At 42.4% G+C, this 72,089-nt stretch overlaps 1 long non-coding RNA gene across 1 annotated transcript; it reads right to left on the bottom strand.

The window, feature by feature from the left end:
- Positions 1 to 17,194: 17,194 nt before the first annotated feature.
- Positions 17,195 to 71,450, bottom strand: LOC122464500. Its single transcript, XR_006288590.1, has 4 exons — positions 71,286 to 71,450; positions 26,700 to 26,769; positions 20,854 to 20,956; positions 17,195 to 19,666 (listed from the first exon to the last, which is right to left on the bottom strand). It is a non-coding gene; the product is annotated as an uncharacterized LOC122464500 (long non-coding RNA).
- Positions 71,451 to 72,089: the final 639 nt, after the last annotated feature.

Genomic DNA, 72,089 nt, shown 5'->3' with positions numbered 1-72,089 from the left:
ACAAAGAGATAATATACAAACACCGAAAGGAAATATATGTTAGCATGTTATTAATTTATAAGGATAACAGCCTTAGAAATGTAGCTAAACTAATAATTAAATACACTGTGAACTACCTTAGGTTTTTCTATAGTGATCCAGGAAACCAAGATAACAAAAAATCAATAAAAAAATATTAACTTGATTGCCAACAAGTTTAGGCTTGAAATTAGACGAAGGTTTCTAACCATCAGAGGAGTGACATTCTGGAACAGCCTTCCAAGGGGAGAAGTGGTGGCACAGAACATAACTGATTTCAAGATTGGGCTTGATAAATTTATAGAGGGGACAGTATGATGAGACTGCCTACAATGGCATGTAGCCAGCCTGCGACAGCAAGTAACAAATATCTTCAACAGCTGGAGATGGGACATTAGGCGGGAGGGCTCTGAGTTACTGCAGAGAATTCTTTCCCAGGTGTCTGGCTGGTGACACGTTCAGGGTCTAACTGATCGCCATATTTGAGCTTGGGAAGGGTTTTCCCCAGGTCAGATTGGCAGAGACCCTGAGGGTTTTTCACCTTCCTCTACAGCATGGGTCACTTACCGGTTTAAACTAGAGTAAATGGTGGATTCTCTGTAACTTGAGGTCTTTAAATCTTGATTTGAGGACTTCAATAACTCAGCCAGAGGTCCCTTACAGGAGTGGATGAGTAAGTGGCCTGCAATATTCAGGAAGTCAGACTAGATGATCACAATAGTCCCTTCTGGCCTTATAGTCTATGGGTATGTCTACACAGCAGTTAAACACCCACGGCTGGCCCGGGTCATATGACTCAGGCTCAGGCTGCAGGGCTGTAAAACTGCTGTGTAGACATTCAGGCTTGGCCTGGAGCCCAAGCTCTGGGATCTCTGTGAGGAGGGAGGGTTCCAGGGCCCGGATTCCAGCCCAAACCCAAATGTCTACACAGCAATTGTTAGCCACACAGCCCGAGCCCTGCGAGCCAGAGTTAGCTGATTCGGGCCATCCCCGGCAGTTCCACACATCTTTTATTCCAGTCTAGAGGTTCCCTACGAGTCTAAGAACTGTTCAAATTTTTAAACTGATGGTGAGACCTGAACATCTGGTCATGTTACTGCTATAGAAATCAATGGGAAAATAAAACACAGACATTCCATTGGGCACTAGGTATTAGAAAATAGTCCTATTAGCATTTGCCTTTTCTTTAAAAAGGGTGTTTTAATAAGACTTTAGATTTTGACTTAGTAAAATGGTATATTCTGCCCATGTTTTGTCATTGTTCTTCTGTGAAGGAGCTCTCCTAAAGAATCTTCAGTAGGAAAAATCATAGGCCAGGATTTACAGAGGTAAGTAGCCATGTTCAATGCCTCAATTTTTTGTCACCCAACTTAAGTCATCTTAAATGGGACTGGTTTTTACAAAGGGCTAAAATGGAAAGTTGGTCAGGTAGAGTGTGAGACAGTCCAGGGGAAACTAAATTACTGTCCACCACCCCCTTTAGACATCAATAGTGCCTGCCTCAGATACATTGGAAAACCTATTGCAAGATATGGTTGCATATCAACAGCAGACTAAATGCTGAAGTTTCTCTGTTTCCAGACAAGTGACCTTTAATCCATAACAACCTGGGCTGGATGTGAACAGGGAGCGAAGAGAATTTCTCTTCCTGTTGTGTTTCATATGTCATTGTATTCAAGCCATCTAAATGGGGGATAAACATAGAACTTCAGTTATATTCCTGACATACCCCTTTTTAGTGAGGAAAGTGAAGATGGATAACCAGGCTTAGGATGCTGCAAAGATGAGGATCATCAGGTATTCCAATAGTCTCAGTGTTTCCACTCTAGACATATATAAACCATTTAGCACCATTTGGATTGAATCAGTTTGTCAGTCAAGGGAGAGTCCTGTGGATCTGGCAGGTCCGAGCTATACCTCAGCCTCTACTGAGGTAATCCATCTGCCAGTCCTCTAAGAGACTGTCAGTTCGCAGTCTCATTAGATTCATTACTGCTCCTGGACACCAAAATAGCAGCAGTGCCCAAACTTTTCCCCCCACCTTCAATTAGCCAAGGGATTTCGTCCCTTCTTTTCAGACGTAGATCTAGCTGTATCCTCCGAGCATTCCTGGTGAAAGGCCCTCGGCAATGAAAATCCCTACTGCCAGAAATCAGACTATGCTTGAATCCAACAAACTCTAAGCAACAATTCAATACTCACCTCCTTGAGCAAGCCCTCCTCTCAGTAACAACTGGAAAATGGCTCGGAACTGCCTTCTCTGAACAGACGACCACCAAGTATTAATACTTAAGGGCCAGATGCTGATACCCTTACTCACGTTAAGTACTCCCTTACTAGAAGAGTAGTCTCCCTGAATTCAAAGATACTGCTCCATGTGAGTAAAAGTAACAGAATCTTGTCCTTAGAGCATGGCATAACACTATGGAAAGAACAGAGTATATTGCATTTTGGGAGAGAAATGATGCTGACACTTAAGTTTACTGTATATAGTTTCTAGACAGGAGGAAGAATGGCAGACTAGAAATGAGAAATCATACCCAATGAATAGAGCGGAAGTCTCCCAAAAATTACATGTATGCCCCTCCTCCCTCACCCCGCCACAACAATTCCACGTGATGGATTTCTGGCTCATCCAACTCCTTTGCTGAATCCACCACAGGTTTGGCATCTGTACAGTGGGCTTTATGAACGCTGTTTGTTCAGCAATCAGGAACTGAATATGATGGCAAGATAAGTGTCTTTCCTCCTACATCACTTTTGTATGAATTGTTTGCCGTTCTCTGATCCCTCATGCTATTTTCTACAACACAGGAACATATGTGCTTGGAATACTTGTAGAGAGAATTTTTCCTAAACAATCAAGAGCCCCTTCCTCTCCTCGAACTCCTAGTGTACGTCACCACACAGCTGGAAAAATCAGTGACTGCATTGCACACTACTTCATTAGTAGTTGCTCTTTCTTCCATGAAGGGAGGATGGAGTCCATGCTGCCAAAACCACATATCCAAACACCTAAATTGAAAGTGAGTGATCTAGTGGTTAGAAAATCTGAGTGGGAGTATTCTTTGGCTCTCCCACTAACTGGCAGTGCGATTTTGGGTAAGTCACTTAACTTTTCTATGCCTCAGTTTCCCCATCTGCAAAATGTGGATACTATTCTAGTTACCCACTCTCCCTGGGGCAATGAGAGAATTAATTAAGTAATGTTTGTAAAGTACTTTGAGATTCCCAGATGAAAAGTGCTCTGTAAGGGCAAAGTCGTATTATTTCAGATGCTCCCTTACAAAAGATAAATTGCCAAAGAAGGATTTCCAAATATTTTTAGATTAACTGTAATACTTTTTTTATGCAGAATGACTAGCAAAATACTTGCATGTGTAACCCAATTGTTTCACTTCTCTTGATTGGGCTAACACTTGGGACCACAGGGAAATGTCACACGTTGGCTTGGTTAAACTTGAAGTGACTTTCTCTCCTGGGGACAATAGGTCTGCGGTTATTTGCAACATCTGATGTATCAAATACCTTTTCCAGAGCCACCATTGTTACTGTTGTGAAGAAATTATTGTAAACTGGGAATAGCTTCTGCTTTCATCATCCCATCTGTTGTGGGAAGCTGAGTGGAACTAGTTTATAGTGAAAATGTGTCTTCCAGAGAAAATGTCCAATGTCCGAAAAATTCTGAGACTAAAAGTGATAGCTTTCAGCTGTTGCTAAGTGAGTAGCCAATGTTCCTTCTCTTCAGGAAAGCCGATACTCCCTCTTCACTGGAATTTAAATGCACAAAGTCAGAATGGGAAAGTACGTGTATAACAGACCTAATGAGTCTGAAAGCAGTTCCTGTGATTCTCTCTGCATGAGATGTTTAACATCTTGTTAGCTGCCCACAACTGCCGCAAGTGGGTGGTGCCTGAACACGCCAGCGTTAATACATAGAGGAATATATCATAGGAAAGTTCAATGCAAGGACTTGATTATATATATAGTATGGACTTGCCCCAATACTATGGTTCAAATGGAAGGTAAACCAAGAAGGATCAATCTTTAACGCAAAGCAGGAGGAGAAGTTTAGATCAAATTTTGCCATTCTTCCTGGAAAACATCCATGAGTTGTGGTTAGAAACAAAAGATTTCTTCAAGACTTCACTAGTATTCTCTAAAACCACATCAGATGGAAAACCCAGAACCACAGAAACATTGGGGTCAACCTTGAACTGGAATATGCTGTAACTTTATGAACTAATGAAAATAGCTCTTCAGTGCTATGTGGGAAATTCTGCCCCATGTAACATGTGTAAGCACCTGAGGAGGTGGAGGCTGGTATGCCATTCCCCATATTTGGCAGGAGAATGGGGGGTTCCAACCAGAATGCCTTTCTATGCTGTGAAACAGAATAGGTGTTTTCTTCAGTTCTGACCTTTTGACTCTTCTAGCTGGCTGGCAATTCTATCCCATTCCTACAGTTTAATAAAGCAGTGCAAATAAAGGGCCAAATTCTATTCCCATTATGCACCCTATTGGGATTCAGTACAGTCCCTGGGCATGGATGCAAGGAGCAGCATCCTACTGCTAGTGAACCCATGGAGGAGCTGATCAGAACCTCAACCTATGACAGGAACATTTGTAACCATTCCCACACATAAGCTCCTGCCACCTACCTTCCTGCTGCTGCTGCTACTGCTATGACCAGACGTGCACGTTCCAAAGAGTATATTTTCTCCAGCTCACCATTCTATTTAAATGTCTTGCGGTATATCGAGAATCCAGCTGTGAGGCTCCTTCTAACACACTAATAAATCACTGAGCAGTCTATACAAAAATCTCACACTATGAAAGGGTTAATTTCTGGAATCGTCACAACATTTCCATACAACCCGAAAGTGACTTCTCCAGACTGGCCTTCTAGTTTGCAGTAGAACGAGGAAGGCTGTGAGACCGATAAAGCGTCAATATTTTTAATCTTCGGTTTGCATTGCCTAAGTGGAGAATGTAGCCCACAAGCAGGGGAAGGGCACATTTTGCATAACCCTCCAGGGGGATTTTTAAAGAATTGTCTCCCTGCTGCCCTGGATTTTTGTATGACATGCAGCAGCATTTTTTCACTTCTCTTTGGGCTTTAAGGTACGTTGTTTAACCACGATCAGCCTAGCGTATAGAGAACCTCTGGCTCATCCCAGATAAACACGATTCTGACCCTGCTTTCCTCTTGCACCAAAGTACTCCCCACCCCCAGGCTGGCTGAGCTGCAGTGGCTGGTATGCTGGAAGGAGGGCCATAGAGTGACAGCTCCACTTGCTCCATGCTCATCTCCACCGACTCCTTGCCCTTCCGCTTAAGGTGGGGAGTAGCTGCTGTGCAGCACCCACTTCCCACTAATCATTCAGACCCAAGCCCCAGGAAGGCTGCCCAGGTGCGAGTATGGTGGGAGGGGGGGGTGTCTTACTGCCCATATGCCCCCTGTTCATTTGCACAGCCTGGCCCAGATTGTGGCCCTTGTGCATTACCAATTTTTACAGCTTTTGTAACACCACATTGAAACTTAGGGCCAAATCCTGCTTTCCTCACACTCGTACAGCTCTCATCGGTTGCTGTTATTGAGGGCCCGAGTCTGCCACCCTTACTCACACTAAGCAGTATTCTACTCTTCAGCTAGCACCACGGCAGTCACATGGATCTCAGCCAGACTGATCACAGGGTCAGGTAGTACTCAACACGAGACCGCGGAGCAGGAGCAGGCCCTCAGAGCTTGGCGTGCACAAAGGAATTCAGGACGAGGCTCTACACAAGATTGGATACTTTTTGAAAGACTTTTTATAACTGCGTTGAAGAAACTTCTTGCTGCCAAGTAAATTGTCTGCAGAGAGCTGGTGGGTGTTAGAACCGCACGGGTGATGATTTCAGACAGATTGTCTTATCTGACCACTTACAGCTGAAGTTTTAGCTGTAAAGCCTGAAGATACCAATGAGAGAAAGAGACTCACTAGCCACTGGTTTAGGCGGTGGAGGAGGAGGAGTGCTGTGGAAACTATTGAAGCAATGGTGGGCCAGATTCTGATCTCAATTACAGCAGCATAAATCTAGAGTAGCTCCTCTGAAGTAAATGGAGTTACACAAGATATACGCTGGTGTAACAGAGCAGAGTTGGACCCAGTATAACTTTTCACTCTATGGGCTAGATTCCCAAAGGTACGTAGGTGCCTAAGTCCAGGTTTAAGCATTGAAGTCACAGTTTTAGGCTCCATTGTGATTCACAAAACTCCCATCAATCCTGTAGGCACCTAAATTCACTTGGTACCTAAGCTTCTGCCTCTGAGCATGTGCACTACTGCCTCCCTTTAGCTCTCTGGGTGCCTATCTCCAGCTTGAGCCCCAGAGGGATTCATGAACAGGGGAAGACAGGAATCCACACACAAATCTTGCATGCGGGAACCAATCAGATAGATGAGCTCAGAGGTCACCTTCTGGACTGGGTCCCACTCAAAATCCGGTGGTAGTGGCTGCAACGGTACTGCTGACATCTATCTTATAACATTTAGCACAGTGGTTGGAGAACTTACCTTAGATGAGGAGACTCAGGTTCAATTCCCCCTGCACCTACCTCAGGAGATGAAAGGATTTGAACTGAGGTCCCCCATCTGTCAGAAGTGTGCTTTAGCCACTGGGCTACGGGTAAGGCTGCGATTCTTTTGCAGAAGTCACAGATTCTGTCACTTTCCATGACTTCCACAGCAGCTGGTGCAGCTGATTCCAGGCACCGCATGACCAGGGTCCAGTGCAGCTGGTCCTGGGGACCGCCCAAGCAGCAGTCCTGGGAGAGGCCCTGGGGAGTGCCCGAGCAGCGGTCCTGGAGATCGCCCGAGCAGCAGCGGCCCCAGGCCGTCCTGAGAGGTGCTGGGGAGCAGTCAACCCCCAGCACTGAAACAGGCCCCACACACCCAGGGGGCCCCAGAAGTAGAGATTTAGTCAGTGGTATTTTTGGTAAAAGTCAAGGACAGGTCACAGGGTCGTGAATTTTTATTTATTGTCCATGACTTTTACCAAAAATACCCGTGACTAGATCATAGCCTTAGCTATGGGATATTCTGTGTTGGGCTCCCTCAATCTTTCCAGTTGAAGTTGCTCCACATTGGATTAAATAATCAAAAAGTCATTGGACTGGATCTCTCACCTCCTGGGTGGGTGTCCTCACCACCACGCTACAGCAGCATTCTCACACTTTCTTGGTCTCTCTGGCCCACAACTATCACTTCCTCCTCCCGCTGTTTTGTGAGGAATGACCTGTCTAAGTCATTCTCCCGAGAAACACTTTCAGCACCTGAGCCACCTGACTCCAGGAGATGGATTCCTTGCTGTGGATCACTGGCAGAGATAGTCTGGCCTGCAGGGAGGCCTATGTCACCTATCTCCGTAAGAGGGACTGGAAACACCCCTATCATCAGCATCTTCCATTGGCTGGCTTAGCTGGCTCCCCACTGAGCAAGCTGGCTTTAGAATCATAGAATAGAATCATAGATTTTTTGTGAATCACATTCTAAGGCACCTGGTCTCATTCATTGCATAGGGAAGCCTGAGTGCCTAACTCAGGCTTTATGAATTGCAGTGTTGTTCTCTTGATTTTCTGGGCACCTGATAGGCATCCTGACACTCAGAGTCACAATACCTAAGTCCCTTTGTGAATCTAGCCTCCATAACCTACTGTCCTGCCTCAGCAAGGAGGGACACGTGAACGCAGTATGGTATGTGCTTAATTAGTGGAAAGAAAAGAGAAATAACCAGTCCCAAGAATCTGAGTTTGGGAGATTGGATGCCCCCTTTTTTCATGCAAAACTCCAGTCAAACAAGCAGTCTGCAGGGAACAGTTTTTAGAATCAGTGCTCTGAGTACTGTCCTTTAAATAAAATGCACAGACCCTTTTAGGAGAATTGACCTCCAGCAGTTTGACATGTTACTGCCTTTGCATAGAAGTAAAAAAGATTGTTTTAATGAGATACTGTAATGACCTCAAGAAGTCTGTTTATTTTGTTTCCAGGACCCTCAGGTCAGCTGCCTCTACCTCCATTCTGTGCAGATAAAAGCACACAATTGTGCAGTATTACACACACACACAGCACTGCAGCGTTCCAACAACTTGGCTTCTTAATCATCTGCTGCCCCAAATTTTTATTCGTCCTCGAGAGCTGATAAATACAAATAAAATTTGAATTTCATTTATTCGTGCATAGCAGATGGCTTGCTGACTCCTGCCTCTAGCGCACCAGATCACATTTGTTTGTTGGTTGGTTTCTTTTTTTAAAGATGGTGAAAGATAATTCTCTAACACTCAAGAAAAGGGATACACAACTCCCTGAGAAGTTCCATTGCTACCAATGTAGACGCTTGAGGAGTAAACTACTACTCAGTGTGAAGGAGTATCAGTATCTGGCCCTAAATGACTGAATGAAAAATGAAATCAAAATTGAACAATTTTATGCCAGACAAAAAAAATCCCCAGTAATCAACAAACAGTTTGAGATGATGGAATACAGCACCAATAACAGATAGAAAGGAACAACAGCAGATGGTTTCGTTCCAGAATCTTTAATGGAACACTCGAGTTTGTAGCTTTTCATGCTGTGGCCGGCTTCCAAAACTATGAAGGAATTCCCAAAGCCCTTATGTTACAGTACTAACTAAAACTAAATATGGCATGTCTGATTCTTATTATGGTGGTTGGCACTATAAGCCCTGGTTTTAAAAAAAACAGGAAGGGAAGGAATAAGGAAAAAGATGGAAATACAATAAAGGTTGGCACATTTTTTAAATTATGATTTCACCGTATCATTTTCTAACAAAAGGAAATGGGATGACGTGAACTCCTCACAAGCCAAAAAGTATTTTGCCCTCTTGTATGGAATCCAGTGAGCCAGAATGAGAACCCCTCGCTCACTGATTGCAACAGGACCACTCAAGTGACTAAGTAAAATCAATGGAAGTTAGGAGCCTAAATACATTTGTGATCTGGACTGACCTGCTTACCACTCTGAGAAAGGGGTTCATAATCTCACTCATCTTGGACATTGTACACCTACAATTTTCTATGCTATGTGCTAGCTTTTGAAGGCCTTGGTCACATTGGTGAACACTTACACACAGAGTCTCATGCACAACAAAGGGCTCACCAACATGAGAAAGGCCTCTACAGTCTGGCCCTAGGTAACAGTATATTAACTGGTCACAATGTCATTTTGACAGAGATCCTGCATTGCATCTAGACATCATAATCACGTATCCCTCCCACTGCTACCTCTCACCCACTCCCCCAAATTTTATTGTAACTGAAAATAAATTTGGATCCATTGGCCGAGTTGCTCCAGCACTTTTCTTACTAACATTAGGAAACCTCGTGTCCTGGTGTCAAGGGATGTGCAGCAAAAGTGACCATCAAATAATATCAAAGATGAACAATTAAATAGATTAGAGAAATAATCAAGCTTGATTTTAGGAAGGCTTTTGCCACAGTCCCACATGACACTCTCCTAAGCGATCTAGGGAAATGCGGTTATATTAAATTACTATAAGGTAGGTGCATAACTGGTTGAAAAACTGAAATCAAATAATAGTTATCAATGGTTCACTGTCAAACTAGGAGGTTGTATTTAGTGGCATCCCAAAGGAGTCTGTCCTGGATATAGTACTATTCATTAATGCAAATATTGACTTGGATAATGGAGTGGAGAGTATGCTTATAAAATTTGCAAATGGCACAAAACTGGGAGGGGTTGCAAACACAAACTCTTTGGAGGACAGGATTAGAATTCAAAATCAGTTGGTTAAATTGGAGAATTTGTCTGAAATCAACAAGATAAATTTCAATAAAAACAAGTGTAAAGTCCTTCACTTCAGAAGGAAAAAATAAAATGCACAACTGCAAAATGGGGAATAACTGACTCGGCAGCAGTACTGCAGAAAAGGTTCAGAGAGTGACAGTGGATCACAAATTGAATATGAGCCAACAACATGATGCACTTTCAAAAAAGACTAATAGTATTCTGGGGTGTATTAACAGAAGTGTCATATATAAGACCTGGGAGGTAATTGTCCCATGCTACTCAGCAGCTGAGACCTCACCAGTGGAGCCCTGTGTCCACTATTGAGCAGAACACCTTAAGAAATATGTGAACAAACTGGAGAGAGTCCAGAGGAGAGCAACTAAAATGATAAAAGGTTTGGAAAACCTGGCCTAGGAGGAAAGGTTAAAACAACTGGGCTTGTGTAGCCTTGAGAAAAGAAGACTGAGGAGCATGGGTGGCCGGTAGCATAGGCAGGGGGAGGCGTTGCCTCCCCAAACAGCGAGGCTTGACCCCACCCCTTGCCATGCTGCTCCCTTCAGCTGCGGCTCCAGTCCTCCTGGCTCTGAGTCCAGCCCCGCAGCCCACCTTATATGGGCTCCACACCGTCCACCTTCCCGCACTCTGGAGCTAGGGAGGCTGGGCCGCCTGCCTTTCTGCGCTCCAGGGCTGGGGCCATGTGCCGCCCACCCTCCTGGCACTCCTTTGGCTGGGGGGCTAGCCATGGGACTGGGCTGGTGGCCATGCGGGGGGAGTAGAAGGGGGAGACTTGGCTCTGGCGGGGCCTCGGACGGAAAGGGCAGGGCTGGGGGCTTGCCTCCCCCAGCCAGCAGTTCACCTGCCACCCATGCTGAGGGGGAACCTGATAACAGTCTTCAAATATGTGAAGGGCTGTTATAAAGAGGAAGGTAATCAATTGTTTTTCATTTCCACCGAAATTAGGACAAGAATTAATAGGATTAATCTTCTGCAAGGGAGATTTAGGTTGCATATTAGGAAAAGCTTTCTAACTATAAGAGTAGGTAAGCTTTAGAATAGGTTACCAAGGGAAGTTGTAGAATCCCCATCATTGGAGATTTTTAAGAATGGGTTAGGCAAACCCCTGTCAGAGATGGTCTAGGTATACTTGGTTCTGCCTCAGTGCAGGGTGATGGACTAGGTGACCTCCGAAGGTCCTTTTCAGCACTACATTTCTATTCCATGAGCTAGATTTATTGTCCTAAATGCACATTTCTCACAGTCAAATCCAGGTTAATTCAAGGGCAGTGCCTGAGCTCATGGTCTTATCCTGGCATACACTCTCAATCTGAACAGTGAGCAATCATATCATTTTAGAGTGCAAGTAGTTAGCAGCAGGATTAGTAGTTCAACAGTGTCCAGTCATTAGCGAGGCCTCATTGTGCAAAGCTCTATACAAACATAGAATAAAAGATAGATGGCAAGCACTTTGAGACAGGAGCTAACTAGAAGCAAGATGCAACAGGCTGAGGAATGCAATGGTGTGTGGGAGAGAACAGGGAAAAGACTGCAGCAATGTGATCACATTTAGCTAAGGGTACAATTTGTTTTTCAATAAAATAAATGGTCAAGAGATATGAATGCAGTTTACGATGAGCATGACAGCAGAGGTGGATGACAGATTAGTGGCTGTGGACTTGAACAGGGCATTCCTGGTATAAGAGGCTGCATGGAAGAAGGTGCAAAAGTAGTGGGAGAAATGGATTGCTTTGGTTGGCTGTGCAAAGGTGGGGGGAAGGTCATGACATGGTGAGAGAGATGGGATACGCAAGGAGGAGCTAAACTGGGAACAGTCTTGAAGGTGAAGTCCAAAAGTTTGTGTCTGATGAAGCGAAGAACGGGAAGGCAGTGGTGGGACTTCAAGAAGTAGTGACATGATCAAAGGGAGGAGCTAGGCAGAGGATTTTGGCTGTAATGCAAACTGTCCTTGCATGGGCACCCAGCTCCCATTTAGTTCAATTTAAGATGTCTGTCCCAGGGGAGGCACTGGCCCAGGAGAGCTAAATGCCCATTATGATTAATGAGAAAAGTTTAATCTTTCTATTGGGTAAATGAAATTCAGAGGAAAGGGGTGGCAGGAGATAAAGGCAGGGTCTCTCCAAAAGATCATCATTCTCTTGTTTCAGAATTCATGGCCAGAGCTGCAGCTGGTGTAAATAGGCATAACACCACTGAAGTCAGGCTAAGGACCTGGTCCTAAGTTTTGAAATATGCTATACATACTAATAAGGGGGCTTGTTCTGCTGTAGCCGTGGATAGGTTCAATTACCTAATGAATCTTGTCCATCTAAAACTGCTGCAGGTCTGATTTTGCAGTCCTGTCTCTGGAAAATTTCCCATTGACTTCAGTAGGAGTTTTGACAGAATAGAACTACAGGACCCAGCCATAGGACTCTAAGCATGTAGTGACTGCTGTTGTATAACAAGCTTGAACTTTACTAGTATTTCATTCCTCCTGTGCCTTTAGCGATGACAGCCAGAGTCAGTTTGCTCTACTTCTTCATGTCCAGTGCAGAACTTACATGTAAAAACATGGCTGCTAAGAAAACAGATTACCATTCCCCATCGCTCTCAATGCTCTTTACTACCTGTACAGTAGTTTGCTGAATCAAAGCCCCAGAGATTTTCCCCAGCATGGCCAGCTACTCTCTATGTTGCACCTCTGTGTGGGCAAAATCCCCTAACCGGATGTCATCTTAAGTGCTGAATGAACAGGCTCAGCTTTGTTTTGTTCACTGCAGGTTGAGTACCCCTTTGCTGTACCCCTACCTTGTTGGCATTTGATATCCTTCATATTTCCAAGTTTATTAATTAGTGCTGTGATGCATTGCAACAGCTGGGTCAACTGTTATTCCCTGCGCTTCCTCTGTGGCTGTCTTTGCCAATTTCTCCTTTGCTGTAGATTTTTGGCTACTGTTCAGCTTGAATGCTTTTCATGCTGGTATCCCTTTCTGCCAGAGAGCTTATTGGCAGAATTTCTGTTTCCAGACAAGTCCTAAATGTACAAGAAACCTGTAATGATTGATGTCTCCTGGCTTATAAATGATCTTTTAGGATGGCATTAATAAAAACATCTCAGGGAAAACTTTTCAAAGGCATCTAATTCACTTAAGAGCCAAAGTCCCCATTTAAAAAGTGAATTAGGCAGTTAGGAGCGTAAGCCCCAATGACCTTTACTGAGACATAGGCCCAGAGCCCCAAAGGTACTTAGGCACTTAACTCTAATTCAAATTAGTGGGAGTTAGGCACCTAAATACCTTTGAAGATCTGAGCCTTACTGCCTAAGTCACTTTTGAAATTAGCACTTAAGCTCATTTGTAAGTTTTACCCAGTAAAAGAAAATAGTTTCAGAGGGGCATCAGAGTTCATTCAACAAATTAGCTTTGTTACCAGAAAATAATCGGTTCCCTTTTACACTGTTTTCTCATTGTTTTTATTTCCTTGCAAAAGCAAATCAGGTTCAATCAGTGTGCCATTTTCCAGAGTTCTTTAATTCTTCTGCTGCTGGGGCTTAACTTTCTAGTTCCCCAGATACGTGTGGCTGACCGTCTCAAACCAGAGGTTTAGGGCCAAATTCTTCTCCCTTTACACCTATGTAACTCATAGGGAGCCACAGCTGTGTAAGAGAGAACAGATATAAGTCCTAAAAAACTTTTGTCCATTTCCACACTGAGAGCAGAACTGTATTAACTACAACAGTGTTTAAACATGTTTTTGCTAGCATGGTTTTTGCATAGTTTCAAGGAGCAGCTATTTGATTCACTGTGTAATAGTGAGCAATAGTATAATTAAATTTAACATCTTCATGGGAGGAATTATACAACAGCCTACCACTCAGTTACACCTGGGAAGCTCCATACAATGGGATTGCACAGGTGTAAGTGGGGGTAGAACATGGCCAATAGTAAATTAAGTCTAATTTGCATGAAGAGTTGCACGCATGAAGATTTTGTTATGAACTTGGGTGTAAACTTTGCTTGAACTCTGTCATCCTTGAGTTCGATTTATTAATTTCTTATGTGCATTTCTTAATATCTTTCTACCACATCCAGGACCAAGAGGGAACCTTCCTGTATTCAAAATCTAAGTCTAAGAATTAGTATTATAATGATAAGTAAATTCCATGGCTCTCATAAAATATTTTGAAGCCTGATGCATAAAATATGCACTTTCCACTGCACTACTTCTGTAACAAGTTCAAATCTAGTTAAGGTAATATCATACTTTTATTGCAATAGCTGTTAATGTCTTCCCAGAAATGTGATTATAGATCACTTTTCTAAAGCATCAAAGGATACATGATCCAGAATATTTCCCATGAAAAAGAATATTTTAATCATATAAAGTGTGATCTTATTTTAAATAAGCAAGCTGGGAAAAGTTTCAACCATTCCCAAGGTTGTGTTAAACAGGCCACAGTAAATTCAAACTGGGTCCCTCCTCCTATGTTTCTTATTTATAAGGTCGTATATGAGTATTTTGAATTGGCGGGAAGGGGAAACAAGTTAACCCCAACTATGCCTTGTTACTTGAGCATTTAAACTACTACCTCGTGCTTATGTGGCTGGTTTTATAGGTATTACATCTTTATATGGCTCAACTGTTCTCTCTCTAAACTTTTCCACATGTGAGATGTTTTGGATCAGATATCGTAAAAGCTATGGTCTCTTTGAAATACTCTCAGCAAAGTCTATATTGGGGCTTTCTCTGCAGACCCTGTAATTTTTAATGGTACTAAGGGTTTGTGGATATCTGATCATATAAACAGCAAAGTCTACTCAAGATGCAAATTTGCAACAAAGTCTCTTATAGTTAAGCTAATATAAACCAATGAAAGTTTGTAGGTGGTCTCTGTAGCATCTATACTGAAATCAACATCTAAAATCCTGCCCAAAAGCACCAGCAAAATTACTATACATGTATTTTTAATAGTCAAAAAGGTCTAGGAACTAGGGATATGATTCTGTACTTATTGCAAGATGTAATTCTTACTGCTGTAATTCTACTCACTTCCATGGGACTACTCACTGCAGTAACCATTGTGCGTTGTAGTAAGGGCCTGCAGAAGCAGAAATTCTGCTCTTGGATGCATATGCCAGAGGCTCTCTCTATCTTCAATGGGAACCCGTTCCCCAAATCTGGAAAGTCTCTCTATTCAGGAAAGCACTTAAGCATCTGAAGTCAAAAGGACTTAAACACATGCTTAAACATGCTCTTAAAGCCTTTCCCAAACTAGGGCACCACTGTGCACATCCCAGGGTAGAATTTAGCCCAGAGTTAGGATTTTGGTGATGTGGAATATGAAAAGCTCAATTTTGCCCTCCCTTTGATGCACTTATACATGTACATATTTTCACTCTCATGTATGCATCAGTGAAATGGTCTCATTTCCCCCCATTTTATATATACACATATATATAAAAAAATCACCTTCCATAAAAATAACATTATAAAAACCGGACATATTTCTGAATTGCATAGCATGTCCCAATTAAGAAAATACCCAAAATATCTTCATCCCCTTTCAGTATTTTACAGATCATGCTCCGTGGTACCTACCACCATTTCTACAAACCAAGCAGTGGCCAAAACAATGAGACACCTTGGTATCCATCAGTGTACATCTAACTCAGATAGAAAACTTCCCCCATAATATCAGTGTAAGGCATGTCATGGTGGCCAAAGAGCAGGAGTTTCCTCTGTAGGTCATGCTGATATGACTCAGACAGATAGACTAAGGTCAAAAGGGACAATAGTGATCATCCAGTCGGATATCCTGTACATTGCAGTCCACAAAACCTCACCCACCCACTCCTGTAATATACCCCTAACCTCTGGCTGAGTTACTGAAGTCCTCAAATCATGATTTAAGGACTTCAGGTTACAGAGAGGAAGGTGAAACAACACCCCTACCACCCTCCCCAGCGTCTCTGCCAATCTAACCCAGGGGGAAATTTCTTCGGCCACAAATATGGCAGTCAGTTAGACCCTGAGAATGTGGGCAAGACCCACAAGGCAGATACCTGGGAAAGAATTCTCTGTGACCTGAAGTAGCTCAGCCTGATGGTAGGTGCCGTGTCCTTCTGAAGAGTCAATGCTTTGCTGTCAGACCCGAACAGAGAGATTCTCTCTCATTCCCAATAATTCCTTCTGTAGAAAAACAGTACAGGAAAGTAGTGTATTTTACTTGTCTGCATGGTGATGTAGCAGATGGAAACAAGGTGAACCATATTCAGGTAACCAGACAGTTTGTTGCAGACCACCAGTGTTCCCACAACTACGGACTGGGAGCCTCTATATTAGAGGCTCAGCAGCGGTGAGACCTAATTGGATTCAACCCTGCCCTTATCACAAAATAGGGGTCTAAATTCATCTCGTATTTCTCATTGTAGAGTCCTCCAAATTATCTGCTGTATTTAGCTCCTAATAGGCTTCATTGGTGTTCTGTACCCCTACTAATCTGCTACCCAGGTTAGATGTACTTTTCTCTTGAGTTTCCAGGAGCCAATGACTAATTCTTATCTCCTCTTGATACTCTCAGGACTGCTACTGGAACTGCCTCTAAAGTTGGTGCATCATTGCTAATTTCATTTATCTTCTTTTCATAGGTGTGGAGATGGCCACTGGGGACCCATAAACCACACTGTTTGTGTCTGTCTCCAGCACAGTATCTCATGTCTGAGCAGCCTTTGTTGTCAATGCTGATGTCAAGTGAATAATTCCACACTAATACCAGAGACTGTGTAATGATTGCCAGCATACCCTGGCCCAAAAAAAAAATCCAAGCCCTCCCAATACTATCAGAAGCAGCTTTAGGCAACAGTTCAAAACATCAACCGCCAACCTTTCCTCCCCAGATACTGCACAGGAAAACTATCACTTTCAGTTGTAGGTTAAAGAGGTTAAGAGATATGATTTGTTCTTAGTTCAGGAAAATCCAGAGCATTTAAGTGTTAGGGAGTATTTTTTCTCAGATGGGCCAGACCTCAAAGTCCTCAGTAAGACACTCGGTCAGGAATCAGGCAAAATTCTCACTGATGTCAGTGTGAACTCTGAATAAAAATTGATGTTAGGATCATGAAAGCTTCTCTCATGTGGGTGAGCATTTACTCACTTGAGTATTCATCTAAACTGAGTAAATACTCAGCATCATGAGGGAGGCTTGCAGAGTCTAATCCTGAAGAACTACTTCAGGATTTGATTTGTTGTGATTTTGCTAAAATCAAATAGCATCACTCCACTTAATTCTCTGATCAAAGACAGGAACGTAGGTGCCCCATTCTCTGTGCCCCCTAAGAGCTAGAATCAGACCTAGATAATACCAAGTTAAAGCATCCAATTTTATTGACTAAGTGAAACTCAGCACTGCTGTACAGCTAAATGACTCTTGCATTTTAAATTGCAATTAGATCCCAGTCATGCAAGATGATTGCAATAATTGGTCAAGTAACAGAAAAAAAGAGTCTTTAATGATGGTATTTGCTAAATAAATTATTTGTTCATTATATAGGATAATTAATATTAATAAAACCCTGAGTTCCTATAGAGTGCTTAGAGCATTTGATCAGCATAGAGAGCTGTCTGAATACGGCAAAACATAATTTGTCACAAAGTATTTTACGTAAATAAACAAAATTTTCTGAATAATATATTTGACTAGCAGTACTTGTAAAGTGCTCACTGCAGCTGTATGTGGGGGGTCCACGGCCATCTGGGTGAAAGAAAAGGGGTTGTTGCTTTTTTAATGGCTCCCTGGGCAACTGGTAGCAGAGAGGTAGGAAGGAAAAAGTTTACCCAGACAGAGTGGGTAGAAGCAGGAAGCAGCTGGACCAGGTGTGGGGGGACTGCCCTTCCAGCTGACCAGAAAGGGGTGGTGGTAATTATACACAGTGCAGCCCCAAAGAATTTCTCTTTCACCTGGACCGAGCTGCTGGAACCTGAGGGGGCAAGGGGGGTTAGATTATACTCTCTCAATTTAGTACAACTAACTTGTGGAAGATGTCCAGTGCAGGTTCTCGTTATGGAAGGGATTTAGTTATTGGTTAAAATGGATTGGAAAAGGATTTAAAGCAAAGCGTCCCTTAAGCAAGTGCTCAGCTAATGCCCATGTTTACTGTATTTCACATATTAAAAATCTGGATTCTGAGGAATCTTTTGAGAAAGCCAAGTGCTGCCCAAATGAAGTTGACAGCTTAGATGCAGTTTTCAAAACAAGAATTATTGGTTAGCATGCTGGCGTGAGTTTGCCCTGTGTTTACCATCTGTTTCCTGGAAGGTAAAGTGTAATCAGATGAATCAGCGTTCATGAAAAAAAAACACTGGCTTTAAAGTTTTTTAGGGAGGGAGCATATGGGGGATTTCTTTATTCTTATTTTGTGATGTGATTTGATGTGACAGCTGGTGGTACCCAGTTGGAACAACAGCTGGGAATGGTCATGTAATGTTTTCTGGACTGTATAACACAAGCCAGTAAACTTTGTCCATCAGTCACCTTCCCCATAATTAGTTTCATATGCACTGTCTAAGTACACGGAGGAGTCTCAACAGTCGGACATTCTAAAATAAAACTTTCCTACATCCCAAGCGGAAGTGGATTTGTCCTGTTTCTTGTTGCTCTATTTTATTGCTCTCCAAAGCTACAGCAATCTTTACCGCCACTCAATGACACTTTTCAGAACAAAAATGTTAGCATTTTGTGTCCGCTGACAGATCAGCAACAGAAGTTTCCGTTTGTGTAAAATCTAAAGCCAAATCCTTCTCATTTTACTCAAGGACTTATTTCGTATTCAACTAATAGCCTTGACTTCCGTCGCTACGTAGGGCTCTTGATGTATCTGAACTCTGGCTAAGGTCACTAGAACAGACAAACTCAAGGACAATTGTGCAGCATCCTATACTCGGCCTACTGGTAACCTGGTCTGAATTAGTGGCTTAGTAGTCTGAGCAGAAGGTTTGGAATGGCTGGATTCCTTGGAACCACAGTTACAGATGCAAGATGGGTCAGTTCTTCCCTTCATTCTTCTATGGTGGCCCTGTGCATCATCGCCTCCTCTGCCACAGCAGTGCATGGATTCCACATTGGCAATGTAGTAGTCTCATGATGCTCTCTCAGAGCTGTGGAACGCTCTTAGAGGATTTCAGGGCAGCCAAACTCTAGCTGGGCTCTGCTGGAGCCACACTGCCAGGCTGCTCAGGAGAGAGGGGCTCTAAGCCAGTGCATGGGCATAGAATCTTCACCCTGATGGACCTGTACCTTCAGCATATTCCCTGAAGATCCATTCAGAAGATTAGAGGACCAAGACCCCGACTTGTTCTGCATCCCATATTCCCAGTGAAAGAACTCAAAGAAAGCCCTATCCCCTTTCCCAGGGTTCCTTCCTGTGGGATTTTATGCAGGAGGGGGAAACCTGCCTCACATGTTGCATCCCACACAAAGGGGTTTTGTGGTATAGCACTGGAAACAAGCAGACTTTATAAATGAACAACATCTAGTGATTGCTGCTAAATTCAGGCAACATCTTCCCCATTTGACCTAGTACCTAGATGCCTTTGTATACCTCAGTCATGCCCCATGCCATGCAATGTGGGTGAAAGCCACATGAAAGCTTTAAATAACAACTTTGAGAAAAACACTTTGGAAAGGCTTTGTTTTGTCTGTCTTGGAGTACTGGATTAATTTGTTTATTCCATGTATAGTTTTTCCAGCCCCTAGCTGCTGACCACCATCATATTAACCAAATTGATGCCTCAGTCTGTGGAGGCAGAAAGCAACTGTTCACTTTGGTTCCAAGCGGACGACCCTGAAAGAGGCAAAAACATAATAATATGAATGCATTCAAAAACAAAGAGAGCACCACAGCCTCGGACCTACTGTATATACAACTTCAGTTATCTGTTCTACATGCACAATAAGGTTTCAAGAAGTCTAAATTGGCAAAAGCTTTGCTGCATAAAGTGGGATAAATCCTCAGCGGCTGTAAATCAGCGATATGCAAATTTACATCAGCTAAGAATCTGCCCTGCTCAGCATTCCTGCTTCTGCTGATAAATCTTAAAGGGAAACAAACCTTCTGACACTCCAAAGAAGAATGGGTTCAGTTAAAAATATGGGATATGTACCGAGCAGATACCAATGTTAGGAAAGTACATTTTTAAAAGCTATTTATTTGTTGTGATGGTTTACTAGATCTTGAGGTATCGTTCGATCCCATTTTAGCCAACATGAACGTTTCTGTCCCCGGAGAAATCCAAGACTCATCAGTGAAGCAGTAAGACATTTCTGGCGTTAACTTTCTTATAGTGAGGCACAAGGCTAAAGGCTGAGAGACTTTGGCTACTTAAGTACTTCAGAGAAATGGAACGCTCCAGGCAGTGCATAACTGTTATGGAATAGACATTATAAACAAAACAAAGGAAAGGAAAAGGTCAGGCCCATGAATTTACGTGGGATTACTGTTACTGGTATGACATCACTGCCACACATTAAACTCCATTTGTACTCATAGTTCTAAGGCCATTTCACAATCTTAATAACACAGTAAGAAATACGGCAAGACAGCTGTGCCACGGAATAGGTCACTGAACTAAAGAACTGGGACTCATATTAGAGCTTATGTTTCCACGGAAGCTGCACTTTTTACTGCTCCAAAGCAGGCTGAATGCCAGGCGGGAATTTTTTTTCTGTTCGTTAAAGAAAAAAACGTTAGCAATAAACAAATCTCTGTTTATCAAGTAAAAATAAACAGAAAGGGAAAACTCCTTATTAGAGTTTTATGCTGTAAGCCCTTCTGCCATTTCCTCACACCACTCCTCCTCTTTCTCATTCTAGCCTGGTTGGCTGCCAGTAATTGATGAAGCCCTGAGTCCGGGTGAAGAGTACGTTAATGAATCACGAGAAAACAAAAAGGGGGGAGGGGGGAAGAGACATGGGTGACTGTGGGGGTTGAGAAGATATAACCACGTCTTATAAAGCACACTTCCCCCGCACCTGCTTTTGCCTGACACACACAGTCACTCATTCCAGCAGCAGCCCTTCTCTTTTGAAGTCTTGGCCCTCGCAGCACTTGAATGAGCTGTTTCCATTTGAACACCTGAAAGGCAGCAATGAAACAAAACAACTGCACATTTTATAGAAGTTCACCGATTGCTTAAAAAGCTTTTCGCCCCACCAATGTGACCTGGGGGTTCTTTTATCTTGGTGAGGATTTCCCCCTTCCTTCCCCAAAGTGAGATCGATGAGAGTTTATTGTCAAGGTCTTAATTTCTAGCAACCCATATCAAATGTAACAAAGCAATAAACAACATGTGATTCTGAAGCCTCAGGGTAGGCTCTTCAAGAATGTATCGGATGTCTTTAAATGCCCTATGAAGTAACCATCTTGTACTTTGAATTTGCAATTGTGCTAGGGTTGTGTTGATGGAACTGGGATAGTAAAAATCAGACTGCTAAAATTAGCCTGGAAATTTTTCTCATCTGGGAAAAATTAAAGCCCCAAATATAGTCATTCTGAGGCCTCTGTTTTAATGAACATTGCCTTTAAAATGTGGAATATTATTCAGCAAAAAAGCGGAAGCATCACATGTCTGATTGTATCTCAAAATATATGAAAAAGTAGGGTAACAGGATTTTCTGTCACATCATTTGCAAGCAATCAGCATTGATCAATCAATGTGGGTTCCTTACTTAGAGCCTGCAAGATGCCTTCAATTCCTAAGTGACTTTGATGGAAGATGGGGCCAGATTCTGCTCATACTGAAGCAGAATTACTATGTAACAAAAATATCAGCCAAGCTGATGATTTACTGGTTTAAAGGCACCAGAGGAGGAGAAGAAAATAAAAACCATAATTAAAAAGAAAAAGGAGTGATTGTTTTATTTTTAACTCTCTTTTTCTTGCACTTCCAGTAAACAATGCAGAGTCAAATGGTAACCATCAAATGCCAGAACCACAGCAAGGATTTCTGAAAAAAGCATGTGACATTTTAAGCTTTCAACTAGACAGACAATAAAAGCTTGCTACCACCAGATTGACAACAAACATAGAAAAACAGAACGCACAACTTAACCAGAAACTTCCTTTTACAGGACTGGACATTCATAATGAATAGAGAAGCATAATAGGACTAGAATTGCTACAGAGATCTTGGTAAAATACAAAGTTGCCTTTTTTAAAAATAGATCAGTACATCAAAGTTAGGCATACTTACGGTATAAGAACATGACATATCATCAGTAATACCTAGCAGTTTCTTTATAAAGAGTTTTTCATTTGTAGATCTCAAAGCACTTTACAAAAGGTAAGTTTACACCATTTTACAGATGGAGAAACTGAGGCAAAGAGCAGCTAAGTCTTGTTCAAGGTCACACAGCAGGTCAGTGACCGAACCGAGTATGGAACTAAGGTATCCTGATTTCTAAGCCACTGCCCAGCCTAGCCTACTGCTGATCTTATATTATCATACAAGCCAGCCAACTGCAAAAGAAATATTGCATAGTTGCAAAGCAATCAAAATAATAAACAGGAACAGCAAGGGGTGGAGCCAGTTGCAACACAACAAATATGTTGGAGACTTCAACAGTGACAAAATCTATTTTCTATCAATAGTTATGTTTTCAATATTTTACTGTAATTAACAGTATAACATTACAGTGATTTGACTTCTGTTGGAAAATACAGCTTGTAGGCAAAATCAGCTTGTGTGCTGCCGGTATATATTTTAAAGCAACTGGATTCAGGAGTAGAGACCATAAAACCTGGGAAGTTATTTTCCTTATTTTCCACAACTGCTTGAAGTGCCTGTTTTCTTGACAATGCGTTGAAAGGAAATAACATGTCCTGAAAACTGAAACTGAAAACTAAGGGCTCAGTCCTGGAAATACTGAGGCTTACTACTATGAATAGTTCTTTTGGCTTCTGTGAGACTCTCATGGCAGTGATTCCTATGGCTGAACCCTGCTAGAGAAAGTACTCACACTTCACCAACAGGGAACCATTCTTTATGGAGTGACAATCTACATGTACAGTGAACAAATCACAACGTAGACTCTCACATGGCGAGTCACATTCCAAATCTCAACCTGCTCCCATTGAAGTCAATGGGAGTTTTGCCGCTGACTTCAAGTGGAACAGGAATCAGATCCTCCATTTTTTAATTTTTTTTTCTTTTGGTTTGGTTTGGAGACTAGAAGGTACCAATGAACTAAACAAGAAACCACCATCACCACCACCACAACTAACCCAGCAACCACTCTTCCCTCAAACAAATAATCAATCCAAAATGAAAAATCAATCCAAACAGTATCCCCCTCCTCACAAAAATACCAGCCTTCGTATCCCTCCACGAATGCCTGAGGGAATAGACAGACTTTGCAGCAAGCCCAGAAGGTCAGCAGATCTGCCCCCACAATACAAAAACCGGCCTGAAGTTCTTCTCAATCTCAGATAGGTGTGGGCAGGCCTCGTTAACATGTCTGGGTTCCGGGTCCTGGACTGGGGTGTGCAGTCGACAGGTGGCAGGCTGGGGCATTGTCAGGGCTTGAGGGGTTGGGCCACATTCATGGTGCCACGTGGTAAGATGGTTGTCATTTCTGATACATAGGTCAATCAAGTTGTCAAGGCAAGATGGTGGCTTGACCTGCACCAGGTCATCCTTTATATTATCATTCAGCCCAATCTGAAACTGATGATGCTGTATGGCCTCATGTGGAATTCTGCAGTGTATTAGGCAGCTGCTTAACGCCCTTGCTGTGGTATTTGCTGCACGGCTTCATCAGTGTGGTTGCAGTGGGGGTCACCAAAGATAACCAACATGGCCTGAGTGAACTGCTCCCACTGGCCCAGGAGGGGGCTGGACTGTTCCAAAAAGGGGGAGGACCTAGGGCAAGGCCTCCCCTGTGAGCAGAGTAATGATGAGCCCTACTTAGGCCTGGTCTGTTAGGAACAATTGGGTGAGAGCAAGAAGAGGAGCCAGCATTGGTTTAGTAAACCTCAGATCAGACCACAGTCACCACTAAACTTGTCTGGGAGCAGGACCATCGGCACTCAGGAGTAAGAACTGGGGTTGCTGGTGATGCCACCTTGGCTTGTAGGGCTGCATCCTGCACCTGCAGGGTGGACACCTGGACCTGCAAGTTCTGTATGCCCCCCCCATCAACAGCTCTGACAGGGGAAAAATGGCCTGAATGGGTCCATGCTAGCGATGTGGGCCCCTAGTCTTTGTATTGGGTTGCTCAATCTATAGCTGATCAGGCCTAGTGGCAGAAGTGAGAGTTCAGCCTACCAGTCAGAGCTGGGTCCAGGGTTGGCAGAGTCCAGGAAACAAGCAGAGGGTCAGTACCAGAGGGACAGAAGCCAAATGCCAGTTCCCGGGGGCAAACCAGAGTCATAAGCCAGAGGAAGAGTGATGGATCAGTATCAGAGAGACAGAAGTCAAATGCTACAAACAGAGGGTGAACCAGAGTCATAAGCCAGAAGTAGAGCCAGGGATCGAAGCTAGAAGTTTGAAGGCAGAGGGGAGCAGGGGCTAAAGCATAGCTGGAGCAGAAACCAGAACAAGGGCTGGAACAAGCAGGAATGGGACTGGAACAGATTGGACCAAGGCTGGAACAAAGCAGGAGCAGGGACTGGAAAAAGGGCAAGTGCAGCTGCAGGCATGGTAAGTGTTGAGCAACCGCTGATCTGCTGTGGGCACCGGGCTCATAAGCAGGGCTGCTAAACCAGCAGCCAACCAGGGGCTGTGTCCGCTCTGTCAGTTCCAAGGCAGTGCCGCTGGACTCTTTGGTTGTCTAGCAGCACAGTTAGTCAGGGAGCAGGCCAGCAGCTGATCCTAGCTGCTCTAATCCCCGACAAGGTGGCACACTGAAGTTTTGCCTCAGGCGGCAGATTGTCTTGAGCATCCTCTGAGTATCACATAGGGGAGAGAGACAGACTGTCAAACTGGCAGGTCCCAGGTCACTTATGACCAATGCATTTTGGAAGGCAAAGGCAGCCAAGGGCTTGATTCAAAGACTATTGGAGTCAACTAAAACACTCCCACTGACTTTAATGGGCTTTGGATCAGGTCCCTTGTCCAAATAATGACACTCTGGTGTCATGTGCTCCCAGGAAGATAGCATGTAGCCCATCACATTTTGCACTAAGTGGTCTATCTTCAGCTACCCAGTGGACTTAAAGTGTAGTACCAAACAGAGTGTACTGTAGTAACCTAGTCTTAAGATGACAAAGGGATGGATTACAGTAGCCAGATCTGCATTGAAAGAAATGGTTGCAACATCCTAGCCAGAAGAAGATGAAGACAAACTGCTGCTGGTCACTGCTTCTATATGACTACTGTCTAAGAGCAGCTAGGGATCCAATGGTATCTCCAGACTGCAGACTCTAGTAATAAATGACAGAGACACCCTCAATCAAGGGGGCTGATCTTCCTGTTGCTTTCCCAACATATCATTATTACCCCAGTCTTATCCAGACTGAGACTAATAGAAGGTAGCCCTCACGCATTTCTCTACACATACTCACACCCCAAATGTAGTCATATTTTCAACATTCAGAACCAAATATGCACAACTACACATCTGGCATTCAGACACAAAGTTAAAATTTAAATAAATTCAGATTTAAAGAGCCATTTACAAGCTAATACAGCGAAAGATGAAAATATCCCCAAGCTCTCTGCTAGTGCTTGCATTGCAAGAAAGAATCTGGACTGAAGCCTCCTGAAAAGTACAATCAAACCAAATCACCACACAAGTGAGGAACAACTCATTACCTGGGTCATCTCTAATGTTGAAACTGAGCTGTTGCCCAGGACACTGTGCTTTTGGGGGCTCCTCATCTGAAGATAACATTCCGTCCCTGCCCTCCAAGTCATGCCCACACCTGCTGCTGCTGCTGGCTCAGCACTGTGACCTAATCACCACTTTGAAAGTGAAATTTGAATCCCATCCCTCCCTGGTCCCTTCCAGTGGTAGCAAGCTTGGGACCCAATTCACCTTCACAGCTGTCCAAACCTTTTTCCTTCTCAAAAGCTGGCAACATGCCATCCATAGATGAACTGAAGATTTTTATCCTCAGATTTCCCCTGATGACAAGCACCTCAAACGTTTCCATCTGTCAAACCTTTTTGATGCAAATGTGCTCGGCAGGTAACTGAAGTCCTCCTGCTTCCCATGTATCCTACTCCACATTAGCCCTTGTAAAACGCGAGGCCAGCTATGCTCACTAATGAGTATTAAGGGTAAAACTATTAAGAGGGAAATTATTCTAATAAAGAAATCATATGGACTGTAGGATTTAGAATTGGGTTGCACCAAGGAACCATCCTCTCCTCATTCAGCTCCCTCCTTAAAACTCACTTCTTCTGCAAAGCCTGGCAACACTATTCCATCACTATTACTGACCATCTAGGACACCTGGATAAATGTTTATAAAAAAGTGATTTTTTAAAAAGTTACTAACATGAAATCAATAAATCAAGCAGCTTTTAACTCCCCTCTCCAGGAAACACTGCACTCCCAAAGGGTGGCATCCTCCTCTTTTTGTACACTATTGTCCTCCCTAACCCACGCTTACTGTCCACCATCCACTATACAGTTTTAGCGGAGGGGGGTTGGCCTACACTAAGGGGTGAATCCTACAAACATGAATGCACATGAGTAACTTTACCCACACAAACAGCCTTGCTGATGTCACTAAACTAAGTTTCTCCACCTGTGTCAGTATTTGGAGGATCAGGTCATAAGATTGTAAATCCTTTGGGGCAGATATGTTGGGCTTTATTCTGATCATGTTGGTGTCACTCAGAGGAACTCCATTAAAGTTATTGAATACATACCCATGTAAAACTGATGCATGATCACAGTCGAGCCTCTCATCTTTTTAAAGTGCTATGTACATCTGTGGCACTATATAAAACAAAATACGAGAAACATTCAACATGAACAGTTTGTAAAATTTCAAGTCTTTGACAAGAGGTTTACTGAAATAATGCTGCTAAGCTCCTCATGGCAAGTGCATGAAACTGAACATATCAAATCTCAATTAACCAGCTTCCTTTTGACCCAAAGAGAAGGCCCATCTTGCAGTGTAAGCAAAAAATGTGTCAAGGATTGAGATTTTACATGCAGAGAAGAACTTTGAAATCAAAGCTATTTGGCTACTACACATAGCAAATTGAAACCTCATCCCATTTTAGACCTTTCCCAGGCTCTCTGGAACCCACTTCTTTTAGTCCTAATTGTGTTTTGAAAGAACAATTTATGGTGGAGATGCCCAACACATATTACCAATTACTAACATATGTCCTGTGCTTGGCCAAACACAAGGAAATTTGGGGATGACATTCTGTGAATAATCAACGCCATCATTAATAAGACAATCCCTACATCTTCTGTTTTTTGTTTACCAATACATTTTCCAAAAACAAGAGAATTTTCTTATGATAGTGCTAAATGGAACACATTAAACTGAATAATGGTTAAGAACATAACGTTCCTGAAGGACAGTTTTGTCAGTGTGAGAATGAATCTCAGCTCTTAACACAAACAGCTGCTTGTGAAAAAAAAGTCATCTATAGTACAGCGTCTAGTACAGTGAGCCTTAAGGGTACTGCTCTAATACAAAGAATAAATAATACTAGGATAGTTTGGAAAAACAAATAAGATACTTTGTTGAGATCTGGAAATCAGTCATAAAATACTCAGTAAAAAGAGGTGGTCAGACTAAACTCCAAAAAGGATGAGGAAAAGGGGAGGGAGGGGAAAGATTTAGTCAGTTAACTTTTAACTGAACATGTCTTATGAGTACTTCATCATTTATGGCAGCATCTTCTGAAGTGTGGGGCAATGGTAGCTGGGGAATCGCAGACAGACTTAACTCAACTGTTCGGAATCTCACTTCTCTCTCTCTCTCTGTATGTGTGTGTGTGTGCGCGCATGCATGTGCATGTGTAAGTAAAAATATGAATGTGAAAACATGAACCAAGTATAACCAATGCAGTGATGTCTGCCTGAGTTTGCAGAGAGCCTGGAACAATAGCTCTGAGGCATAAACTGCCCCATTTATTTCAACTGATGCTTATTCAGCTGCCAGTGTGGATATTTCAAATATCACATTGTTCATTATTTAGCTGTTCTTTAAAGCATGTAAGAAAGAGAGGAAATATCATAGTCTGAAACCAGTTGCCCCTTCCCCACTTACTCCCACCATGTAGCATTAAAACTCTCCTCTACTCTGAATGACTGCTCATTTGGGGTTTCTTTTTCCTGAATGGGAGCTCAAGGTTTAGGAAATGGCAATTTCAGAGATAAGGCCCAAAAGGCAAGTACCAAAGGTGAAGCTGAGGATACTCCCAGCTCTTAATCAAATGTTATTCCTATTATAAAATGAAAACTTATGCGGGAGGGGTGCCTTTTGTTTGCTTTGACTTTTCAGACACAGCATGCAGGGATGTCATCAGCTAAACAAAAGTACACCATCCCCTCAACAATCAGCTCCATGGGGCCTATAGCCTTTGCATAGTAATTCCCTGTCATGAAGGAAGGGTGCCACACATCACATTTGGCCTTTTTGCAAAGCAGCTGGCAATGAATTTCTCACTCCCTCATTCCATGTCCTTCCTCCTTCCTTGGGGTTACTTCTTTTTAAGTTCACACTAGTGACCCTTATCTGAGATAAGAACCAATTATATTCTAATGGGAATTGTACCAATAAGAGAAGTGTGACTAGATAGAAGCAGTGAACCAAGATAGATGCAGAAGAGAACCTTGGTAGCAGAGAAATCATTTGAAAAATTATGCTTCATAACTACTAGGAAATAGACATATCAAAACATATTTGGTTAGTTTAGGGCATCTTCTTTGAAAACAATGAAGTACAATTTTTAACCGTCTCTAATTTAGTTCTGGTGATTTGGAATATTGTTCCTTCACTAGTGATTTCAAAATGAGTAGTTCCTATTAAGGTGCTGGTCCTGTGATTCACAGGCTCACTAGAATGCATCCATGAACAATGTGTTGCAACACTGGAGCCTTCAGGGCAGGGATGCTGTAGTTTGTGTTTAGTACAGCATGAGCCTATTGTTGATGCAAGAAGCAATGGTCTCAAGTTGCAGTGGGGGAGATCTAGGTTGGATATTAGGAAACACTATTTCACTATGAGGGTGGTGAAGCACTGGAATGGGTTACCTAGGGAGATGGTGGAATCTCCATCCTTAGAGGTTTTTAAGGCCTGGCTTGATAAAGCCCTGGCTGGGATGATTTAGTTGGGGTTGGACCTGCCTTGACCAGGGGACTGGACTAGATGACCTCCTGAGGTCTCTTCCAACCCTAATATTCTATGATTCTATGATATATAAACAACAAATAATGATTCTTTAGAGTTCATGGACAATTAGCCCTTCAGAATAACTGCTCTCTTTTGAGATGACTTTTGGCTGCTGGATGAATGTTTACATTCCACACTGTCTGTATGCCATTCATTTCCCCGTACTTTCAGTCAGGTTTTATACCCTGTTCATGAACTGTGCGAATCTATAACCTAAAAGAGCCTGGGGCTAATAAGAGGTGAAGAGCCACTTATCCTAATGACCCTAAATAACAGTCTAATGGATTTTAAGAACATAATAGTGTATTTAGCTCGTTTGCTATATTACTACTTAAATTCCTCTTAAAGGGAAAAAGTTTATCCCATAAAAAGGAAAAAGATAAAGTAAAACAAATGAACACCATTTCTGTTCATTTAAATAAAAGCAAATGGCCACACACTCCCCCTTTTAATATCTTTCGGAGCAGCATTAACTGGTATTTTATAATAATTTAGGGCCCGCTGCCCTTACGCACATGGGCAGTGCCAGCAAACTGAGCCGGACTGCATGTGCAAGTGAGGGCTGCAGAATAAGCCCATACTTCATTTATCAGGGGATTAGACAAAGCACATTTAATACATACAATGTTCAAATAATCTTTTGCCCATAAAAGTGCTTTCTTTCCTTTTTCTCTCATTTTCCTCAAAATACTTGCTCTCATTTCTCAACTGATCAATAACAGATCTCATCCTAGATATCCCTGTCTAGGATTTATTGTCCACAGCTCCTTGTTTTCAACCATTTTCCTTTTACTTTCCACTTCCTCTCCTTTGTCTCTCTTTTGTTAGTCATGGTCCCTTTCTCTGGGAGCACACTGTTCCCACAACTTAATGAGTTACAGTTCTTGGCGGCACAGCCCTTGACATCAAATCAAATTCTGTTCATCTTAGCATATGAACGTTGGACCAGCAGTAGCTGCAACAGCCACTGAAGAAAACTGGTACCGTATGTGTTACTTACTTGCTTTTATACACTATGGTATCAAATGAAGGTATTTCATTATATTACACAGGATATCAGTATGTTGCAACTATGCCTTCTGGTATTAATGGGAATATCCTTCAGCATTAGTTGCTTTTACTTCTGTTCTCTAATTCATTAGTTGTTTACTGCAGCCTATTAACAGCCTAAAGATTGGCTTTAATCCTCAGCCAGAGGATTTAAATAGCAGCAGCAGCAGGTAATTACTCACTTTGAAATTTCTCCTCTTTTCTTCTTATCCTGTGAGGTGAAATTTAGGGCTTCAAAGTACAGTAATAAATTATTTTTATCAAAGCATCAAAATTAGTAGTGAAAATGTCAAGAAGTTAATTTGCTTACTTTAAACACAAAAGATGGCAAGTACTTTTTCTTTTCCTTTTTTAAACTTTTGACTCCAATTGCAGCCTTTGAAAGTTTGAAACTGTTGCTACAAGATAGTTCAACAATTTATTTTTCAGAATTGTGTGTGTGAATTGAGTGGTTTCGGAAGCTTCTTAGGCTCCTGTACCACCAAATGTGTGAGCTAATCCAAGATTGGTACTCTCTTCTGGTAGGACACACACATGAAACTGACTGAAAAGCAGATCCTCTATTTTCAATAACTCTTTAGAGTTTACTTATGCCATAGTAAGGTAGGGTGACCAGATGTCCCGATTTTATAGGGACAGTCCTGATATTTGGGGCTTTGTCTTATATAGGTGCCTATTACCCCCCATCCCCTGTCCTGATTTATCACCTTGCTATCTGGTCACCCTATAGTAAGTAGCATTTCTTACCTTTGGAGTGTCAAACTGATGGACTGTAAAGTGTTGCTCTGAACATAATGGACAGTTTTCTCTTAACTAAGCCACAGGGCATCCTTTAAAATGTATTCTACAACACCTTTACTGTGATGTTTTCAGCTTCTAAACACACTGTCAAACAATTTCTCAATAACATTTCATCATAAGAGGATAACAGGATTCAAATTAAATGTATTTAGAGAGACCAACTCTTGTCACCAGTTTTCTCCATTTCGCTCCCTTTGACGGACACCTTTATGTTTGTTTGTATGAGTAACCTCTAACAAGGCTGTTGTTGAGACCGCTTCTGGATTTGGCCAGCACTTTTTTTCTTCTCCCATCTGATCCCCGCTAGTAATATTCCGAAGTATGCAAATACTTGGGGCAGGTCTACACTACCGCTTACTCAATCTAACTTACAAAGCTCAGGGGTGTGAAAAAGACACACACACACACACACACCCCCCCAAGTGATGCAAGTGACAGCAACCTAAGCGCTGTCCACAGTGGCGCTAAGTCCGTGGGAGACGCACTCCCGAGGACTACTACACATCTCGCAGAGGTGGAATAATTATGCTGACAGGGGAGCGCTCTCCCATCACCACAGAGTGTCTTCACCAGTCGCACTACAGTGTCACAGCTGCACCGATGTAGCACTTCTAGTGTCGACCTGCCCTTGGGCACAAATCTTGCTCATCTTACTCACAAGAGTTATCCCATAGAATTCAGTTCAACGACTCGTGTGAATAAGGCAGTCAGTCTCCAGATTTAACTAATCTTATTGTTACAACTTCCCTAGGCGGTACTGAATGTACGCATTATTCTCACCATTTAGACATGAAGATATTGTGATATAGAAGCTAAGGGTCAAATTTGCAGCCTGGCTTTAATCAGGTCTCCATTTTCAGAGGTGCAAATAATTCCACAAGCAGTTTTGCACGCACAGTTTAGGCCTACTTACATAGGTAGGTCCCTGATTCCACATCAAAACAACCTAAACTCATAGAGGACAGGTGTGGTCCCAGGGGACTGGAGAAGGGCAACCATAGTATTAGCTTTAAAAAGGGGAGCAAAGAGGACCCAGTGAATTATAGACTTGTCATCCTAACTTCAATACCTGAAAAGATATTGAAATAACTTATTAAACAATCGGTTTGCAAGCATCTAGAGGATAAGAGAGTTAAGGAATAGCCAGGATGGATTTGTCAAGGCCAAATCATGCCAAACCAACCTAGTTTCCTTCTTTGACAGGGTCACTGGCAGAGTGGATTATGTGAAGAGGAGGGAGGAGCAGTAGACATGATATATCTTGATTTTAATAAGGCTTTTGATACAGTCTCACCTAACATTCTCATAAGCAAACTAGGGAAATGCCATCTAGATGGCATTACAATAAATTGGGTGCATAACTAGTTGAAAGGCCATATTCAACGAGTAGTTATTAATGGCTAACTGTCAAACTGGGAGAGAGTATCTAGTGGGGCCCCATGGGGTCAGTCCTAGGTCCAGTCCTATTTAATTCTATCATTAATGACTTGGATAATGGAGTGGAGAATACACTTAATATGCTTGTAAAATTTGCACATGACACTAAGTTGGGAGGAGTTGCAAGTGTTAGAACTCAAATGGAGAATTGGTCTCAATTCAACAAGATGAAATTCAATAAAGGTAAGTGCAAACTACTTCACTTGAGAAGGAAAAATCAAATGCACAACTTCAAAATGCGGAATGACTGGCGAGGCAGCACTACTGCTGAAAAGAATCTGGGGGTTATAGTGGATCACAAACTGAATACGAGCCCACAGTGTGATGTAGTTGCAAAAATCCCAATCTCATTCTGGAGTATATTAACTGGAGTATTGTATGTAAGACATGGGAGGTAATTGTTCTGCTCAATTCAGCACTGGTGAGGCTTCAGCTGGAGTACTGTGTTGAATTCTGGACGCCACACTTTAGAAAAGTGGAGAGAGTCCAGAGGAGAGCAACAAAAATGATAAAAGGTTTAAAAAAATATGCCTTCTGGGAAAAGGTCAAAAAATGAGCACGGTTAGTCTTGAGAAAGGAAGACTGAGTGGGGACCTGATGGCAGTCTTCAGATATGCTAAGGGCTGTTATAAAGAAGATGGTGGTCAATTGTTCTCCATTTCCACTGAAGGCAGGACAAGCAGTAATCTGCTTAATCTGCAGCGAGGGGGATTTAGGGTAGATATTAGGAAAAACTTTCCAACTATAAAAGTAGTTAAACTCTGGAATAGGCTTCCAAGGGAGGTTGTGGAATCCCCATCACTGGGGATTTTTAAGAACAGGTTGGACAAACACCTGTCAGGGACTGTATAGGTGTTCTTGGTCCTGCCTCAGCACCAGAGGCTGAACTTGATGACTTCTCTGCGTCCCACACACTACATTTCTATGATTCTGTGATAAACTGAACCCACAGAAATGAATGTCTGAGAAACCAGCCCTCCATGACTTGCCCCAAACCCCAGAGCAAGTAGACCGAGTCAGAGTCAAGAATTCCTGATTCCCCGTGCCGGTGCTTAATCCACTAGATCAAGTTGCCTCTCAGTGTTAGTTGGTGGGAAGCAGGCATAAAGGCTAAGACCCGTTTGAGCAAGCCATCCCTATTAAGCAATGCAGTTAATCATATGATTAACCTTAAATGCATTCCTACATCCCATTGATTTCAATGGATGTTAAGCACATGCTTAAAGTTGAGCACATGCTTCAGTACTTTCTTGAAAAGGGGATATACTGAACCATATTCATAACTGAATCAGCGTCTGAAAACGCAGCCGTGTCAATGTTAATCTTTAACCTGAGTCTCACGCACAAAGGTGGCAACCACCAAATTATCACCTTTGCAGACATGCTTCACTCACATTTATTGTACAAAGGAATCCAAAACTCCATAAACAAAGAATTAGCAACAAAGAGTTAAATGATTAAAATAAAAAAGATGACAGTTAAGGAAGTACCTACTTGTTGGGAAGATCTAGAAGCCTCATAGGTGAACAGCAGTTGCTAAAAGCTTTATCTTTGTAAGCAATCAAAATAAGGTTATACATTTTCTATGCTACAAAGACACTGCCTTCTGCTCTCCACGCCGTCTATGTTTTCTTTAGATTGAAGAAACCTGCTGGCTTGAGTTCTAAAACCCAGATGAAAGCTTTGATTTCTTAATTAAATTTTATTGCTATCTGCATTTGATATTTCAGCCAAATTGTATCAACTGCTGCAGCAACAACAAAGGCACATCAAAGAGGAGCTCCACCTTCATGACCTGTAATTACAGAATGTATTGCTCAATGACGCTCACTGTAAGATGCACCTGCCAGACAGTCCCTACTACGCTACCTAGGCCTAAAACAAAGCCACTGCTCTGAACTGGGATGAATCAGTCTATTTCAAACAGATCTTTACTTTCAAACAAAAGAGCTATGTTTTGTCAAGGCCTGTCATGGAATATTGCTTGTATCAAGACTGCTATGAGATTCTGAAAATGAAAGCATGCTGTACTATTGCACTGGTTTCAGTATGAAGGGTGGGACCAAAGATCAAAAGAAAAATTGGGAGAAAGAAAACCAGAAGAAATGGGAGAATGAAGGGGAGCAGGGGAAAAAGGTGGAACAAAAGAGGAACAGGGAGGGAAATGGAAAAAGGAAATTAATGGAGAAATTATTTTAATAGGGAGAAGAAAAAATTGTCAATTAAATGGCAAAAGGGCACTCAAAAAATGGGGATAAAACAGCCAGACATAAAGGAAAGAAGTATTTGGAGGGAAGGAAGAGAAAGAAGAGACATACACATAAGTCAGTGTTAACTGAAAATTTGCAGGCAAATATTTCTCCTCTTAAATAGTTACACAAGTAATGTGGATACACAAATTCATGCCAATAAAACTTTTGGCCTATACAGTCATCTATTCCAGCTACTTGTGTATTTTGGAACAAGCCAAAACTTAATGAGACAAAAACTCACTATCCAGGCCTCACTAAACTTGGGAGCCTCCTTGGGAACCACAAAAATAATTACCTGTGCTCATATCTAGGGAACAAAATACAAAGAGGAAGAATAAAATAGGGTAGAAGAAATCACAGGCTAGATATTAGAGCTGGTCAGAAATTTTTCCACCAGAATGCCCGTTTCACAAAATGAAAAATTTCCATGGGAAAATTTCAATTTTATTGAAGAAAATTGAATTCCTTTAAGGAAAATCAAAATGACAGCTCCCTTGCTAGATCTACTAGAAATCAACAATGACGACGTCAAGATTCTGGGGGTGAAATCCTGGCCTCATTGAAATTAAGTGGAAGTTTTGCCATTGACTTCAACAGGGCTAGGATTTCACCCCTCATCTCTCCACGGCATCAGAAAATTCTGATTCCATTTTCTAAATCATGCTAAATAACCTAGTTGAAAAGAACAGGTATAATAGAGACTCTATAGAGATGTGAACATGTGAACGGAAAGGAATCTGCTATGGTGAGTGTGAACCTGGGTTTTCAGGTCTGGAGCTCTGCCAGAGCATCCCTGATAACATCTGTGCTTCTGTACTTGAATCTATATTCTACCCAGTTCTACAATGCTATCTCGTGCGGGCATATGGACCAAATTCCACAGTCTGTAACTGGGCCAAATTCCCATTGAACCCAAACGGGTTTTTCCTCAATTAAGGCAAAAGTTGGATCACAGACTTCAGTTGCATAGATATAAATGAGGACAGAGTTTGGCTCAGCATTTTTTAATCTTCTTCATTATTATTAGTATTATAGTAGAGCCTGGAAGCTCCAACCAAGATCATGATCCCATTGTATTAGATCCTATACGTACACAGACTGAGAAACAGTCTCTCTCCTAAAGAGCTTACAATCTAAATAGACAAAGGATGGGAAGGAAAACAGACATGGAAAAGGAAAGCGACACTCTCAAGGTCACATAGCAGGTCAGTGCTAGGCTGGGAATAGCACTTGGGTCTCCTGACTCCCACTCCAGTTCCCTATCAATGAGACCGTGCTGCCTTGCTCAGGCATTTTTAGTGCTGCCAAATCTCATGGTTTAATCCTGAGTAACAGGACTGTAGTCCCTGTTGGAGCCAGTCTCCCAAAGACAGAAGTTCCAGCCCTCATGGGACTTCCAGCCCTGACCAGGAGAAACACTGGACGCCTTCCTCTCACTGGGTGCCTTCCCCACTTTCCCAACTCCTGGGGGAAGGCAGCCAACCAGAACTGCTGCAGAGCTCTGTCCCTTCCCCCAAGGACAGGGAGGAATTTGGAGGTATGGAAGTGGGAAGAGGGAGAAGCCCATATTATTTTCACAAGAGGAGAGGAAGGAGCAGAAACAGCCCAGTGGGTGGCTTTGATTGGAAAGTGAGCAAAATTTATTGGTTTCAGGCAAAGGTTAGTTTTAACGTGAATTAAATCTCAGCAGATAAAAAGACAAAACGAATCAGCCAGAGGATCACATGGGCCCCTGAAAAATAACCCCCTTGAGTCTCATCTTGCTTTCATTTGATAAACATAATGGACAACAGATAGAATGATGTCCTGCTGTGGTAAATAACTAGTGGCTGCAGCTTTCATAGCGTTGATTAGGCATCTTCAGAGTGAGGACTATTGAACCATCCTTGCTTGGTGTATCTTCCAAGTGGAAACTTGGCACAAATCTCAGAGATGCCCGTACTCAAACATCCCTTGCTTCAAAGACTCCCCTCTCACTGCACAGCTCCCCCCGCCCCACATCTCTCATTGCCTCAGAGTCCACTACCATCTCCTCATCCAAGGCTCATAATCTTCCATACAGACCCTTAGTAGAAGCCATCACATATGTAAACACGCAGTGCAGCAGATTCCCATGGAAGCAGATGGAGTCTAGGGTCCTCCCTTCCCAGTCAGCATAAGCCATCTCGATGGTCTCCCTCTGACCCCCAACCCTTTGTCTGCACGAGCCTCCTTGGAGGCTCCCTGCCCAGCCCAGCCCCAGTCAGCACCAGCCACGGCAGGAATTGTGCCATCCAGCCCCTTCCCTTTTACCAGAGACCTCCCCATATCTGAAACACCCCTTCTCTGTACCCCCCTCAGCCTCAGGACCCCCTTCACCACACCCTCTGCCTCAGAACATTGCCTGTCACTACTACAGAATATTCACATACTTGTGGTAACACAAACCAATGCAATGAAGCACCACTGAAGGGTTTAACAGCACAAACATGAATAAGCAGGTGAGGTTTTCTGTCAGGCCCTAGATCTATTTTTTAACTACAAAAGCAACAGTTGGTATTAAAATATTTGGCATATGTGCTTTGTTGCTGATCAGCTCATTCATTCAACAACAAAGGATAAAAATGCTGGGGGAGGGGGCCCGTTACACTTAGAGAAGGCTCCAAAGCCCTGCAAAGTCTGAGATAAAAATAAATGTACATGGTATAGCCAATGGCCATGTTAATGGTCTGTGGTGATAAATGAGGATATATTAAAATGGCCTGGGTAGCTTAATCTGTGATTGATCTACCAACAATTATCCTTTTTTCTAAATCTCTGTATCATTTAATGAGGTAATTTCAGTGTTCTAATAAAATGTGGCAATGGAATGTTTCCAGATGTCCGGGGTACAAGCAAAAAGTAGGTCCTGTTCTGAAGCCATAATCCATGTACTAAACCAACCCGCATCATCTTCTCATTGAATTACTCTTCTCTTTCAATTAGAGTGAAAGAAGTTGCCAAAAAACTCTGAGTGTTTTGACAAATCCTTTCAAGTCACATCAGATCAGAACAAGAGGGAAGAAAAATCTGCTGACTTTATTATATAAAGTACCTTCATCACTACTGATACATCACAATTTACTGCTGTTACAGCTGTATCCAAATATTGGTTGTTTCATTTCACCAGTATAACTGAGCAAGCATTTCAAATTGTGGCCCTTTACTTATGCCTTTACTCTGAGCTGTGCATGCACCAAAAAGAGGCTGACTTGGACTAGAGCTGTAACCCTGGTTCTGGTACTAAAATTCAAGGCAGGGGGAAAGACATGCTCAAAAATTCATCTGCACTAGGAACATAAAGGATGTCATACTAGCTGTACTTCCCAGCTATTCCCACCTTACAGTCTTTATTTATAATTTCAATGTTATATGAGATACAAATATTTAAAGTTTAACATGACAATGACATGCAGATAGGAATGAGCATCACTTGGTCATCATGTTCTCAAACACATTTTCAGTAAAGTGTGTCTAAAAGAACAAGCCTGCCACTACGCAGCCATGTTGGGGAAGAGGAAAAAATATTGCCGAGACAAGAATAATGGGGCTAGATAAGTAGCTGCTGAGCAACCCCATTATCACAGGGAGGGAAGGAGACGATTCATTCTTCTAGAGCCAGAGAAATACCCTGGGCATAAGTAAGTTATTCACATTGTGTGGTTAGGTCAGGATTCAACCTGTAGGCAGTTTGTACTGCTCTATTATTTCAAGCTGTCTGCCAGTTTAGGAAGACTGCATTGCATCAGGTACACTTCCAGGGTTTTCCTCATAACCCTAAGAGGTAGGTAATTCTGTCAATTTTGACTTGTGAGAGGTTCTGTCACTGCTTGTCCTGGAACCTTGAGCGCCTTAATATGCTCTGCTGTTGTAGATTCCTGTCTGGAAATTCCCAGCCAGCATACAAGCACCCACTGGTATCTATGCATTGAGTCACCCTGGTTCAGCAACTCTGACTCCCGTAGCCAGTGTGTTACACCACAGCCACACTCTTGTCACCAGCCTTGGTTACTACTAGCCAAGTGACCCCAACACACTTCTAGTCCTGAATTTCCCCAAAACTGTCTGCCCTGATATGTCCAGCCCTCTCCTGGAACATTCAGAGGAGTGACATGGTCCGTTGCTCTTTTAAAGAGACAAAAGTGTGTTGCTTTAACTGGAGTTAATAATCACTTCACAGCAACCACTGTGCTGGATTGATTGAAAACGAAATTAAAACAAATATATTTAATCAAAAAAGAGAGGTTTTATGTGAGTTCAGATATAAGGGATAAAGTCAGAAATGGTTATAAACACATGTTTTCTCGTAACTAACATTTAACAAAACTAAGTGTTTGTTCCAGGTAAGATTCTTACCACACCTGCTTCCAGCAAGATGGCTGACCATGCCTATGATCAGGATCTCCCACAAAGTCTAAAGCGCCCTCTTGCACTAGGATGCTCTGAGGGTCACAACTTGAATTTTTTAAAATTCTTAAATTCTGCAGAAGCCAAGGAGTATGCTTCCATGCACTTCCTACTTAGCACTGGTGAACTGGCTGATTTTTCAAACCCTGTGACCAGGCTTTGTATTCTATTACAGACAACTTGTTCTGTAAGCTGGGACTGTTAATAGTCCTACATGTGAACACCTTGGGCTGTACAAAGCAATTTAATACACTTTGGAAGTCCTGTACAAAAATATCCCCCCCACATAGACACACCTATGGCTTTAGACAATGATACAAATAGTGTAGTACATCCCCAAACCTGTTTTTATTTAGCATACCCGAAGTCTGAACACACACCGTTTTTTATTCTCCAGCTGAAAATAAATAGGTTCTATAAAACTGAGCAAAACCCCAACAGTCGAGGTCACTGTAAGTCTTGATTTCAGTGTGCGCAAACAGTTCTTATAATAAAAGAAAAAGGGGAAAGAGTGGCCCACTGAACCCTCTCTGTCCTGTAAATAGTTGTGTTAGCTTTCAGCTTTCACTTAAAGCATGGCGCAGATTACAGAGGGTAAATATTAGCTAGCTATTGACTGCTGCTCCATTCATGGAATAGTAAGTAATGCAGTTTAGATATGAAGGTCTACACTGACTTTTCAAAGGTTACAGAGCAGAAAGGGGATCCTCTGAATGGCCAATAATTGAAAATGTGAAGATGGATGACAGGGTGATACCCACAGATTGGAACAGCCAAACTTTGGGGTTTATTTTGTTCCATATCTTTGTTTAACTGGTAATGCTGGCAAACAACTGTGCACTCAAGTTTATTTTAGAAATGGTAAAAGTCTCTTCCTGACTCCATTAATTCAGGCTATTTTGTTGACACATCAAAGGCCCTCATAAGGGCAAATTGTGATGGATTACTGATTTTCAGCACTTTTCATAAAGTTTACAGAAGCGTTCTACTCCTCCTCCCCCGCCCCCAAGGTCTTCTCAGCTAAGAGGGCTCCAGAAGCCATTGTGAAAAGACAACATAGCCTTTAGCATGTGGTATTCTTCTAGGAGAACTCTTACTTTAGTTGCCAGGTAAAGGAAATATTCCATGGGTTGAGTTAGGGAAGAAACAGTCAGTACATGGGGAATGATGAACTGTTGGAAGTACCTAATGATGATGAATAGCAAGTTTTAACCACCTGAGACTGAGGGTTGTTCTTACTAACACCGTGAAATTATAAGATATACTAATGTAGATTGCTGAGGTAAGAATGTTGCCACAAGGGATGATTGCTAATGTATGGTCTTGATTTCCCTTCCCTGTAGCCAGGTATTATGATGTCATATGAAATTGTGATGATATTAAATTCAAGGAGACTATGTGATTTTTTTTAAGACATGGTGGTTTATAATTCTTCATTTCAAAGCTGCTGAATACCCAATAAATTCAGCATGTGACTAACTCCTAATTTCTCTTTCAAAATGAAAATGTAGCAGCACAGTATTCCTGCCTGCACCTCTATGGTAAAGAGAGGTCTAGAACATAGCCAGGACACTTTTGTAATGAGAATGCACAAAGTGTGGATACTCTGTGTCGTAACATACTGTTAACTTAGGGTGTTTATTCCAGGCACTGAGTGCTGCAAAAGAAAGGCATGCATGTAATCTTTAACGCTTTTTCTGTAGCACAATATTGTCGGCGCCTCTCGCCCGTGTTCACTGTGCAATCAGACATCTCCATCCCTTCACTCTCCTTCCACTAACTTTGAGTAGAGTTGAGCAAGTATTTAACCAATAATGTATCTGTAAATTTGAGGGGCGGGGGGGGAGGGTGTGTGTATAGAAAGCTTCTGCTGCTGCTGCTGGACTTTGATTTTCTGTGATAAATGGGAGGCAAAACTGTTTGGCATGGAAAGGAGAACACAGGCTCTGCAGCATGCTTATCTCCCTGGAACCCAGTGAGAACTAGTGTGTGGGAGCTCACGGGAAAGAACCTCTCGTGGTATTTGAGGGTGGAACTAAAGGTGTGATGGGGTATTCTCTCTCCTGTTGGGAATGCAGTTTTCCTGTTGGAAACCTGATAGGGATTCCCTTCTGTGGCTGCGTCTTTGCAACCACAAGAATGACTTCTTCTGAAATCATGTTGCCTGGAGAAGGAATGTTAGCAAAGAGTTACAAGGCCTCCATATGTTCCAATATGTGCAAAGATCTTGGACAGCCACTAGTTTAGAGGGTTGTCAAAACCTCTGCCTCTTCCCCTGGAAATCCCCACTTCTCTGCCTGCTGCACTGACAGTGCAATGAGGAGGAAACTCCAAGTACTACATCTGCACTGGTTGCAGACGTTGCACCCATGTAAGCAAGGAGCTCAAATCTCAGGCCTGCTTATGGATATTGCAGGAGGCCCACATTCCTCTTGTTTCTAGCCCTGGAATTCATCAATGAGTTGGTGTGGGGACCAGCTCCCCACACCACCATCGCACCTCAGGCTGCCACCACCATTCATGATCCAGAAAACGCTTGCAGGTGCCTGGATTCCCATTTATCACTGTGATGTCTTGCTCAGAAGACCCAGAACTGTGAGCCAATGTGTTACCCTTCTACCTTGGCAACTGTGAGAGTTTCCTGACATGCTAGCAAGCTTGGCAAGGTTTAGACTGTCAGAGTCTCAACTTTCAGGTATAATCAGTGAACCCTAGTTCCCCAAAGACATCCCCCTACAATGTCCAGTCCCTCTCACTGAACACTCTCAGATAGTAAGTTTTCTGCCTCCCAAGAAAGTACGTCAGCCTATAAGATTAACTGAAGACTCACTTCAATACACAGAACTGAGATGGCTCTGTAATAACATTAATAAAGAACAGATATTTAAGTGATACTAATCAAGACAGACAGACAGCTGTGGTTACAAACAAAACGCTTTCTAATGACTAGAACTGAATCTTAGCAAGTTACAGTCTTTACCTAAGCAATTTCCTTTCTTATGTCAAGTTACCAGTATCCCTAGCCCTCCATACTAGGGGAATCCAGTTTTCCACAGGTTTGAAGACTGCAGTACCCTATATCCATCACTCAAGGGTCAACTAAAAGGTTTTTGCTCTCCATATATAGCTCAAGGTCCACAGTCTGTACCAAAGGCTTCCTGGGGTACAGATTCTGCCTCCCACTGTGATTGTTAAAGTGTCAGTCACTGCTTGTTTAGCTTGATGGCTTTCTTTATCTTTCATTGTCCTCCGCCTGTAACCAACCCAGACAAACAGGGAAATCTACATTTCTTTGTCTAGGGCAGGCTGGATTTATGTGCTGCCTCCCAAATACATTTTAAGAACATAGATGTGTTAAAAGAGAGTTCTAGTTCCAGCACAATCCATACATACAACACGACTGTCAGGACCAGCGTGTCACCAGTTTACATCTCTCTCAACGGTGTCATGTCAGGTATCATTATGACAGTGCTGGGGCAATGAGTGTGTCAGGCTTGACTGAGTTACAGTATACTGCCAGTTGGTACCGAGCAGCTCCAAGGGTCACAAGCGTACAGTGCAGAGAAAATGTGTCAAAGCTTGATCTTCTCCAGTGTCCTGAACAAAACCAATAGAGAAAACAAAAACACCAGTGAGGGCAGGCATTCATACCTTCAAGCCAACATTTTTTAAAAATTAAGTGATAGAAATTATATTGTTTATCTTAATTTCTAGGTAATTTAAAGTGACATAAGGGTCCTGTAAAAAGATGGTTACATATGAAAGTAATTTAATATTCAAAGAACAAAAACAATAAAACATTAATGTCAAAAATGAGGTAATGCAGACTGAATGTAATTATCCATAAAATTATAGAACATGTATGTTTCAGGGAACCATCATTTGTGGCGGTGCCCTTTTCCAAAATTTTAGGCATATGCAAGATTGGCTACACAAGTCAATCAGAGGAAAACAATAATTGAAACGAGTAGCCCAATAGCACTTTTCATCTAACTTTGAGGTTTTCTATTAATGTAAAATTGTGCCTAGTCTCCTCTGTATTGGAACAATTATCACACCAGATACTACAGCAGAAAACGAAGGGGTAAATGGATGTACATCCACCAAGCCTCTCCTACTATGTAGCCAGATAATTGGCCTTGGCCTCTTTCACAATGATACATTTTCAAGTAAGGAAGACAGATCTTACAATTTTTAATCAATGTAATAGGTGCTAAGCCCTGGGGATTGGATATCAGATTTTTTTTTTGGTTTTTGCACCGAGAATGTAAATGTGCACACACCATGGTTCAGATGGCTGTGAATAAAATTTTGGTTTTCCTAACCTTCAGAACCTATGTAATGTAAGAGCTCTGAAGTTATCACACTGGTCCATTAGAGTTACATTTTCAATGGAATGTGTAAAAAAAGTAAATCTATTTTTGTTTAAGTTTAAAATGTTAGAAAAGGTCAGAAATCAGGCCAAAATGTTTCATTTGACCTGAAAACAATTTTTTCATTTTCAATTTGTCAAGTGAATACATTGTTCTCCTTAACTTTTATTGTAAGATCTGTTTGAAGACCCCCAATCACTCCTGAAGCTTTTCTCTGAGCCCTCAAAAATATTTCCTTTTTAAAAAATGTAGACACCAGGACAGGACACAGTATTCAGTAGCAGTCTCATCAATGCTATATGCAGAGGTAATATCCTATTTCTACTTGATATTCCACTGTTTATACATCCAAGGACTGACTAGCACCTTTAGCCACAGCGTCACTCTAGAAGTTCCTTTACAGTTGGTTATCTACCAAGTCTTTTTCAGAGTTACTATTTCCCTGGCTATGGCCTGTAAATATCGCCTATGTTCTTTGTTCCTAGATGTATGACCTTTCATTTGGGTGTATTAAAATGAATCTTTGAGTGCACCCAGTTTACCAAGTGATCCAGATCACACTTCATAAGTAGGCTTGGCAGGGTTAGACTGTTAATTGGTAAGTGTCAATAAACATTGATTTCACTGTACTCAAAAACAAATGAAAAAAATGTCCATTAATAATTGAAGTTTGCCTATCTGTAAAGGCAGAAAAATCCTGATTGAGATCTTAGTTTTATGTAAAGATATTTACTTTTTATATTTTGACATGTGATGTTGACAGTTTGTGTTTTAACAGTTAAAGCTTTATCTCTCCTCTGCCCCCATAATTTCCCACAACTGAAAATTAAACTTGATTTTAAAAAAGCTTAAAAATAAGCCAATTATCTGTCAAAGTTATAAAAAAAAAAATCAAATTCTGCCAAGCTTATGTGTAAGTGACCTTTGCTCATCATTATTTACCAGTCTACCATTGTGGCATATGAAAACTTCAAAGCAGAAATTATTGCATATTTTCTTCCAGATCATTGATAAGAATATTGCATAGCATTGGTCTGAGAACACACACTATTGCAAGACCCCACTAGAAATACCCCACTCATTGAAGGATTCCTCATTACTAATTATTGTTAAACAACTTAAAGGTCTACAATTCAGTGAGTTGTTAATCCATTTCTTATTTGCCATACCGATTTTGTATCATTGATTTAAAAAGAGCACCATTCTTCAGAGCATCTCACTTTTTTAAAAGTGAATTTAGTTGAACGCATTCTTTTCAGGTAGGTGAGTGTCAATAAACAGAGACACAAAAAAGGTCCAACAACTTACCCACAGAAGGCCTTATAGAAAGTCAATTGCAAAGATGGAAATACAATGCAGAAATCCTGACTTGTTCCCAGACCCCTGTCTTCTAGACCAGTGCTTCTCAAGCTATCTGATGTGGGGGACCAGCAATTTTTCTTTCCAATGTGCGCGCAGACCGGCAGCCGATGGCTCGCGGACTGGCACCAGTCTGCGGACCACCACTTTGAGTAGCACTGCTCTAGACCACACTGACTCACCTGACTTACGGCTTGAAACAAACGATAGCCCTGAACTACTACGTGTGCAGCATGATTCAAACATCCACCCAAAATCTGAGCATTTTGATTCATGAATCTTCTATCTTATAGGGATAAGTCTGACCTGCAGATCTATACTAGAAGTGTGAATTATCTCATTGTTTGGAGACTTGTATTTAAGGCTCCGGCAGGGAGTTATCTGTATTAGAAATTAACGAGGTGCAAGAGCTTAGGGGAAAAAAAACCTCTCCCTGTCTACCGAAGGGTTTTGTTGGTGTTATTTATCACAATGACCACAAATAAAAGACATGATTCCTGCCCCCAAGCTGCTTACACAAGCTATGATCAGATACAAAAGTAGCCAGTGGTTAACGAGAAAGTTGAAGAGGATAGGGATAAGAGATAGGGATAAGAGTCAGTAAAATAATGTAGTAGCTCTCCAAAGACTAGTGCACTGCACTACACGGTAGAGTTGTTGATTACAGAATAAAAACCAGTCAATGTCTTAGTTGGCTTATTTCTTGTAAGCCTTGTGGAAGAAATGAATCGTAGGGGGAAAGGGGGACTTGAACAAGAAGTTAAGTTGGCAGACCGGCTCAAAGAGTGTGCCAAATGTAGAGGGAAGCATGGGAGAAGTGTCAGGGGACTAACAAGGCTACAATACCACCGTAGAGGCAGCTGTGATATTTTAAAAATCTTTAAGAGTTCTATGTGTTTCTTTTCACCACTGGACAGTTAAGCAAGAACAGATTATATGAGCGAGGAGGAAAAAAAAAAAATCAGACTGACTTTTGAAAGGGTCCTAATTCATTTTATGTACCATTCCCCTGGAATACGCATTATTTTAATTTGTGAAGAATGCATTTTGTCATCCCTTACAGCCCACATACAGCAGGACGTTCTCCCAGCACAGAGAACCTGGAGATTCTCCACTGCTTTCAACAAGGGAGGGGAAAAGTTGGTCCATGGACATTTGCTGACAGCTGCTCAGTTACTTCACCATCTCCATAAATCTACGCAGACAGTAATTTTAGTATCTAACTACTAGTTTGTACATGCATTTTCCTGATTAGCATATGCATTTGCAACAGACAGGTGCACGTGAGCATGAGTGTGCGCAAACAGGAGTCAGCCTTTAAAAAAGTTGGGCCCCAATTGACAGTACTTCTACCATAACATTTTTACTTGCTCATATGATGCATTCCTGTGGTTTGTAGGCATTGTGCTTGGCCATAGTGGCAGATGTTCCCCAAGCGCCAAGATGGTTTTGCATTAGAGAGGACTCCAAACTAAAGCCCCAGGTCCAAAACATGCTTAAACTTCAGGCAAGTTTTTATTCAAATCTGGATACAAATTCTGTGGCTTGGTGCCTTTTCCACTTTATACACTAGCTCTTTCCTCAGATGTTGTGTGCTTCTGTAATCAGTTCCTGGGTGTACTTGGGATCTATTTCACCAGTTACCAAAAATATGCTAAAGATACAGTAAACACAGAGTCAGAACAAAATGGCTAGACGGTATCAATGAGAGTGAGTATATTTATGTCTGCATCTGTAATTTTCACTCCATGCATCTGAAGAAGTGGGTTTTTAACCACAAAAGCTTATGCTCAAAAAGATCTGTTAGTCTTTAGTCTTTGCTTCAGAAATCGAGAGAGTCTAAAACAAAGAGGTTCCTTATCATTTACACTTTACTACATAAGTGTAATCCCACATATTTCTGACCATCTAAAGGAGCATTACTTTAAATGCATCCACTGGGCCATCTTGAACAAACAAGGACATGCATAAGTGTGTGTTGCGGGGAGGGAGGGAAACCAAACTCCAAGAGTTGTCCATATTGTTGGCAGACAGACATTTTGTTGAAGAAAATATGGTGGTTAAAAATAGTAATTCTTAGCACTTTATATTTTCAAAGTGTTGTGCAAACAATCCTCAAAAATGTGACAAGAGGAAATTAGTTTGCATGAATTAAGAATCTCCACCATGAACCTTCATTTATAGTTCAAACTGAACTGCAACTGAATCTGGAAATCCAGTCAATTTGAAGTAAAAGGAGTATTAAAAAAAAAAAAAGTGTCCCCATACCCATTTTGAGGGTTTTACAACCACATTTTCAGATTTTAAAAAAAATTCCCTCCCCCACCACCTTTTGGCCCACAAAAATGAAGAGGGAACTGACAATGCAGGGAAAACAAGGAAAGGGTGGTCAGAGTGAAAGAAAGGTGGAGGGGGGATTTTCCTCTAGCCCAAGTGTTCGTAAGATTGGGGCCAAGTTAAACACACTTAAGTGTTTGCAGGATCAGGGCCCTAATCTCTTTCATTTTCAGTAACCTTATAAGTTACTTGTAGCAAGAGCAGGCAAGATATGCAATTGTTACATTAATGGCATCCCTTCAGCTAAACAGAAGTGCCAAGATACCACAAGAAAGATATTGTGAGATCAAAAGCAGGAATTTGGGAAATCTTCCCAAAAAGAGCCTGTTCTCATGAGATTTCTAGCTCAGTTGCTGAACCCACTCCATTCCACAGAGTGAACTAAGACAGCCTACGCTGATTTAGTCACAAAGTGGGCCAAACCACAGTGATGCAAGTTACCAGTGAATGGGTGAGGGAATTTGTTACTATCAATAAAGGGATATTTACTCACTGATTGGGCTGCAAGAAGGTTTAAGTTACAATAACTTAGTCTCAGCCCTATGATCCTTCCTGGTCCTTTTGAGTGCATGCCTTCTCAGGTCTCTAAGTGTCCTCTGGCTCGGAATGGAATCACATTCTTCTCTCATTCTCAGTCTGGGCTTTGCCTGCCATCCCCTGTGTATCAATCATGATTACCTCAGCAGGTCTGACTATGTCCCGACCAAGCAATTTTGTTCCCTTCAGAAGCAATGCCACTGGTATCCAGCAACCCAGCCACCTTCTTAAAGCAAAATATTATTTATTAGAACAAAAGCACTTAAGAGAAACTACGTCTTAAGACAATAAAACAGACTATGCAGGGCTAGCTTACCAAGTGTCTACCCATCTTTCACATGGGAACAACACTTCCTATAGTCTCCCCCTAAGTACCCCAAGTCCTCTATGGTCTGGTTAGCATAGTCCAGTCCCTTAACTCAAACCATGGCTCCCTGCTGCTTCAGGGGAGGTCTCCTTTAAAAGCTGCCAAGTCTTTTTGATCTCCAAGAGGCAAAATAAAGCTTACCTCTTCCGTGGAGATAGGATTTGAAAAATCTCAATGCTTGAAAGACCAGGGGGTTAGCATGTGCCTGGCTGTTCTTATCTGGGACCATTGTGTTTCTTTCCTACTTGTGCTTCTCGCAACCCTCACTGAATTCAAGCATTCTAGGTATATCCTTGTCCATAAGCCGAATATTTTTGGTAAAAAAGTGACGCATCAAAGAGCGGGGGTCGGCTTATAAATGGGTCTACACCAAAATTTGATGATTTTAAACTCTATGGAATCATTGAGTTTAATATCTAATACATTGTCATTTTGTTTACCTGGAGGGTCCACAGGCACGGAGCCCCGCAGTTCCCTGTGGCCGCGGTTTGCCATTTCCAGCCAATGGGAGCTGCGAGAAGTGATGCCACTTCCCACAGCTCCTATTGGCTGGGAACGGTGAACCGCAGCCACAGGGAGCGGAGGGGCTCCATGTCTGCAGACGCCCCAGGTAAACAAAACGTCCTGACCCGCCAGTGGCTTATCCTGACGGGCCAGAAGCCAAAGTTTGCCAACCCCTGAAATATAGGGTCGGTTTATGAAAGGGTCATACAGTTTTTGCTATTTTTACCTAACCATCTTGGGGGGGTCAGCTTATAAATGAACGGGCTAATGAACGCGTATATACGGTAGTTAATATTCCACTATCCCTGAGTTATAGTTTCTCAATACTAGGTTACATATTGGTATTCTTAGATTTTTACTTAGCAACTTCATAACTGTCACACATGTACTACATGCCCAGCAGCAGGACAGCTTCTATGCATTGTTTCATTCTTGTTCTGCAGGAACCACCTCTGGGGGTGGAGGAAAAATGGGTACGTCAGTATCTAGCCCCCTTCAATCCCTGGTTTCTCTCCTGAAACTGCCCTACTCATTTCTAAACATAGTACATTGAAGAGATGAAATTCCAGTGGCCATTTCTACTAAGAGCTTTCAACAGCAATTACTGGGATGATTTGATTGGGGATTGGTCCTGCTTTGAGCAGGGGGTTGGACTAGATGACCTCCTGAGGTCCCTTCCAACCCTGATATTCTATGATTCTATGAAGGAATTTTGAAACAGGTTCCCACTTTTGCTTTTCTTACCATACTACTTAAATTCTATAATTCTATAAAAAAAAGAAACTCACAGATGAAGTCCCGTATGTGTTTAAATTAGTTCTGTTTAAACCCTGTGTCTGTCAGTATGGTTTAAGGGAGAAGAGCTTCATTGGCTAGTCACTAACATTCCCATCACACCCTCTCCCCGGCCTCCAGTCAAGTAAATTGCTGTAGGCAGGCTAAGCAGTGTTGAGAGAGGCAGGAGTGGACACACAGCACATATAACTATGTTTATCTTGAGGCTGATTTAGTTAATGGAACAGGCCAAATTTGGGACAGAGTGTTGGACAGAAACATGTGCCAAGCAGATGATTAATGTACTCCTTCAGTAGAGCTGAATGAATGTTCCCTTTTCTAATTGAGAGGGATGGGCTCACATTACACAGAGAAATTAAAAGTTGACCCTTATGCTTGCAGAACTATTTCCTTTACCCATTTCCTTATTTCCAACCATCTTCCTAGAAATGATCTCAAAAGAAAGCCACAGTTTTTCTTTACCCAGGTGACAAATACATAATATTTTATCTTCTTTCTTTACTTCTCCATCATTCCTTTTTATAGCAATTGAACTTTCCTTGATACAGTGATTTACCTGAAGAAATCTATACATAGTCCTATGTTTCTATGACTTGCAGATTTCTATTCCATTTTGTAGTGTGCATAGACCTGCTCACCTCTCTTTAGATCTCTGGGCTTGCCTGTAGATCTCATCAGCTACTGGCCATTGACAAAAACAAAAACAAAATCAATATCAATATGGAAGAGAGGCAATATTGCGTCAACAGCAACAAAAGCATTATAGTTGTCACAGGAACATGTATTTAGAGTGCCATTTAAGTCTAGAACAAGGTGATCTTTGGAAATGCTACCAAAATCTTAGACATAATGAGATGGTAGGCTCAATACAAAGGCTTGTCTAAACAAGAAGAGGGGGGGTTGGGTGTGGGGGGCCGTAAATTGTTTTACACATCCTTCCCATATCAGTGTTGGTGTAGAAGGTAGAAGCTAGTCTCTTCCATGCCTGTCATTTGTTGCTGCTTTAATCTGCTCTGTGGTGTTGAGATTGTTCTGCCCTCCCTGTTAAGCGTTCTTAAGGTTTCACTTGGGCACCCTCATTTCCTCACAGCAGTTGGTTTTCGCTGGACAGTTTCATATGAGAGCCTGTGTGATGACATCCAGAGTACATGCCCCCAAATATGTCCAGCACTTGGTTGTGTTTCTGGTGGGTGATTTCTCAGATCTTTGTTGGTGATGAAGTCTGTCCAACCAGAATCCTTTGTAGGTACCTATTTTTGGAAGGGGTCTAGTTTTCTGTTTAACATTCTGATAGACCTCTAGCTCTTGCAGCCACATTAGCACTGAGACTAGGTTTGAAATGAAAATTCGGGGGGGAGGGGTTCCCCTGGAGCTGTAGATCTTTGATTTTTGTATATTGTTGCGTTTAATAAACATTGTGGCTGCCTTTCCTATGATGCCACTGTTATGGGCTGGGTCACAGAAACGCCCTTGGGAACTGCCACTTGATGTGCTGGGACTACCTCTACGCCCATTTTCCCTGGCAGCTTGGGACCTCAGAGCCCTGCCTGGTTGTGCCAGACCTGCTAGCCTGCTACAAACAGACCCAGGTCTGAACCACGTCCCCCAAAAGCTGCAGGCTTAACTGAAAACAGCTTAAGAAGTGCTCCTGTTTCCAGCACTTGATACCCAACTCCCAATGGGGTCCAAACCCCAAATAAATCTTTTACCCTGTATAAAGTGTATACAGGGTAAACTAAAATTGTTCACCCTCTATAACACTGATAGAGAGATATGCACCGCTGTTTCTCCCCCCCCCCCGCCCCAGTATTAATACATACTCTGGGTTAATTCATAGGTAAAAAGTGATTTTATTAAATACAAAAAGTACGGTTTAAGTGGTTCCAAGTAATAACAGACAGAACAAATATCAATTACCAATCACAATAAAATAAAACATACAAGTCTAAGCCTAATACAGTAAGAAAGTGATTACAGATGAAATCTCACCCTCAGAGGTGTTCCAATAAGCTTCTTTGACAGACTAGCCTCCTTCTAGTCTGGGTCCAATAATCACTCACACCCCTGTAGTTACTCTCCTTTGTTACAGTCTCTTTCAGGTATCCTTTGGGGGTGGAAAGACTACCACTTGAGCCAGCTGAAGACCAAAAAAGGAGGGGTTTTTCCAGGGACATATATAGTCTCTCTTGTGGGTGGAAACCCCTCTCCCTCCCTGTGTAGAATCCAACTACAAAATGGAGTTTCGGAGTCACATGGGCAAGTCACATGTCCATGCATGACTCAGTTTTCTACAGGATGTTCCCAGGAAAGCTCAGATGTGGATTGGTGTCTATCAAGGTTCATAGTTAGCCAAGTACTCCCAATTACTTGAATAACCCCTTCACACTATGTTGACCAAATCTGCCTTAGGCGCTTTCTACAGCGAACACTTTAAATACAAGCATACAGCCAACACTCATAACTTCAGATATAAAAATGATACATGCATACAAATAGGATGAATACATCCAGAAGAACATAACCTTTGCAAAGATATGTTACATGGCATATCTAGCATAAAACATATTCCAGTTATGTCATATTTACACTCCTAAGCATATTTCTATAAAGCATCATGGGGTGCAACGTCACAGCCACTTCCTTCTTGAGGTCTCTGTTGGTCAATATGGTGCTACTTGATATTTTGTTCTTCTAGTGTGACGTTACTGTTTGACAGCTGCATTTCAAGGATAGCTGTTTTAGCACAACTAATTTTGAGCCCTGCTTGGCCTGCTATTTTTGCCAGGTTTGTCGGTTAGTTTGCAACTTTTTGCAGGTGTTGCTCAGTAGCACATCAAAGTCTAGGTCTTCTAGGCATCTGCCATCTACCCATGCTACACCGGCATTTATGTTGCTAATACATTTCTTCATGATGAAGTTGCATTTATTTTAACCAGTGCAAAAGGCAGTATAGACAAACTGAGTTTGGCTTAAAACAGGAACATTTTGGTTTAGCTTATGTCTGAATACATTTCAGCTAAACTGAAGTAAGCCACACACACCAAATAAGTGTCCACAATGGATTAACTGGATCAGTTTAAAACCCCATTTAAATTAAACTAATGGAACTTCATGATGTAGTCCAGGCCTATGTTTTCTGCAAATGAAGGGACCTGCAAGGTCAGTGCAATGATTATGATGGATTTTGATTGCAATACCCAGTTACTGAGTGTGTGGAATAGAGAGGGTTTGACTTAGGGTTCTGATTATGGCAGGTCTGGGCGATCTGATAGGTTCGTTAATTATCTTAATTTTTGCATGGACTATTAGCATTTTAATTATTGGACAGACAGGCACAATAAAATTTAAATGCACAAATAAAGTAGTAGAGAACATGTTTTTGACAGAAGAATAGAGCACCCTCTTTAAACAGCATACTTAACTGTTAGCAGAAATCAGAGTTTGTGACCTAATCATTGGAAGCCAGTCTGGAATGATAAATTGAAGTTGAAGTGACGCTAGGATTTAAATGACAAAAGCAGTATGTGGCCATCAATTTTTGATGAGAACTTTTCAATTAAAGCAGTTAAAATTTTCCCTTAAAAGCTGGTGGCACAACACGGCCGATTAAGTGCTATCAAAAGTCTCCAGAACACTAGACTTTAGAAAAGCAATTACTGAGAAGATGAGAAATGACAAAGACAAAGATTGGCAAGGGGGAAAAATATGTATCTGGATGTCAAACAAACAGCAGAAATATGGGAAATATTTAACAAAACTGCAGAGGCCACAAACTAAATTAATGTTAAAACGCTTAAGGAACCAAAACAATTAACAGATATCCTCCAGATCTGGGGTTCTAACCTATATCTGTGATTAAGTGGGAACTATATAATATTTGGAAACAAACGCATTTTGCAGTCCTTGAAGTGAAGAGCTGAATATTGATGAGATTACTTCTAAGTAATCAGTCAAGGTTTGTGATGAAAAAAAATGTACCCAATAAACTATATTTTAGACCCAGAATATCTGAGATAAGACTAGAAATAGAGGCTATCATCCCCAATGGAAGAAACCAATGTACTTGGTTTTGACAAAGAATTGCAGGTCCATATTAAAAAGATATTTTTTCTGAGGTGCAAGTAACCCACCTATTTCTGAAGATACTTTCAAATATGTATTTAAATGTTTAAAGATTGATCAATTCCATTCTCTGGAAAAAACAGTAGGAAAATGAAGATTTAAAATGTTTTAATTTTCTTCCCAGGTTATTTCATGTCTGCACAATGTACCATTATCACAAATAATGGTAGATGACTAAGCCTGTAAGAGACATATTATAATTAATTAGATAGATATTTTTGTGTTTCAGAAAGTTATCCCCAAACCATGTTTAGATTACTAAAATTTTCTCCAGCCTCTTAATTTAAAACTTTACTATTCCATGTTAGTTCTTTCCTAACCTAAGTTACTTAAAAATGGGAAAGACTGGGACTTTGAGTTCCAATTACATACTTTCAGAAATAGAGTCAGCATTAGCTATTAGTATTCTGCAACTCACACAAACACATATAACAGCACACTGTAAATGGAAACATGTGTTTGAAGCATGTATCTGGCATGACAAAAGCTTTCATGAGGTCATCACAGTCAGCAAAGATGCAATTCTTCCTGCCAACAAGTGATTTCATATCCAAAGAAATGAAGGAGTTGGTTTACTACAAACAGAGGTTCCAGACAGGTTTCTGAACTGAATCAGGCCTTTAGATGCCAGGTTCCTGAACCAAAAAATGGATCTGGCTCCTGGTCTACAGGAAGCACATAGCAGATGAGGGATGAGTAAAATAATTTGCACTTAACAGAAAGACACAGACATGTTGCCTATCAGGATCTGGCTTGAATGTCAGACAATTGCTTGCTTTCTTGAGCTCAGAAATAGTAAGTCTGTTTTCTCTTTTTTTTTTAATCCTACCAGCCATATAGCTATCACTTGCTGACATATTGATCAATCCCCACAAGAACTGATTACAACTCACATCACAAATTCCTGATTCTAGCAACTTTTAGAAGGGTGGGGATGAGTGGAAAGAAGTGTATTGAAATGTCTATTATACTGTTTTGTGATTTGGCTCCAGAAAAGTGGATGAGGCAGAGGAAGGCAGAATGAGGCAGAGGAAGGATGTTGGTTGCTCTGCCATTTATATCTATTAGCTTCTGAATAGTGAACTAGAATTATTGCCATTAACTACAATGGGAATCTTTCAAGGCTTGTCAACAAGTCCATCTTTAAGGACCTGTTTTGGTTTCACAAGATGTACAACACTGACTCGTATGGAATGGACATGAGAGTAAAATGAAGAGTCTTATTTTTATGGGAGAAAGTCTAAATAAATTTAATTTCCTGCAGCATTTGTTGACCTGACCTGAGAAACCTTTAAATTAGAGCCAAATACTCTACCCTCTTGTGTATTGGTATGGAAGTGGTCTTAGAGCAGTATGTAATATGACATGGCATATATTTATCTTGATCATTGGGGAAGAGTGATAGCTCTAAAACTGAGCCTTAGGCCCCACTCATTCCCTTTGCAATGTGCAATGGGCTATAAGTGAGTGGGACTCCAACAGTTTTGAGTCAAAAGGAGCAGAAGGGAGTAGAGCAGCGCCAAAGTGACATTCCCCCCCCCCCACTCCCCATTCCTCTCCAATCCTGTGGGAGCTATTCTGTATGAAAGCTACAGGGTTAGGATTCTGAAATAGGCGGGGATCCTGCTGAGGAGGAAGAAAGGACTAAAGGAACAGCTACTTTATGTGGCATCATCTGACAAGTTTGCTGGGGAATTCCTTCAGGAGTTAGCCCCCTATCCAAAAGTGACTTCAACTCATCAGAATTCTTCTTCAACTTCCATGGGCTTGGAATTGAGCCTTTCATGCTAACTATTGAGCTGCATAATCCACAATTGAACCAGGAGCATATTCCTTCACTGAAAGACATCTCCTACACCAACCCCTTTATTATTTTGTACAGTAAAAGTTAAACTATTAGTCCATGCAGGGATCGAAAAAGAGCTACCATAGTCCCTCCAAGTCTTTCATCTTGCTGGATCAGACAATCCAGATTCTTGTTCAAAGTTTTCCTAATGTAACTGATAAGATGCAGAAAAAATCCTGAAAAATGAAATGAAAAGACCAGGTTAAGCAATCTCTGGCAAACAGCAGTGTTCTATATGCCATGTTGGAGTCCAGCTAGCATGACACCAGCTAAAAAGAGTAATATTCTTTGTTTAACTCAAATTCAACCCATCACACTGGTGAGGCAGTCCCCCAAGAGGCCATGAGCTCAGAGACTTTGGGTGTGTCTGCTATAGAGCTAGAAAGGTGTGCATTCCAGCTCAAGGATTGATACCCAGAATAGCAGTGTAGCCATTGCTGTGCTAGGGGCTAGCTGTCAGACAACGTACCTACGGTCACACAGAAGGAGCATGGGTCTGCACTCAAAGCCGAAGCAGTGTGAGGGACTAGTCACCCAGCTATATTTCTGTTTTTAGCGTGCCCCAGCTTGATCAGAGTGAAAGTGGGTATGTCTCATAAAGGCAGAATTTGTATCTTCCAGGTCTAGTGCAGACCCACCATCTGAACACAGGGAATCTGCTCTGCTCATATTCAAGAGGCCTTGGGTAGCTTTTTACTAGTGGCAACATAGACAACACATATGGCTCAGAGAGAAAAAAAAAAAAAATGTATATGGCTCAAAAACGTATATGGCTCAGAGAGAAAAACGTAATCAGAAAGGAAACCATTTCCTTTTCTTTAAGTTATCTTTGCACCGGTCCCAATGCACAGCTCCCTTCTTCTCTATGCTGATGGTGTATATTATCTATCCTAGCCACTCTAGTGTATATTTTCAGAGACCTCCCCGGGACCAACTTGCTTCTCATGCAGCAATTGTGCTATTTGTAAGTTATTTGTTTTTGTGGTAAAACTCATAGGCCAGATCAGGAATTGGGGCCCCATTGTGCTAGGCTCTGTACAAAAGAGTAAAGCAAAAGCAGCCACAGCTCCAGACAGCTTACAAGCTATGATCATGACCGGATGCAATATGTGAACAAACAGATAAATGGAGGTGGGAGGCCAAAACCATAAAGATGGGTGGAGCTGGCACAAGTCAGTAGTCTCAGTCCTCACCACTGAATAGTCTCAAACTCTTCTGGATTCATGTAACCTGGGTCATGGTTCCCTCATCTAGGAAATGAATATTTAGACCTTAAACAGGAACAATTCCTGCTCCATTAAAATGAGGGTCCCAAGTAATATTAAGATCCTATTTATAGCTAGTTTAAAAAGGATTAGTAAATGGTTAATAGATCATCAAGTCCAACCAGTTGTAATTATTGGAGTTACTCTGTTCCCCAGATCTCCAGGGTGCCAGCAGAGTGCCACATCTCAGAGGCATGCACAGTAAGTGCATCAGCCTCTAGGCCTTGTAGGTGTTAACACAGTAACTGCTCAGTACACATGGTTAAGGGAAAGGTTTTTATTAGGGCTAGCAGGAAAGGGAAAGGCTGCAGATAACCTAGATACAGAGGCTTAAATAGTTACAGTTCAAAGTGAGCAGGAGCAGTTCTTCTTTGGGTCCTTGGGGCAGTCCAATCAAGAGTTAGGGCTCTTCCTGCCTAGCACCTGGGGTGTCCTCTCCAGTCCAGTCTCTATTCAACCAAGCAAGCATGTGTGGGTTTCCAGACCAGGCTCAGCTAGTGTATCATTGGAGCCCCACTGCAATGGTTCCATGCCTACCTGCTGCTGATTGCCCATAAGTCCCACACAGACCTGCACTTGACAGTTAGAGGCTGTGCCACGGGTGGCTCTGTCCACAGCTCCTGGGGTTTTTCTTCTATCTCCCTGCTGCCATACAGCTCCCACTGCCAAACAGAGCCTGGCCATTTCCTCCTTCACAACCTTTTCCCCTACCTGGCCAGGGAAGTACAACAGGGAGGGAGCCTTCCAGACCTGAATCTTTGTGGCTGGTTCTGCAGCTAAGGTAGAAGTGTTCCTTGACTTTAGCAAAGCTTTTGACACTGTCTCCCACAGTATTCTTGTCAGCAAGTTAAAGAAGAAGTATGGGCTGGATGAATGCACTATAAGGTGGGTAGAAAATTGGCTACATTGTTGGGCTCAACGGGTAGTGATCAATGGCTCCATGTCTAGTTGGCAGCCAGTATCAAGCAGAGTGCCCCAAGGGTCGGTCCTGGGGCTGGTTTTGTTCAATATCTTCATTAATGATCTGGAGGATGGTGTGGATTGCACCCTCAGCAAGTTTGCAGACGACACTAAGCTGGGAGGAGTGGTAGATATGCTGGAGGGTAGGGATAGGATACAGAGGGACCTAGACAAATTGGAGAATTGGGCCAAAAGAAATCTGATGAGGTTCAACAAGGACAAGTGCAGAGTCCTGCACTTAGGACGGAAGAATCCAATGCACCGCTACAGACTAGGGACCGAATGTCTAGGCAGCAGTTCTGCAGAAAAGGACCTTAGGGTTACAGAGGACGAGAAGCTGGATATGAGTCAACAGTGTGCCCTTGTAGCCAAGAAGGCCAATGGCATTTTGGGATGTATAAGTAGGGGCATTGCCAGCAGATTGAGGGACGTGATCATTCCCCTCTATTCGTTCCCCTCTATTGGTGAGGCCTCATCTGGAGTACTGTGTCCAGTTTTGGGCCTCACACTACAAGAAGGATGTGGAAAAATTGGAGAGAGTCCAGCGGAGGGCAACAAAAATGATTAGGGGACTGGAACACATGACTTACAAGGAGAGGCTGAGGGAACTGGGATTGTTTAGTCTACAGAAGAGAAGAATGAGGGGAGATTTGATAGCTGCTTTCAATTACCTGAAAGGTGGTTCCAAAAAGGATGGATCTAGACTATTCTCAGTGGTAGCGGATGACAGGACAAGGAGTAATGGTCTCAAGTTGCAGTGGGGGAGATTTAGGTTGGATATTAGGAAAAACATTTTCACTAGGAGGGTGGTGAAACACTGGAATGCGTTACCTAGGGAAGTGGTGGAATCTCCTTCCTTAGAAGTTTTTAAGGTCAGGTTTGACAAAGCCCTGGCTAGGATGATTTAATTGGGGATCGGTCCTGCTTTGAGCAGGGGGTTGGACTAGATGACCTCCTGAGGTCCCTTCCAACCCTGATATTCTATGATTCTAAGTACAGTCTGGAAAAGTAGCTAACTTTCTAGTTCCAAGACATTTCTCAAACCAACAAAAAATGAGAGTAGAGTTAGCAGCAAGATACTGAGACGATGTCACTAGAGATGGGTTCAAGAAGCTCAGATCTAGATTTTGGGGTGGGGTGTGTGAGAGATTATGCTTCAGATCTGGATTTCCGGTTCAGCCCATTATAAAGGCAAGCCTGAGTTGCCAAGCATAGATCTGGAAGTGGACCCAAAGTCTCTTCAAGTTTGAGGATTTAGTTTGTTTTTTTAAACAAAAAACAGGAAACACCTTACCTCTCTGGCAACAAAACAGGTTTGTTCCATTATGATTCCCACTCTTTATTCCTTCCCTTTTATTCTCATGCCTCTCCATGCCTACCCCATGCTCTTGTCCCCACCACTTACTAACCTCCCTTACTTAGGCGAGAGGGAACAAAGTCAGCATTTCATTTGAGTTGGCAATTCAGAATGGGATTTCTGCAGCATCAGAAGCCACATTGTCTGTAGATGCCAGGTGTGTTCACACAGCAGTTAGGCCTTTTCCTGACTGTCGCCACCCTGCCACCATCAGATTTGCTGACCATCCATCCACCAGCCCAAGATGACGGGCCATGGAAACAAGCTCGGGGTGGAGGGGGGTGGAGAGAGAGACAGAGAGAGAGAAATGGGACAGGACGAATATTTCAGCTCCCTGAAGAGAAAGACCAGTGTTATTTTTTGCACAGAACAGCCATACCAGCAGCACTACCGTATTATCCTGGTGTTCATGGAGGAGGAGTATCTGAACTGGGTACCTCACAGACCTGAAAACCTCACAAACAGAAGAAGCTGGGCAGGAGTTTAGTCATAGGCATTGACTCTGTGGGTGCTCCAGGGCTCAAGCAACCACCAAAAAAAGAGGGTGGGGGGGGTGTCTCACAACCTGCAAGGCCATATTAATCTTTTGTGGGCCCTGGTGCCTGGACAGTGGTCCTGCCCCCTGTACCCTCAACACTCTGCTCACCACTCTGCCTCTCCCACCCCCCTCGCCACCCTGAGACCCAACCTGTCTCTTGCCCGGGGAGGAGAGAAGGCCCTGCCCATGCTCCTGTGTGTGGTCCCAGTGTCATGGTGCCATTGTAAACCCAACACTGAGCACCCACAAGCCAGTTTCATTCAGAAATCTACAGTGAGATATAATGTCTTTAAACTGGGAAGTTAGTGAAGACAGCTTGTAGGTGAGTGCAATGATTTTAATATACTGTAATTCATGGTAGTGTAATTATGTAGTTCAATACTATTTAATAATGATTAAATTGTTAAGATTCCAACGATAGGCATTTAATAATTAGAATATGAAAGAAGTATATAAGTATGCCGAAAATAGCCGCCCCAAAACTGGCACAGCTCCAACCCCCCTAGCACGCACACACACAGACTCACCTCTTAAAAAAAAAAAAAAGAAAGAAAAAAAAAACAAAAAACCCACTGGCAAAAACAAAAGTCAGCGCCTGTGGTTCTAGAAATTTGCTCAATAGGGGGAATATTTTGGCCAAAGTACAATTCTGGATGCAATTTATTATTTTACTTTTGAGTCGGAGGGATTGGTACACTTTAAGAGGCTCCATTTCAATAGGAACAGGAAGTTACAGCATATACAAACACCCATGTAGTATGTAAAATCAAACATCATCTCTATTACAGTAAAAACAACGAATGAAAGCACTGAAATCCCACACTATAAATATAGCAAATGGGTGAGGATAAATATTGGTCTAGTAGGCAAGTTCCTGTTTCTAATTAGGCCTTAACAGCATGCCTTATGGGGTTACTATACCATTGTCTTCCATTCAGATATAGCAGTACTGTCCTTTTAGTTATAAGCTTGAAATTGAGCAGTGTGCATCAGTGTAGCGCCTTGAAGGCGGACACATTCTTTTAATATTACCCCCAGAAATGGCACTGCAAACTTGAATCATTTGAGGGCAGAACACAGTATGCTTGTTGTGTGTGTTTCCGTTCAAAATATTTGGAGAACTCTAACAGGTCATAGACCTCTGGTAGATAGAAATTCTGTTAGTTGAAGTGGTGATAACCCAGATTGAATAAAATAAAAATAAAACTTCACTTTTATAAAAACTTCCATCTCAGGATCTCAAAGGATTTTGTAAATAAGAATAAGTTAGGGCTGAGAGATAGTTAAGATAGGGAAATTGATGCAGGCTAATTGAGTGCTTTGCCCAAATTCAAACTGGAAGTCTTTAGTACAGCCAGGAATACAGGCCATATTCCCTGTGGTTTAACACATGACTAGCCTTCCTCCCTGTTTGTTGGGTCCCTGAGCAGATAGATGGGATCCCAGGTCAGCACTGCTCGTGCCTGCAAGAAATGCCTTGGGTGCCTAACTCCAGCCAGCAGGTTCCTGTTTATGGATCACTAAGCCATAGGTGCTGGAACTAGGGGTGCTGGGGATGCTGCCGCACCCCCTGGCCTGAAGTGGTTTCCATCATACACAGGGTTTACAGTTTGGTTCAATGGCTCTCAGCACCCCTGCCCTAAGTAGAGCTAGGCACCTCCTGCAGCCTGGATTTAGGTGCCTATCTCCTGTGAGAGAGGTGGGGCAAAGGACACTCCCTTCTCTTAATCTCTCCCAGGGCTTAATTTGTGCCAGGACTTGGCAGTTCATAGCCCCGGCAACTCTGGGCATGAGTTAGGCACCTGCCTCACTCCACACCCATACCAGCCAGAGGAAGTGGTGGAGATCAGAGGGGTACTTGCCTTATAACTTTTAGCCAGTGATTAGAACACTTGCTGAAGATGTGGGTTCAATTCTCCCCTTGTCCCCTGCAGGAGAGAGGATTTGAATAGGGCTCTCCCACTCCACAGGAGCATGCTCTAGCTACTGAGCCATGGGATATTTTGATGTGGGGATCCCTCATTCTCTCCCATTGAATAAGAGTAAATACAGAGTCATTGGGCCAGAGGGAGAGACTGACTCAGTAGTCAGGGCATCCCTTTAGCAGGCAGGAGATCCCAAGACCAGTGCCCCTGCTCCAGTCATTCATTTATCCACAGTGGAGCAGCTTCAACAGGAGAGACTGGAGGGTGGGGGGGGGGGGGTGGCCACAACAGAACATCCCCCAGTTCTGTGGTTCAAGCACTCTCCTGAGAAGTGGGAGGCCCCTGTTCAAGTTCTGGCTCCCCATCTAAAAAGAGAGGAAGAATTGAACCTGGATCTCCTACAGTCCCAGGTGAGTGCTCCAGCCACTGGGCTAACGGTTTTAAGGTGGGCATTGCCTCCTCCCCTGGCTGCCGGGTTTTGAATGGGATCCAATCCAGTAGGCGTGCTCAGAGGCCACCTCACAGATCAGGCCCCACACCTGAGATAAGCAGCTAAATACTTATCTTCCCCTAGTTTGTGGAGCTTAGGTGGGAGATAGGCATCCCTGCTCAGAGGGAGGCAGCAGTGCACATGCTCACGCAGAAGCTTAGGTGCAAAGGGAACTTTTCGCCTGAAAACCTAGGCATCTACAGGTTTGGTGGGATTGCATTGGAGCCAAAACTGGGACTTCAGCACCTAAGTCTGGGGTGTAGGCATCTAGATAACTATTGTGGGTGGGATCCACAAAGGTATCTAGAAAGAGCATCCAGTTTCTCTTCCCATCTTTCGTATAGTGGTGTTATTGGTGAGTAGTTAACAGTTGTCCAGGGGCCATGCAGTGTTGAGTGGGATAAGAGGGGGGGGGGGGGGAAAAAGGACAATAGGCTTTGCAAGAGCACAATCCATAGCACACAAAGCTGCTGGTTCAGCACACCAGACAGCTGCTCAAACGGAAGCAGTCCTGAACTACTTACTCAGGCACAACTCACAGTGACTTCAGCAGGAGTTTTACCAAAAAGAGTTCAAGATTGTTCCCAGAGCCAGGAATAATCTAGCATGTGGCACACTGAGGTGCCTCTTGGAAAGAGAGTCTTAATGCTGGCTGAGTGGGAAGCTTCTCAGAGAATCCCCAGGGTGATCAGTGGACGGGATGCTGGCAGCTGAAGTGAAACAGTTTCATTATGGTGCAGTGAACTGAAAGGGGAAATGAGTCCTGGTTTGTCTAAGTCCCAAACAATATAACTCAAATTATTTGTCTGATGTAAGAATTCTTTAGTGTTATCCAAAACCTTAGTTGTTTGCCTCTGTTTTTGTAGAGGGAGCATATCTCACACAGATACCCAAAGGGCGGGAGAACCTAAAAATAATATTTACATTAATTTTAAAAGAGAAGAGTTCCAAGGCAATAGTAATCCAGATCTTTTAACCCCAGGGAACAGAGAGTTAAAGTTAATAAAGGACTCAAAGAAACAATACCAAAAGAAAGCTTCATTCGACTCTTGCTCACATCAGTTGCATGGCAGTGTAACTCCACTGACTTGAATGCAATTACTCCCTATTTAAAATACTGTGAGAACAGAAGCAGGCCCAGATGGCATTTGAAGTAACTTGTATAGACAACTCCCATTACTGTTAATTCAGAGCATCAGCTTAAGCATTTATTGGCATGTTTTCAAAACTCATTGGCATAATGAAAAAATGTGGGGGGGGACGGCCACCTCACTGAATTTACACTGTAGTGATCAGTAAGAGGTTTAGGTAATACAGTGGCTAGCTGTAGATTAGCTCCAAAAATATTCCTGACCTCACTGTGGATGCTCTAAGCCAGGGATACTCAGACTGAGGCTCGGGAGCCACAAGTGGCTCTTTAATGTGTTTCCTGCGGCTCTGTGTGATTTAATTATTAACCAATCAGGATGTTTTTACTATGTTATTAACCAATTGTAGAACACTTGGTCAGTCATTTTGTTGTGAGAATTAGAATAGTAAATGAAACAATGAATTCACACAACTGTGGCTCTTTTGTTGATTGCTAATTTGGCTCCTGAACCACAGAGGTCTGAGTATCACTGCTCTAAACCAATGGCAGCCACTATTCTGTTTTGACTTTATTTCCAGATGAGCAGCTTCTAGAAGAGTAAAACTGCAGTCTCATCCCACAAAACATCACTTTCAGGGATTGTCTATCCACAGCAGGCCTTAAGCACAGGCAAAGCAAACCCTAGATGTGGGCCCTGTTCTTTTGGAAGCTGGGTGATGCATTACGAGCTTCACAACCCATTGTCACCCTTGGTCTGCAGGGCCAGAGAGAATCATAGAAGATTAGGGTTGGAAGAGACCTCAGGAGGTCATCTAGTCCAACCCCCTGCTCAAGCAGGACCAACCCCAACTAAATCATCCCAGCCAGGGCTTTGTCAAGCCGGGCCTTAAAAACCTCTAAGGATGGAGATTCCACCACCTCCCCAGGTAACCCATTCCAGTGCTTCACCCATCCTCCTAGTGAAATAGTGTTTCCTAATATCCAATCTAGACCTCCCCCACGGCAACTTGAGACCATTGCTCCTTGTTCTGTCATCTGCCACCACTGAGAACAGCCTAGCTCCATCCTCTTTGGAACCCCCCTTCAGGTAGTTGAAGGCTGCTATCAAATCCCCCCTCACTCTTCTCTTCTGCAGACTAAATAACCCCAGTTCCCTAAGCCTCTCCTCATAAGTCATGTGCCCTAGCCCCCTAATCATTTTAATTGCCCTCTGCTGGACTCTCCCCAATTTGTCCACATCCCTTCTGTAGTCGGGGGGGGGGACCAAAACTGGCCTCACCAGTGCCGAAAAGAGGGGAATAATCACTTCCCTCAATCTGCTGGCAATGCTCCTACTAATACAGCCCAATATGCAACTCAGGGCCCTACTTATCTGAGATTTCCCTCTCTGTGGGGAAACTATGGTGATTTTAGACCCAAAGACTTTGGAAGGCAAACTGTACCATACTAGCCTACCTACACCCCATCAACCTCTGAATCCCATCCCCTCTGTTTAGGGATCCCTACACATTGCCAAACCACTCAGCTTTTCTCCCCTCTACTTCTGCCATGGTTGTCTGGCTGAGAAGTCTCCATCCTTAGGATCATAGAATATCAGGGTTGGAAGGGACCTCAGGAGGTCATCTAGTCCAACCCCCTGCTCAACGCAGGACCGATCCCCAATTTTTGCCTCAGATCCCTAAACAGCCCCCTCAAGGATTGAACTCACAACCCTGGGTTTAGCAGGCCAATGCTCAAACCACTGAGCTATCCCTCCCCATCCTTCTCCCATCCCACCTGTGAGTTAAGATTAAGGGCACCCTGCAGGGACATAGCTTCAAAATGTATTCAATTATGGGGATTTTACAAAGTTATCCTTCAAGGCCTGTGCTGAACTTGGGAATCTCACAAGGCATCCTAAGAGCACTAATGGCAAGTATCACATGTACAGCATGCAAGCAGATGACAGAATGGGATTGTGAGGTCCCTGACAACAGTTTGGTAATGGATTCATCTGAAGGTAGCCACATGCACTTGCTTAAATATAAAGGTTTGATTTCCTTTTGCCCCCCACTAAAAACTCAAAAGCCAAGGTGTTTTATATCTAGCATGCTTGCTGTATTTATGTGGCCTGCATGATGTTCAGGTTCTAAAGAATTTTTTTAGAGTAAGTTCCTAAACAGCAGGGTTAGAAAGAACCTTCCAAATGTTAACTCAATGCAGTGATATCTTCCTGAGTCTGCAGACAGCCTAACACAATAGCTCCAAGAACTTCCTCTTCTTTCTGCACCTCATTCATCTCACTGCTGTGATAACATGCCATCATTGGGTTTTAGAATTAAGCATTCACAAGAACTATTTAATTGCTGATCATTTAAAGATACTAGCACAGGGGGACAGTGGAAGCCCATGGAAGAAGGGAGTGTTATTGCAGAGAAATACAGGAGTCTCAGAAAGAGAGAGCGAGGAGATGGGGAAGAAGGGTGGAGGGCGGGGCCGGGGGAAAAAAACAAACACAAACAGAAATAAATGAAACATTTTTCTGTTAATGACTCAGTGTGATAAGGTGCTGAACAAATAATGTAACTACATTGAGAATATAATCAGGCCTTCATATTTGTACAAACCTCTCATTGAGATCTCTGGGAATTCTGCTGTGCAGTGAGAAAGTTAAGGAGTCCTGAATCTATACCATGGCCTACAGACCATTAAATATAGAATTTGGCTCCCTCCACAGAGTGAATTTCATACACACACACACACCCCGCCCCCATGCTATCCCTATTGAAGCAAGTAAGTTTCTAGGTTGTTCCTAAAAGTTTAGGTTTGCATGTTAGGAACCCCTCAGATCATTTTTAGTAGTGGTAGCTATTTCAACATCTGCGTACCTCCCCCTGAAACCTGCTTTCTATCCCTTACTTTTATTAGGTGCTGTAGTTGAATGCAGTTACCTTCCTCCCATTGACCTTTGTTTCAAGTGCTTCCTTGGTTTGCGGGTTCATTTCAAGGGGCTGATGGTTCCACATGGGAAAGGTTTCATTAGGTCCAAACAAAAATATGCAACATTTCTCAAAAACCACAGCTGTCACTGTTATTTTACAGGTTGCTTAGCAAATCCACAATGTTATAGTTTCTTGAAACATTTTGAGGGAAGAAGAGTGGTGACTTGTGTCATTCTGACAAGCTCTGACCTTTCAGTTTCTAGCTCCGGTCTGTCACACACATAATGACTTTCTGTGGCTGGAATTATTACCCTTGCTAAGGGGCAGCATTCCAGTGCTACCGTGTGCAACAAGTTGATTATAGCCTTATGGGATACATAAATCAAAGTGCCAAAGGTTAGCGTTTGAGAACCAGTTGCCTTAATGGTAAGTGCAGTTTTTTGTAATATAAATATTATCCCTATTAAATAATGGTGTAATTCCACCTAATACATTCAAACTCAGAGGGACAAAAATAGGCCAGCATTTGTATAAGACAGGAAAGGAAACAACTTTGAGATGAAAATTTAACATTGACCACTAAGGCTCAAGTAAATTAATGACAGGTTTCAGAGTAGCAGCCGTGTTAGTCTATATGCGCAAAAAGAAAAGGGGTACTTGTGGCACCTTAGAGACTAACAAACAAATATACAGCTCACGAAAGCTTATGCTCAAATAAATTTGTCCACTGAATGCATCCGATGAAGTGAGCTGTAGCTCACGAAAGCTTATGCTCAAATAAATTTGTTAGTCTCCAAGGTGCCACAAGTAAATTAATGTAATTTCAGCATGATGGGCTGGGAGTATGGAGCATTTCGGGACCGTTTTGACATATATATGAGAGTGTTCAGTTACCACTTTTATCTCAGAGCGCTAATGGTGCTGATTTGGCAAGCCTCAAAACATTTTTATTCTGGCTGGGTGACTTTTTGTGGGGAAAAAGAATCCACATTATTTGTCAGATGCCTGAATTGGCTTACACAACCTTTTCTTTTACTTAGCACAGTTTAAACAAATCTTGAACTAGGAGTTTACAATATCAAAAAAAAAAAAAAGAAAAGAAAAGCGGACAGGGAAAAAAGTTTAACTGCAAAAGAGTCACAGATGGTAAGTGTAACAGCTGGCCAAGTTTCCCCATCATTGTATCATTTTATGACTATTCTCATAGAAGATAGCAAAAAGAAAACATCTGAACTTCATGAAACTCTTCAAGTCTCCCAGTACAGCAAATCTGACTGCACTAACAATGCTGCTGCAGAGATACGTTTGTTTATTTTTGCCCAACTAGGGCTCTCATTGTTGAGATCTCTGCCCTATTCAGTGCCTCTAATCTACAGGAAAACCCGTCCACAACTTGCAGAGATCATGAGTCTTCCCGTAGAAATGGTATTTTTAATTTCTAAATATCAAAACAGGTTTAGAAGTTTGTTCTGGAAAATAGGTAGCTGTGAAGGACTGAAGTTTTGTTGTGATTGTTAGGGAACTTCACACTGCTGGCAATGCTGGCTATATTTAAAGGGCCATGTTGATTCTAGATGCAGAGTATAGGGTTACAATGGTGAAGTGAGAAGAGTGCCTGGAAAACACGTGCCAAAGCTCATATGAAGAGATCTGATTCTAAGAGTTATGTTCCTCCCATTAGGGAATAATACCATGTGACCTGCAAGTCCAGTCACAACTATCCAGCACAGCTCAAAGATCAGCTTTCAGACACTGAATAAAGAGCTGCTTATGAATAACCTACAAACCAAGAATCATTTGTTAAGTTTTGCTGGTGAAGAATTTCAAACACCCCCACCCAGCCACATCCCAAAACTGCTTGGGAACGATTCACAGAAAACAAGATCAAGGTTTATGGGTTTGCTTTTTAAGCTAAGCAATCAGCTACAAATTATTTTCTTGCTCCCAGGAAAGAGTTGTTTTCTGTGCTTAGGAGATCTTATAGGACATTGATTTCCCCAACTGAATGATCACCAATCAAAGCAGTACTAAGCTTCAGCGGGTGTCTTCACTGTGCCTAGACTCACAGCCTGCATCAATAGCTTTCTCCCATCTTTGGCTGGCCAGGAAACTATGCCCTTTCCTCTCAGATGAGAGCCTTGTCACTGTGACCCACATGTTCATTACCTCACCTCTGAAACTAGACTACTGAAAATTGCTCTATTTGGAGGTGAACATAGCCACCAAGAAACTAAAACTCACATGACCTGCAACAGAAAACCTTCTAAGGAACAAATATACACATAATACCAGCTCCACTAAGTCTCTCTCCTTGGGTTAAATTATTCTTCTATTGGTCTGTAGGGCTCTTAACAAGCAGGGTCTGAGCTATCTTATAAAAGCATAAGAGTGGCCATACTGGGTCAGACCAACGGTCCATCTAGCCCCGTATCCTGTCTTCAAACAGTGGCTGGTGCCAGATGCTTCAGAGGGAATGAACAGAACTGGGCAATTATCAAGTGATCCATCCCCGGACACCCATTCCCAGCTTCTGGCAAACAGAGGCCAGGGTCACCATCCCTGCCCATCCTGGCTAATAGCTATTCATGGCCCTATCCTCCAAGAACTTATCAAGTTCTTTTTTGAACCCCATTCTAGTCCAAGCTTGAAGAGAGAAACGGGAAAATTAAATTATGAAATAAGAAAAAGCAAGAACACAAAGTTATGGCTAGAAAGGGTTGGTTTGTTTTTTTACAGTGGTTTTACTCTAACAGAACAGAGGAAGCTGAAAGGAAGGCCCTGATAATTGACCTGGGCAGGAACAAGTATTCTCATGTTGCTGATGACCCAGTAGTTTGGAGCAGCCAAGTACACCAGCATTCCTTTCTTTTTTCTAGTTTCAGCCCTGCCTGAGATCATTTTAGGGGAATCATTTGGGGACAGGGTTGGTTGGATTATGGGACAGGCTGTCAGCCCAAGCCTAGGGCGTGAGCTCCTGGAGCCACCTATTACATCCAACTCTCAGTTTCTCTCTTTAAATGGAATTGTCTAGCCCTCACGGTTACAAACAAAAGTGTGAACATTTGAACTGCCATGCCACAATGATGTCTGCCATCAGCCTGAAACAATAGCTGAGGGAAGGGAACTGTCCCATGCATCTGAAAGGATGTTAATGCCAAGACCCATTGTTCTGGGTGCTCCCACTGATATCAAACCAGCCAAGATTTTTTTTTTTTGGTGATAGGAGGAGAGGACAGTCCTCAGATTTATGATGCAATTGTAAGGAACCAATTGTGTCATAAGTCGGAACTCAGAACCACAATCTATTCCATTGCAGGACTGAGCATCGTAAACTCGGAACCTATAGTCGTAAGTCAAATAAGGATGTCAGTGTAGAAGTGTTTGTGAGTGCCATTCATCATAACTCAAGTGTTGTAAAGTCCAGGACTGCCTGTACTCTAGGCCTAGCCACATCCACCCAAGCAGATAACACCAGCTGCTGGGGTACATACAGGGGATTCCTCTATAGGGGGAATGCCTCTATAGGGGTAAGGAAAGAAGTGACTCATGGAGCTGCCTCTGCTGATCCCAAAAGAAGAGAGGCTTCTTCTGCTGTTCCAAAGGGAAAGAAGGGGACCCCATGCTGCCACCTTTGCCTCTGTGGAAAGGGAAGGGGCTCTGTTTGCACCATCAGTCCAGATGTTGGTGGGGCCATGGTGGAGTTATGTGGACCCCATGTTGCAGGATGCCTAGGGCTCCAGCCCTGTTTGATGTTGTCAGGATGGCCAGTTCCCTCATTCTGAATCAGCAGGACCTGGTAGTTCCTTCCCTCTCTCTGTTCCCTCAAAAAGCACCTATTCATTCAATGGAATCGATGCCTCCCATGCAGTTTACAATTTTAAAAGGCAGGGCAGTGGGAATTGTTACAGAAGCTACATGCTCTCACTGCCCCAGTCACCTTCACAAGACTACACTTGAGTGGATTTGGAAGGAGTGGACTTCTTGAAGACCCAGACTGCAGAAGCTGGGCTAGTAGGCCATGGTGTAAAACACCAGAAATGGAAAGTAAGACTGCCAAGCTGCCTCTTACAGACGCAGAGGCTAGAAGGTGTGTGGGCCACCTGGCTGTCTCCCCGAAATGACATGCCAACTTTAGGGAAGAGGAGCTTGCTGCGTAGGGTTCTCTCCACTCCCAAAATGCCTGCCTGGTGTGAAGCAGGGAGAGTCAGAATGGTGATGGACCACCAGACTCATTGTTTCTTTTGCCCTTTTTTTTTTTTTTTTTAAATGAAAACATTATTTTAATTAAAATATATAAAATTAATCTCAGCCTGGTGAAAATGAAACCACTAATCTAAAGATACTCACCAATGGCCTAACACAGGAGGGGCTGAGCATCCTCTACTAGAACTGAGGACACTCAGGCCTGAGGAGGAGCAAGCCCCAGTGAAGTATAACATTCTAGGTGTCCTGCCAGAGCAAGCTCTGGGACCGTGTTTATGTTTTTGAATGTTAATACAGTACGTAATAACTCAGGATTCTTCCTAAGGATTAGGAGTGGAAGAAGCCACACATCAAAGCTCACTGACAGTCTTTTTTAATTAGCAAAAAGTGATGGGGGGGGGAGGGGCACAAGAGAGAGAGAGAGAGAGAGAATTATATTTCAGTACTATGAGTCTGCTAACCATTTCATAGCTCAGGGCACTGAGTCAGATTTCCAGCATCTAGTAATTATTTTCCTGGCTGTACTAACATAAATTAATGGAATTTGGCAGTTGGACGCAGTATGTACATTAGCATTTTCCCACCTCAAAACTGCAGACTTCAATTAAGGGCTATGCATGGATCTCCAGTGTATTGCTCAGCTGCATACAGACAGGATGCCAGAATCCAACCAGTACTTTATATGACTATAGGATTATTATTGTAATAAGTTAAACATACATATACAAAAAACTTCTAACAGCTAAGATTGTTAGGGCAAACCGCACCCAACTCAAAACCAACAAAACCAGGAAATACAGAATAAAGCAATAAAACATATTCATCACCTTCCTATACTACAATCCCTAATCTACAGTTCTTAACTGTAATCAGGAAGGTGCCACCCAGACAACCTTAACTCTGCCCTCTGCAGGATAAAAAGGTGAGATGCTTCTGTATTTCCTTGTTTGCAGGGGTTTGAATTGCTTGTTATTGTCTCTTTACAGCTTTCACATTTTTCCAGGGAGAGTTTTTGTAATATTCGTGTTACAGGGCAGGGCTTCTCCCCAGCACCCAGCCAGGCACTGCCTCACCCACTTTCCTTTAAATGGGTTTATTATCCAAACATAAGTAAAACAAGACACTAACAGTTCCTCAGCTTACCATTCTGAGCCAGTCCTTATTCAGCCAGCTCTGCTCACCACCAGCTGTTACTCTTCTGAAACGGGCAGATCCAGGGCAGCCTTCCTAGGCTCTAAGGTCCCATCACAAGAGTTAACACCACTTCACTATTACACCTCTCCCCAGGCACAGGCTACCCCAATTACTCCTCCCCTTCCTGACCTCTGACACATTATTATAGCTCACATATAGCCCCCACCCCCTCCCTTTAAGTATCTCAATTAGGCCACCTGCATTGACACAGAGGCACTGGGCGTGGGCTACTCACAAGGACACCTGTGACAACTGGATTTGTTAACTATGTTATATATTGTTATTAGTAAAGAGAGTTGATATATGGTTGCATGGTTTGTAGAGTAATTGTTTTGGGTGATTTTTAGGCCAGGGAGAGGTACAGTAAATTTGTGAGTTTTGAACAGTTCTGTTTTCCTGTATTGAAACAAATGTTGATAAATACACCATTTCACAGTTAATGTTCTTTGAAACATGAACAACAAACCATTTCATTAAAATTGCTCAGTGCCGGGAATGTACACTAGTAGTTGGAACTGCAGATTTGCATTCTGTTCCTGCCTCATTGTTTGACCTTGAGAAATTCCCTGAAATGCTCGGTGTTTCAGTTTAACCATCTGAACAAGGTATAATAATTGTGTAACTCTCCCCTGTCCCTTCCGAGTGGGAGCACATGTCTGGGCCATGCAGGTTGCCTTCCCACTGCAAGAGAAATCAGTGATTCAGAGTCTGGATTTATTCTTAGGGTATGCCTCAAGAATTGATCCAGTTGGA

Source organism: Chelonia mydas, chromosome 2 (assembly GCF_015237465.2).
Source record: "Chelonia mydas isolate rCheMyd1 chromosome 2, rCheMyd1.pri.v2, whole genome shotgun sequence".
In the NCBI taxonomy this organism is placed as follows: domain Eukaryota; kingdom Metazoa; phylum Chordata; order Testudines; family Cheloniidae; genus Chelonia; species Chelonia mydas.
Note: the sequence above shows the minus strand (reverse complement) of the source record. Positions and strands in the feature narration are given on the sequence as shown.